The sequence below is a fragment of the Alligator mississippiensis genome, chromosome 1 (genome assembly GCF_030867095.1).
Source record: "Alligator mississippiensis isolate rAllMis1 chromosome 1, rAllMis1, whole genome shotgun sequence".
In the NCBI taxonomy this organism is placed as follows: domain Eukaryota; kingdom Metazoa; phylum Chordata; order Crocodylia; family Alligatoridae; genus Alligator; species Alligator mississippiensis.
In genome coordinates, this window is record NC_081824.1 from 43046750 (window position 1) to 43118838 (window position 72089).

The window sequence follows — 72089 nt, forward strand, 5'->3', positions numbered from 1 at the left end:
TTCTGCCGTAGAGTCTACGTGGTCATAGAGCAGCCTTCTGAGCATAGTCTGAAGGGAAGAACAGGGTCAGTGTAGCTATATGAGTGGAAGCTTGTATAAATTGTGGCAGGGCCAGCAATTCCAGTAGTAGCTGTGGTGGCACCAATAGGGCCAGAGATGAATGCAGTAGGCCAAGTAGTGGCAGGGCAAGGGGCTCCCTCAACACAGCCCTCATTCAGGAGATGGTTGCAGAGATATCAGGACTGGTGGCAGCTGCAATTAAGATGATGGTGCAGACAGCAGTAGCAATAATAAGATGAGCAGCAATATAGAATATAGAAGTGGCAGTGGGCCAAGTGGCTATATTGTGAGTGAGACTGTCAGCACAGCCCTTGCTCACCTTCCTGTCACCCATGGCCATTAGGGGTGTGTGAAACACACCACATTCAATTCCGATTCAGATTTGACCTGAATTGGGGGCAGTGATTCAATTCGTTCATTCAGACCACTGTCCCTGATTTGATTCAGCCTAATCTGAATCTGAATATTTGATGCTGATTTGGGGAATGAGTGATTTGGCCATAGACACAGCTTTAAAAGTTTTTCTACATACCTCAAGGTAGCAGGTGTGCTTTGTGAATGCTGTGGTGCTGAGGCATATGGAGTGTCCCACAGGAGCATTGGGGGGGGGGGGGGGGGCACGTGCTCAGCAGCGAACCCAGAAGTGGACCAGAAGTACTTCTGGTCCACTTCCGGGTCTGCTGGGGATCGCGCACTCCCCCCCCACCCCCCCCCCCCAGCTTGGTGATAGGCCATGGGTGGAACCCAGGTATCCCCTCCCCGACCCAGGAAGCACCAGTCGCTGAGCTGGTGGGGGGGCGGGCACAGCTGCTGAGCCAGGGACGGTTCATGAATGCTGCACTGCTGCTGGGGTGGATGGAGTGTCCCACAGGAGTGTGCGGGACTCCCCTATGCACTCCCTGGCAGACCCAGAAGTGGACCAGAAGTGCTTCTGGTCCACTTCCAGCTCTGCTGCCGAACATGCTGGGGAGCCCCCCATGCTCCTGTGGGATGCTGCATCCACCCCAGCAGCACAGCACTCATGAGCTGTGTGGTATCTCGAGGTATGTAGAAAAAACGTTTAAAGCTGTGTCTATGTATGAAGCTCTGAATCTTTCTGAATCTCTCTGAATTGATTCAGAGGGGTCCAATTCAATTCAGAAAGATCAAAGGGTCTCCTGATTCAATTTGGATTAGGAGATTCAGCCCCCCCCCCCCAATTGGACCAAATCTCTACCGAATCAAAACAGGGACCAAAGGTTCACACAGCCCTAATGGCCACATCCACTGGGGCAGAGGGGCTCCAGATTTTGCAGCAGGCCTTGGCCCCACATATGGTAGCCCACCAGCAGCTTGGCAGACTAGATGAAGTGGCTCCATGGGCCAGATTTGGCCCACAGACCACAAGTTTGACACTACTGATCTGAAACATCTTCTATGTTAATGTAATTCTATCAAATTCACATGAAATATAATGGATTATATTCTCCTGCACTTATCCATTTAAGCATTCTTATAGCTATTGTGACAAGAATGGTAATATATTGAAGGTCTGATCCAAAAACAATTAAATCAATGATAAAGCATCAGATTGACTCAATTAGGCTTTGGATCAAGCCCTGATTTATTACAGGTATCAAATGTTTCTTTGTCAGTGCAAATCTTTTCAAACAAGTTAAGATATTTATGCTTCTGTTGTAAGACATAGGAGACAATTTAATGACATGGTATTTAGGTTTTTAATGAGGAAAGTGTAGTTAGCAACTTGAATTTTAATAACAATGTCAAGTTAAATTAAATAGGCAATATGCTTCCAGGAAGCACTAAGCCTGCCTGTTTGTGAAGGTGTGTTATAATTCAATTTTAATTTCATACAAATAGTAATGTGGCATTTCCAAAAGCTTTATGTAGACAAATAAATTCCATTACACTGGTTGCTTTTTTTGCTAGGTATTGTACTGTGGGATAAGAAGGTATAAATGATCAATTTAAAAAAATAGAAATGTGCAATCTCTAGAAGCTAGATGCTAGAAAGATTATGGGTAGAACTTGCCCCCCCACCCCGAACTTAGGTGATTTGACATTGAATTAAATAGGGTCAGAGGTTCTCCTAGTAAAATTATAACACTCCCCAGGGATTTTAAAAGATTTGTCAAGACTCAAAACTCATTTCTACCTTTTAATATGTGGTATCCATCACCCTTATTTTTGGAAATTTAAACTAATATTTGTGAACTGACTGAGCTCTGTTTAAATCTGCTGAGATATGAATGCTAATAGATAAACTGAAAAAATGGTTGACAGATCGTAAACAAAGTGTAATGATAAATGGGTATATACTGAGTTAGGAAGATGGGCATTGTGTGATGTCTCAGGGTCATTATTTTCAGTAAGATTATTTACTGTGTCAATTAGCTAGAAAGGTGAATAAATAAATTGCTAGAACGTTAATGAATATTAATGAAATTTGCAGAGGATGCTGAAAGTGAGGAGGAGGAAAAAATTAAGATAATCTGAGAAATATAAAAAGAAAACAAAAGAAAACAGTGATGAGAAAAGTGTTTGCATATAGATGAATTCAAAATGAACATTACATTAAATATGGGTTGTTATCCACATATGGAGCAAAACATGCAGTCTTGTACTTCATGTACACATCATAAACTATGGAGGGTGTGTTTCCTCTCTCTGGAGAGTTATGGTAATACTAAAGAATGCATTTCTCCCTCTACAACTCTAGTCAGCCCACCTATATGTGCGAATGCTGCTGAATGGATTTTCTCCAGAGTAAACCCACCCTAGGCAAGCATCTACACATGCCCCCATTTAGGAGCAGATTTGCTGCTCCTGGCAGCAGTCTGCTCCTGCCCCCTCCAGCCCTGCACCAGCCTCTGCAGCAACCAAAGGGAGCTCTGGGCTCCACCTGGGTGCTAGCCAAAGGGCTGGCAGGGAGCATGGGGCCAGTAGATATCTGTCTCCTGGGGGAGGATGGGATATTGCTTCTTGACCTCAGGAGCAGCTTGATGCTGGGGCAGGCTCTGGTGATGGAGCCCAGGCAGGGACAATGTCCCCCTGCTCTGGTAGCAGGGGAATCTCCTGAGCTAAGGTCCCTGATTTAAGGGATAGGGCTTGGAAAGAGCTGTGGGAGAGGGGCAAGTCCCAGGCCCTGCCCAGTTGGGCAGCTAGCAGTGAGCCCTGACTGGGTAGGGAATCCCTGCTCAGCCAGTAGTTTACTGCTAGCTGCGCCAACAGCAGATCAGGGCAGAGGGTGGGACCTACCCCTCCCCCACAAATTTCCAAGCCCCATGCCTTCATTGCCCAATCAGGGCATGGGGCTGGAAAAAAGCTGCGGGGCTGGGGCCTGCCCCAGACTGGGAAAGTTCCTGGCCTACCCCAGACTGCACGGGGAAGTCTGCATGTGCAGACTTTCCTGTACAGTTCAGGGCTGACTGAGAACTATCCCAGTCAGGGCAGGTCCAAGCCAGCTCCAGTGCAGGGACCTCCATGCCTTAGCTCCACAACTGCAGTCATGGAGTGGGGGCTGGGAGATTGGTCCTTATCCCAGCTCCACGATCACAAAGCTGGGGGAGGGAACAATCTCCCAGCCCCTGCTCCATGATCACAGAGTGGGGGCTGGGAGCTCCCTGCTACCAGGGCAGAGGGGCATTAGTCCCCGCCTGGGCTCTGGTGGTGGAGCACACCCCAGCAGGAGGCAGCAACCAGGGGCAGGGAGGAATTTCCCACCCTCTGCTAACTGGAAGCAAATTTGCTTCTGGTCAGCCATCTACAAGTGCCTTACTGTGCAGTAATTACTCAGCTGTTAATTTGCTACTTGCATTTGCAGGTAGCAAGTTAATTGCCAAGCAGAACAAATTACTGTGCATTAAGAATCTGCATATGTAGACTGAGATGCTTGCTACTCAGTAATTTGCTCTACTGCGTGGTAAAGCTTCTCATGTAGACGTGTCCAGTATGTGAAAGAGTTCCACCCCCTTGTGTGGAAATCCTGTCAAGAGGGGATAGAGATGCTTTGATCCCTAGTAAGACTACTGCCCACTTGTTTTACTCCCCTTCTCTTCCTAGTAAATAGGAACAGGAGGTGGGGGATGGAAGCAGAGGATTCTGTGCCCTATTATCTTTATGTGAAGGTCCATCTGAGGGTATTATAAATAGAACTGGATGGGAATTAATTTTTCATTTCACAGAGAATTGTGAAATCTCCCATGAAATGAAATCCCCTAAAAAAAACTTGTTTGAGGTTGATTAAAATATTTCATTCCTATTTCTATTTTTAAGTGTTATGCAACACTTTAAAAAAATGGAAAGGATTTTTTAAAAGATAATCAAAACTTTTTCTACCTTCCCCCACACCATTTTTCCTTGTTTCACTCAAGATAAATTAACATTTTATGATGGAAAATAAGCCACAGAAATTGTTCAGGCCACCTCCATTGATAAACACTTCCTTTTGCTTGAAACACTGTTCTTCGTGGTGAGGAACAAGGTTATTTTCACTCCATAGGGTTCAGAGTAAATTGTGATTTGGAGTCTTGCTGTAAAAGGAAATTTTCCTCACTGCCAGTACGTCAAGTACACAACCTGTACTTTTTTTGTTTTCTCTCAGCAACCCAGTGATAAATTAGGTTTCAAAATTGAGGTTGCATGACAGAGGCTCAGGTTGCCGGCAGTTTTTCAACAGAGGAACTAATTCCCAGGTAAATCAAGTTTGAAATAGATTACGAAAAGGCATGTCCTATGAAGTCAGAGCAGGGTGACATCTTAGGTAATTTGTACACATGCTTGTGCCACAGCACTGGGCATTTTTAATTAAAATGCCCGGCGCTGTGGCGCATGCATTTGTATAAACAATGACAGGTGCATCAGTGTTGAGAAAATGGTGGCACTAGGCTTTTGAACTAAAACACATTGAAGGTGTTTTAGTTCAAAAGCACACCACTGCCATTTTCTCAGTGCTGATGTGCATTTTGCCATTTATACAAATGCATATGTCACAGTACAAAGTGCATCAGCTCGCATGCAGAGAAAACATGATTAATCAAATATGGTCTGATGTGCCGGATCTCCAGTGCATCAGAGCAGACAAGTGTATATGTATAAATGCCCTTAAAGACTAACTTGTTCAGAAAGGCATACATTTTCATAGGGAACAGCTCAGTGTTAGATGTTATGATATTGTTCCTGAAGATGAGGCTCCTGTTCTTCGAAACAGTGATGAAACAATTGTCTTTTCTCTCTGCTAAATCCACATGCATAGGAAGGTCTTGGAGTCTCAGCAGTGATTCTGGGACCAGATTAACATTGTGGAGGAGGAAGGAAGCTTTCCCTTGAGGGGTAGAGAATACAAAATAAGGACCCACGCTGCAAAAGAACTAAACTATACACCTGGTAAGAGGCAAAGGTAGAAATGCAGCTTATTATTCAACTGAATCAGATATGCATACATTTTCATGAGCAAGAGCATCTCTACCCTGCTTCCTGCCTGACTTCAGACTAAGGCTCTGTACACACATTCAAATCATCCAACAGAACGCTCCCAGGTTTGTTTTCTTGAGAGAAAAACCTACCCATACAGAAGTTCAAGCAGAGAAGCAAAGAGCCTGCAGTGCTGACCCTGGGCTGCCTAGATCACACATGCCAATGAGCTTTACAGGCTGCTGCTTCTGCCTGGTGACAGTGATATAAGCAAAAGTACTGATCAGCACTGATCGGCTCACTGCCCCAAGGGACCAGGCCTTTGAGGATCTCTGGCTCAAAATCCCCTTTCTCTCTCTCCTTCCAGTGAGGCTTTGACAGAGGAGATCCTAAGCTTGTCTTCTTTTCTGTCAGGGAGCTGTGCTTCCCAGAACAAAGTGCTGAAATCCCAGCAGGAATCTGCCAGCTCAGGGAAGGGGAGCTGAGGGTTGCCACATTACGTCTGTGCCTGTCCTGTGTACAGAGCTCTCTGAGCTGACCTCCCTGCCCTGTGTTCCAGCCCAGCTGCAGCTGGGCATAGATGTGCACTTAGCAGCACCTAATTGTTGCACTTGGTGCTCAGGTTACCTGTGTTAGGGGACAGGTTACCTGGTTCTGGTCTGTCCCAAGTGGACCCCAGACCAATGAGAAAGCCAGGAGTAAGTAAAACATGTCTCCTAAGTACTTCATTGCTGCGTTTTTCCCAGAGCACTCAGAGAGCATGTTCTGCTCCCCGCTTGGCTTGGACTGATGCACACCTTCCCTGGCCCTGGGGGAGGGGAGCAAAAGGGAGCAAAGCTTGTTGGGATTCCAGAGAATGGCTTTGCAGCTTCTTTTGGACACCTGGCTGAATAGACATCCACTTTCCTGAGAGAGATTCTCCTAGGAGCTACTTCACTTGGGTTATTTTTCTCCCAGAGTGGCCACTTTTAATCTGGGAGAAAAGTGATGAACGTCTCATGGTTTCTCCTGGAGAAACTAAACCTCTGTACACAGCCTAAAACACCTATGGCAATTACTCTTCTATACCCGTGGTATTTTATTTTTCCATATGTATCATCCAGGGCAACAGCACTCCTGAAGGAGTTTAGGGTAGAATAACAAGATGGATTGAAAGGGCAGGGGAAGTTGATTTATAAAGGAAAATGTTAAGAATTGGATATGTACAGATGATGTAGTAGACCACTAAAACATGTATAACTGCAATATAGCTAATTAGCCCCCTTGGACCTAATGTTAGTGACTGAATGCAATTGGGTAAAAACTAAGAGAGGCCTGATGAAATAAAGAAAGTAGTTGGGCTGAATAAGAAGGAAGAAATAATTTTATAAGTTTTAGAGTATGACCTACTAGGTTATGCAATAATTCCTTTAGGGACTGTTGATGAAGAAATGTCATTTATATATAAACCTAGAATGGAAAAATTATAAAATATACCACAGAGAATGATTCTATACTAGTAGAGGTATGGAGCAGACAGACTTACAGATTCTTTCATTTCTAATACCATGTTACCATCAATTTCTACAACATTGATTTCAACACACATCCACTAAGGGAGGGGACAAGTTTAATGACGGCCTAACTGCTGTGTCTGTAATTAAGGATGGTGTTACTAGTTATTTGCCTAGTGAAGAAAATTAATTTCTCATGGCTAATTTCTCAAACGTAGTTCTGTAAGGTGCCATTACTAAAATTATCTGCATAAATGGTCAGTATCGCTTAACTTGATAGATGTTTATAAAGCCAAGCAAGAACTATACCAAGCTTTGTGAAATGTGATGAGATAACATCAGACTGCACCTTGCATTGTAAAATATGGGAAATGAGCCGATGTGTTATAAAGTAAACCAATATGCATAGAACCCAAGGTGTTCTAAAAATCCACCAAGTCAAGTAGTCACTGTTCATTCAGACACTTAAACATTATTGCATCCCTTGACATTCCAGTGACACTTATTTCACTTTAAAATGTAAGTAATTTGCAAACTAGATATGCAAAACCTGATTTGAACAAGTACAGACTGCTCTGCTTATAAGTCTTTTTGGAGGCACCAGAGGAAATTGGCTTATATATGGATACCACTTGACTTAAAATGAACAGGAAATTGGGCAATACTGTTCCTCCTTCAAATAGTTACTTCAGTAAATTTGAGAGGACAGAAGAAAAAGTTCTTCTAGTTACTGCAATCAAAGTATTGAAATAAGAAAGAGAAAGGAGCTGCCATACTGTATTCTGTGGACAGACACTATCATCATTATTGTAAGATGTGAATCCATAAAAGAGAAGCACAAATGTGCCATGATGGGGGTGTCTGTCAACAGTGATGGATATGTCTTTGATTACATAGTCCTAGGCACAATAAGCTTTCCTTTGAATGGATATGTTACTCAAAACTCTGGAATTTTGATCAACGACTCTTTAATTGAGAGGGAAAAATTAGCAAACAACATTTTTAAAGAAAAGGAAAATTAAGGCAGGTTTGTGTTCTCAGTTCTTGCTGACCACAGTTTTCTTAGTTATACAAGAACCCAGCTCCTCATTTCCCACCTACCTGTGCTTAGCAGTGTCATTCTTATATGATAAAGGACTTCATCTGTCTGTCTGTCTGTAATGCTCTTGGAACTCCCTGATTGGTTAAATTGCTGCTGGCTTCACCCCCTGTCCCCCGCTCCATCTATGCCAACATGGCAGCACTTCATTGCCTCCAAGGAGCAGGGACGGGGGTGGGGGGGCCAGTGGCGCTGGGGGCAGTGGCAGCATGGGGTGCTGGTGGAGGTGGATGGAGGGGACAAAGGGCCAAGCTTCTCCCCTAACACGCACTCTTCCTGGGGGGCAGCAGTGGCACAGGGTGGTGGGTGGCAGCGCTCCATCCATGCCCGCCTCTCCCACATCATTCTTGATAGGCAATTTGCTAGTATTTACATAAGAACATAAGCATTTATGGTAGTAGAGACTGGATATTTATGGCTGTAAGGGATAATATGGCTTTCCTAATAGAGGCACATCACCACACTAAGAAAGCCGTTATAGGATTAATGTGATGATGACTCTTCTTGTTCAGGTCCCATCATTCTCCCAGTTTTTGTTGTATAGAATGAACTTAACAACCTGGTTTCTCTACAGGAGATGTAAACTACATGCAATTTATTGCAAATCCTAAATCCACCTTATGCTCCCCCCACCCCCCCACCATTTCATGCAATGATTAGAGATTGTCCACACATCCTCTAGGTTGTCTTTTAGTAGGAGGTTGGGGTTTTTTTATGTTGTAGTTTCACTTGGAAATCTGAACTTCTTTTCTGCACTATCAGAAGTCTAGTTTCCTAGATATTTCTCCAATTCTAACATCCATTAATATTGTTGCTGCAATAGCTTTCTCTTTAAAACATCTTGCTTTCTGTATTTAGTAAGGGCAACTTGATTGCAGATTTCTATTGTGCTCCCTTTACTGTTTCTTCTTCAAAGTACATAAAACAAAGAACAAATATATTTTGTTTTTTCATGTATTTTAGAACTGTAACAAAAAGTGTGAATATTACAGAGATGGAAACATATTTTAATTCTTTAAAGAAATATTTATTTGTTCCAAAGAGGAAGATTTTCTTTTAAACTTCCCTCCAAAAATTGAACATGCTAAAAAATGTTGAGGACATAATAGATAGTATTTGCTAAATCTCCATACAGCATATATTGAAAAGGAAATGTAAAAGCAAAAATGAAGAGCACAAGGCAGAAATACACACAGATAAAAAGTTGCCTAGAAGAAGAAATGTCAGCTTTGCTCAAAGCCCAAACCAGAACAAATTAGGAACATTCTTCAAAAGGGCACTGAATATCCTCTCAGGAATTGCTGAACTAAAACAGCTTAAGGAGGCCCACAAAATTTTGCCTTCCCTCTCAAGATGATGTTGGACTGAACCTTTCCCTGTAATAGGGCTCTGAGTGTCCTTTTTTTTGAGCTACGAATTTTCAAAAGAACTTCAAGTTCCCATACGCATAGAGGTGATTTATAAGATGTGATGGTTTAGATAATATATAACTTATGGTTGATGCATAGTATTCTTTATATTTAGTCTATGATGAAAATAAGGAGATGCAGAAATGGTGATATTCAGTGCCATAGCAACTAAGTTTGGTGCCTGGGGCAGAGCGCACAGCAGCAGCCCACCCTCACCCCGCACACAGATCTGGGGGGCACCCCCCCCCGCATGCTTGCCCAGGAGTGCACACAGCAGTGGGAGCTGTCTTGCCCCCATCCACGTGCCCCCTTCCCCCCACAAATGAGCCATTCATGGCTCTGTTCCGTGCCCTGCCCCGGCTGGGCAGCGCCTGTTGGTGCTCTTCACTTTGGCGCCTTGGGCAGTCGCCATGCTCTCCCCACTCCTGCTATGGCACTGGTGATATTTTTTTTCAAAAATAGAAGCCTTCCAAATAATAGGCAAAACAATAAATCAATAAAGTGTATTACTTAAAAAATGTATAGATGTGGTCCCAAATATAGTATTGGTTTTAAAAAAAACCCAACTTTTCCTTTCAAAACCTGATACAACCAATTAAAATATTTTTAAAGATTTATTTTTGAAAACTTGCTTCTTTAAAAAAATACATTGTTCTATTGGACTTTAGAATGTAAAGTGTAACTGAGTAGAAATGGACTCTGAGAGCAAAAATGAATCAGTTTTAGTATGATTTGTTTATCCTGAAACTAATTTAAAAAAAGAACAATGCCCATCAAACAATCAGATAATTACAAGCCTTTGAATTCCAATATTTTTAATAAAGTTTAAAAATATGTGTAACAAAGATCAACATTTCCTTCTTTCTCTGTTTTGGGCCAAATCCAAATATGGCACAAACTGGTGAAGCTTATTGTACTCCAGGTCATAGTAAGCCCTAAACTGGTACACAAATACAATAATTTGTTGACATGTATTCACCAAATCTGAATCAAACTTCTTTTTTAATGAGACAGGGGCATTATCCATTAATTGTCAAAGGGTATATTAACTCAGTTAATGATCCCACCTTTGATAGATTCTGTTTGAAACCTACTTCACTACTTTTTAAGTTAAACTAAGTATCTAATTTAATGGAGAATCTAGATTAATAAAAACTTCTGCAGAACATTGACTTTGTAGACAGAAGTATAGTTTATTCTTCATTCACACCTTTTTGTGTGTAAATATAAACTTCAACTTAGCTGATGTGCCACTGACAGTTTCTTCTTATCCGACTTAACAGCTACATTGGGCCCTAGAAACTAAATATTTCAGGCTATGTATAATATACTGTATTTGTCTCAGAATAAACCATTTTATCCAGGGACAAAGTGCTATCATTCCAATGTCCATGTTTATTGTCCCTACATAACACCTAAAGTAGTTTAACAGGATAAGAAGTGCTAACAGTTTATCACAAGATAACAATATTAACACATTCCAAACTGCATCTGAAAAATTATACTGGGATTGCATCACTGAATCAATAGAAAAACAGTGGTTCATGCAGCCTCCATTCATTCACTAAACTTGGATTGGAAAGGAAATGTGTGTACACAGCAATCCGAGAGAAAGTGTAATGGTACAGTTGCACCCTCCTTTGATTCAAGCTCCACACAAACTTTAAAACCAACCATTTGGGAGGGGTAGTGACATTTCTATTCAGGAAGTGCTAAGAAAGTCAGTTGATTTCCTTATTGTTATCTCCCTGATTCCTGCTAATTTCTCTCCATTCCACAGGTGTTAACAATCCTCTTTCCTTTTTAACGGCCTTGATGTTGCACTATTCAAACTATTTTTTCTTCTGAAATTTTTCTATTAGCTATTCCTAGTAATGTGTCTCATATTTCACAGACCTTCAGATTGTTTTATAGCTGTAGCTAAAAACTTTAACTCAGTCATGGTGGGTGCCTATGCACAAGCAGCAAGGCTGTTCTGAAACACTGTAATTACAGTGTCAGAGCAGACTCAATTAATTTAGACTACTGAAGCATAATAACTACCATGCTCCAGCACCCTCCAGTGTCTTGTGTATCAATGTCCCTGAGCTTAACAATGTCAGTGGGGGTGCTTTATCTAAAGCTAGTTCAACAAGCTTTAGATAAAGTGCCCCCACCACCATTTTTAAGTGTAGGAATACTGATACAAGAAACATTCAGTGCTTTAATTAAAGTGGCTCTCAGAGCTGCTTTAATTAAAGCGCCTTCCCCCCACTCCCAGAGCACATGTATGAATGCCCTGTAATATTAACTCAGCTGTAGAAATAAATGTCAGTGAAGTATTGAAGGCATTCAAGGAGGCTAGATTTTGTTTTTTGTTTTTTTTTTAATCTGAATGAGAGACATACATTGAACTATAATGACTATAGGACTAATGACACAATATCTTTTGACTGTTTTGACTATTATTTTGCCTCTTTGGTTGTGTTTTTTAAAAACATTACATATAATATGTCAAATTAGTGCACATTACAATATTTACTTTTCCTCATTTCGATCTTAAACTTAGTATAGCCTCTAGTTTTTCGTTAAATGAAGAAAAATGTGTTGTGTTATATGTGACGATGTGCAACACCTTCTGCACCCCACTTTTCTAAAGCCTACCTCTGCCCATACCCAGGACAAACATAGGCACAACTTGTTTGGGGACAGATGCAACATATGTTCCTAGTCTCATTGTAGTAATCATGCAAAAGGGCCACAGGTAATAATTCAAAGATTGAGTTGTTGAAAATGAATGTTTGTACATTATCATCATTGGCTGTAGCCAAGAGGGAATTATATCATGAATAGGCTTCCAAAAGTAAAGGAATTATTGATATATTTTGATTCAAGTCCTGAGCAGAGTTCAATTCACTGCTGTGCTGTTATTATCCTCAAAGGATTTTGTTTCCTCAGATCATCTTAAGATAGAGATTTGTCTCCCAGATTTTGTGTGTTTACAGAAATTACATTTTTTGTATAATGAGGCCCCTGGAAATGCTTTACCGCCATAACAGAACAAACATTCAGAGCTGCATAGCACTTTTAAAATGGCTGATTGTATGACACTTTAACCCTTGCCTGATGAAGTAAGTGCCTTAGGAAACCTATGGATAGTTTTCCTGCGAGGGTTAATTTCAGGCAATTCCATATGCATCGTAGCTTTGTAGGGCTGGACTGGTGCTCAGAGTCATCTCCATGTTCAGCAAGAGATGGGGGAAGGCTGCCCCCCAAGCTATGCATGCTACTTCTACTGGGGTCTTGGGGGGAACCAGGCTGGGCCTTAATTTGTTGGGGAGGGGTATCTCTTCAACTCCTATCCTATGATCAAGTGTCTTGAGTGGCAGAGGCTACTGTGCTGAGAGGCATGATAGGGCCCAGCCCAGATGTCCCCAAAAAGCCTAGCAGGGGTAGCTGGGCCAGGCCCTCATGGTGGAGGGGCTCCTATTCCTTCCTCCACCTTCCCCTACCTGAGGCTCTTGACAGTGGCAGAGGCTGTCATGCCTAAAGCTGGGGCAGGAGGATAAACAGAGCTGGGGGCCCAGCCCAGCTACCCCTACTGGGGTCTGTGGGGGGGCTTCATTCCTTCCATGACCTGAGGCTTGTGAAAACAGTAGCCATGGCTGCTATGCCTGTAGCTGTGGTGCGGAAGGGAAATGGACCTCCCCACCTCATAGGCTTAGCCTGGCTGCCCCTGCTGGGACCTTGATAGGAGCAGGGCTTGTCCTGCAAGCTATGGAGGCTCTGTCCCTCCCCACAAACGCCAGCTCAGAGCATGACAACCTCTGCCAATGTCAAGATCTTGCACAGGGAAGGGAGCACCCTCACCATGTGGGCCTGGCCTGGCTCCCCCCCAAGACCACAGCAGGGGTAGTTGGGGGGGTATGCATGGCAGAAGTCTCCATCCCTTCCCTCTTTCCTCCCAACCACTGCTGACAGTTAACAGCTAGCTGGGGAGTAGGGCTGGGGAGAGGGGTGGACTGGAAGTTTATTGGGAGGCTGCTGGACTGCCTCTGCCTCCTGGCCAGGGCTTCTGCAGGCAGGCAATGAACCCATGAACCCAAAAGGTAAACACTTGTTGGGTTCAGTGGTGCTCAAACTCATGCTCTTTGAGTAAAGCAATGTGAGTTAGATCATCTCCCTGATAGGCTGCCTGCACTTGCATAAGGGCCCTTCATCCTTTGTTTCATAGTTGGTAGGGTTAGAAGGGACCTGAGCAGATCAACAAGTCTGACCCCCTGCCATGGCAGGAAAGAGTACTGGGGTCAAATGACCCCGACAAGGTGTTCGTCCAGCCTCCTCTTAAAGATCCCCAGGGTAGGAGCCAGCACCACTTCTCTTGGAAGTTGGTTCCAGATCCTAGCCTCTCTGACAATGAAGTAGCGCCTCCTGATGTCTAGCCTGAATCTACCCTCTGCCAGCTTGTGACCATTATTTCTAGTCATTTCTGGTAGCGCCTGGGGGAACAGGGACTCCCCCAATGCCTGCTGGTCTCCCCTGACTAGTTTTTAAACAGCCACTAGATTCCCCCCTCATCCTTCTCCTGTGGAGGTGGAACAGGTTCAGAACCCTTAGCCTCTCCTTGTAGGGCTTGCCGTGCTGACCCCTGATCATGCGGGTGGCTCTCCACTGGACCCTCTCCATGTTGCCCACATCCCTCCTGGAGTGCGACACTCAGAACTGGATGCAGTACTCCAACTGCAGCCTGACCAGTATTGCATAGAGGGGGAGTATCACCTCCTTGGACCTGCTTGAGATGCATCTGTGGATGCATGACAAGGTGCGGTTGGCCTTCCTGACCGCAGGTCCACACTGTTGCCCCATGTTCATGTTGGAATCAATAATGACTCCAAGATCCTTTACTGCCTCTGCATTGATGAGAAGGGAGTTCCCCAGCCTGTAGGTATGCTGCTGGTTCTTCCTCCCCAGGTGAAGCACCTTGCACTTGTCAGTGTTGAAACCCCTCCTGTTCTCATCCGCCCACCCCTGTAACTGTCTAGGTCTGATTGCAGCCTATTCCTCCCTTCTAGTGTGCCCAATTCTTCCCAGATCTTAGTGTCAACTGTGAATTTGAACAGGGTACTTTTAACCTTCTCGTCCAAGTCGCTGATGAAGATGTTGAACAGTGCGGGTCCGAGGACCGAGCCCTACGGAACCCCACTGCCTACATCCCTCCAGGTTGAATAAGACCCATCCACCACCACTAACTGGGTGCGGCCCTCCAGCCAGTTAGTGACCCATTTGACTGTGTAGGTGTCAATGCCACAATCTCCTAGTTTTTTTTTTTTTATGAGAATGGGGTGAGAGACAGTGTTGAAGGCCTTCCTAAAGTCCAGAAAGACTACGTCCACTGCTACTCCTGCATTCAAGGATTTTGTGACCTGGTCATAGAAGGCCACCAGGTTGGTCTGACAGGACCTGCCTCTAATGAACCCATGTTGGTTGCCCCTAAGCATAATCTCCCCTGCTTGCCCCTCATGGATATGTGCCAGGTTAATTCTCGCAAAAAGCTTACCCAGGATTGAGGTAAGACTGATTGGCCTATAGTTTCCTGGGTCCTCCTTCCTCCCTTTTTTGGAAATGGGAACCACCTTGGCCCTTTTCCAGTCCTCTGGCACCATGCCAGAGCATTATGAGTACTCATAAAGCCGTGCCAAGGGTCCCGCAATGACCTCTGCTAATTCCCTCAGCACTCTGGGGTGGAGATCATCAGGACCAGCTGATTTAAATATGTCCAGTCCCTCCAGAAGTTCCCTGACCAGGTCCTCGCTGACCCTAGGCCTGGGTGTGCCTCCTCTGGGTCCTATGGGGATCCAAGTTGCGGGGGGGGGGGGGGGAGGTGACCCGGTCCCAGCTCAGAAAAATGGAGGCAAAGAAATTGTTAAATGGTTAGCTTTGCTGTCTGGTGTGATGACCAGATTTCCTAGCATGCCTTGCAGAGGCCCCATGTTACCTGGTACCTTCTTTTTACCCGCTATGTATTTAAAAAAGGATTTCTTGTTGTCCTTGATCCGGGTAGCTTGTCCTAGTCCTATCTCCGCCTTGGCATTCCTGACCGCCCCCTTACAGCCCAAAGCAACTGAGTTATAGTCCTCCCTGGTGGTGGCCCCTCCCTTCCATTGGGTGTACGACTCGTTTTTAGCTAGGAGATGTTCCTGTATGCTTTTGGTGAGACATGGTAGCTTTTGCACCCTCTTGCCCCCTTTGATCCGTGTTGGGATTACCTCCCTTTGGGCTTGGAGGATAGTTTGCTTAAGGAATGAGCACTCTTCTTGGACACCCAACTCCTCTTACCTCTGGGACCTCAGTGCCTCCCCAACTATTCTCCTTACCTTATTGAAATCCACCCTCCTGAAGTCTAGGGCTGCTGCGTTGCTGCAGGCCTTTGCCACCCTGTGCTGGATGGTGAATTTCAGCAGGCTATGATCAAGGACCCGCAGACCCCTCACCAGGTCATCGCCCATGGCCAGGACCAGATCCAACAAGGCATCTCCCTTGGTGGGGCTGTGCACCTTCTGGGCTAGATGGAGGTCCTGTATCTCATCTAGGAACCTATGTAAGTGGTCAGACTTGGATGATTGCTCTTCCCAGCAGATGTCTGGAAAGTTCAGGTCACCCATAATGACCACGTCCTTTGACCTAACTACCTCCGTGAGCTGACTTAAGAATTCCCAGTCCAGCTCTTCCCCTTGGTTGGGTGGTCTGTAGTAGACCCCCACTGTTAAGTCCCTTTCCCCTCAACTTCCTTGTATTTAAACCTAGAGCACTTCAGTGTTCCCCTCCTCTGACCCAGTGCTACTCATTGAGGATGTGTATTTCTCCTTGATGTAGATCGCCACACCCCCACCTTTCCTCCCTGTCCTATCCCTCTTGTACAGCCTATAACCCTTGATATTTACTGCCCAGTCATGTTTCAAACCTTGCAATATGCCCAGTGCTTACTTTTCAATTGTCACATCTAAAAATAATTCCAGTAACTGAACAACAGGCAAGTGCGGGAATTATTTTTAACAAAATGTTTGGGTTCCAGAGTCAGGCAGAACTGAGCTATCTATATGAATACATCTGTGCTCTCTATGAAGCTTGTAGGAAAAAGTGGAAAAGATAGAGTAGACACATTTTAACGTCTAATCATAATCTTGTACACATTGGCTTTCTGTTATATTCTATACTTTTTCTATATCAGAAATGCTGTTTTCCATTTCACCCTTTAAATGCTTCAGATTTTGAAAGGAGAAATAATTCATTTTTGTAAGTGCTCAGCGGGCATTTAATAGATTTGATAGAAATTAGGGCTGGATGGGACCTCACAAAATAGTTGGGTCCAGTACCCTGCCCATAGGGCAGGAAGTCAGCAGGGGTCAGATGACGCCAGCAAGATAAGCATCCAGGCATTTCTTGAAGGTATCCAGAGTAGGTGCTTGCACCACTTCTTGGGTGAGTCTATTCCAGGCTCTGGAGATTCGTATGGTTAAGAGGTTTTTCTTTATGTCCAGTCTAAAATGGTCTTCCAGCAGTTTGTGACTGTTAGACCTTGTCTTCCCTTGGGGTGCCCTGGTGAACAGACATTTCCCAGTTCCTGATGCACAACCCTTATATAGGCTGCCACCAAGTGCCCCCTGAGCTTTCTCTTCTCCAGGCTGAAGAGTCCCATGCCTCTCAAACTTTCCACTTAAGGCCTGCTCTCTTCACCTGTAACCATGCAAATGGCTCTCCTCTAGACTCTCTAAAGCTCCTCCACATCTTTTCTAAAGTGTGGGGCCCAGGATTGGATGGAGTATTCCAGCTGCGGCCTCACCAAGTCTGAGAAAAGCAGGAGGATGAATTCTGGGGTTTTGCTTAAGATGCATCGGTAGATGTAAGCCAGAGTTTTATGTGCTTTGCCAGCTGTGGCATCCCACTGGTGGCTCATGTTCATCTTGTGATCAATCATGATCCCCAATTCTCTTTCAGTCATAGCGCTAATGAATGTAGCACTGCCAAGCATATAAGTATGATGTGGGATCTTTCTCCCAAGGTGGAGCACCTTGCATTTCTCTGCGTTGAATGACATCAGGTTTTGATCTGCCCACCTTCTGAGCCTGTTCAGGTCGGCCTGAATCGCCAGCCTATCCTCTCGCGTGACCGTATTTCCCCATAATTTGATGTCATCTGTGAACTTAGCTAGCCCTCTTCTGACACCCAAATTCCAATCATTTATCAATATATTAAAGAGTACTGGTCCAAATACTAATCCTTGGGGGATGACACTTGTCATCATGCTAGTGGAGCATTCGTGGTCATCTGGCCAGGTGCCGGGGGATTGAAAACTCGCTAATGTGGTCCCAATTTTCAAGAAGGGGAGGAAGGAGGACCCAAGTAACTATAGGTCTGTAAGCCTCACCTCGGTGCATGGGAAGATCTTGGAGAGAATCATCAAGGAGCACATCTGTGGGGGGCAGGAAGGGGAGATCATGCTCAGGGGCAATCAGCATGGGTTCATCAAAGGCAGGTCCTGCCTGACCAACCTGATTGACTTTTATGACCAAGTAATTAAATCCTTGGATAATAGTGTTGCTGTGGACGTAGTCTTTCTAGACTTTAAGAAGGCCTTTGACACTGTCTCTCACCCCATCCTCATCAATAAATTAAGCGACTGTGGCATTGATGCCTACACAGTTGAATAAGTAAAAAATTGGCTGATGGGGCAAATCCAGAGAGTAGTGGTGGATGGGTTGTACTCAACCTGGAGAGCTGTGAGCAGTGGGGTACCCCTGGGCTTGGTCTGTGAGCCCGCACTGTTTAATATCTTCATCAGCGACTTGGACGAGGGGGCGGAAAGCACGCTGTCCAAGTTTGCTGATGACACTAAGATGTGGGGCAAGGTGGACACACTTAAAGGGAGAGAGAGGCTGCAATGAGATTTAGACAGACTACAAAAGTGGGCAGATGAGAATAGGATGGGGTTCAACATAGACAAATGCAGGGCGCTGCACCTTGGGAGAAGGAATCCACAGCATACATACCGGCTGGGGAGTTCCCTTCTTGAAAGCACAGAGGCGGAAAGGGACCTTGGAATCATTATTGACTCCAAGATGAACATGAGCCACCAATGCAAGACCGCAGCCAGCAAGGCCAGCCATACCTTGTCATGCATCCAAAGATGCATCTCAAGCTGGTCCAGAGAGGTGATATTCCCTCTCTATATGACTTTGGTCAGGCCACAGTTGGAGTACTGTGGCCAGTACAGGGTGCTGCACTTCAAAAGGGATGTGGCCAGCCTGGAGAGGGTTCAGAGGAGGGCCACCCATTTGGTGAGAGGGCAGCAGGACAGGCCCTATGAGGAGAGACTGAGGGACCGGGACCTGTTCAGCCTCAGCAAGAGGAGGCTGAGGGGAGACCTGGTGGCTGCCTACAAATTCATCAGGGGAGATCAACAGCAAATAGGTAGAGCCCTTTTCTCCCCAGCTTTGAGTATCAAGGACAATAAAAAGTCCTTTTTCAGATATCTGGGGAGCCAGAGGAAAACCAAGGGCAACATTGGACCCCTGCTAAATAGGACATCTGACAACTGATGCCCAGGAAAAAGCCAACTCATTAAATGGGTATTTTGCGTTGGTCTTTCATCAGTCCCATGGGATGCCCATGCCCACTATAGGACAGGGAGGACCGGGTGAAGGAGATCCCCTGCCCTCCATCAATGCTTACCTTGTGAAGGAACACTTTGAGAGGCTGGATACCTTCAAGTCAGCTGGCCCTGACAATCTACACCCCAGGGTACTCAAGGATCTGGTAAGCACCATAGCCCAGCACCTGGCACAGATCTTTGAGAACTCCTGGCACTCTGGTGTAGTGCCTGAAGACTGGAAGAAGGCCAATGTGGTGCCTATCTTCAAGAAAGGGAGGAAAGTGGATCTGGCAAACTACAGGCTCATCAGCCTGACCTCTATCCTGGGGAAGGTATTAGAAAAGTTTATTAAAGAGCCCATCCTTAATGGACTGGCCAACACCAACATCCTGAGGGATAGCCAGCATGTGTTTGTTGTGGGTATGTCTTGCTTGACCAATCTCATTTCCTTTTACCACCAGGTGACCTATCACCTGGAAAAGGGAGAAGAGATTGATGTTATATATTTTGACTTAAAAAAAGCCTTTGATCTGGTATCCCATGATCACCTCTTGGTGAAACTGGCCAATTGTGGCCTTGGGTCCACCGTGATCCACTGGCTGGGAAATTGGCTCCATGGTTGGATCCAGAGGGTGGTAATTGATGGAAGTCAATTGTCATGGTGCCCTGTGACCACTGGGGTCCCCCAATACTCTGTCCTTGGACCCATATTGTTCAACATCTTTATTAATGATGTGGACATTGGTGTCAGTAGTGGGCTGACCAAGTTTGCCGGTGACACCAAACTCTGGGGCAAAGCATCCATAGCTGAAGACAGGAGGACGATCCAGGCTGACCTGGACAGGCTCAGGAAATGGGCAGATAAGAACCTGATAGTGTTTAACACTGAAAAATGCACCTTGGGAGTAAAAAACCTGCAGCTTCCTTATAGGCTCAGCAGTGCTACACTGGCTAGCACTACGGAAGAAAGAGACATGGGGGTCATCATTGACCACATGATGAACATGAGTCTTCAATGCGATGCTGAGGCTAGTAAAGTGAGCAACATGCTGGCTTGCATCCATAGATAATTCTCAAGCAAATCCCAGGACTTAATTCTGTTCTTGTACTCAGCCTTGGTGAGGCCACAGCTGGAGTACTGCGTTCAGTTTTGGGCCCCACAATTCAAAAAGGATGTGGAGAAGCTTGAGAAAGTCCAGAGAAGAGCCATGTGCATGATCAGAGGTCAGGAAAACAGACCTTATGATGACAGGCTGAGAGCTATGGGGCTCTTTAGCCTGGAAAAGCACAGGCTCAGGGGTGATCTGATGGCCACCTATAAGTTTATCAGGGGTGACCACCAGTATCTGGGGGAATGTTTATTCACCAGAGCGCCCCAAGGGATGACAAGGTCGAGTAGTTATAAACTACTGCAAGACCATTTCGGGCTGGACGTAAGGAAGAATTTCTTTACCGTCCGAGCCCCCAAGGTCTGGAATAGCCTGCCATTGGGGGTGGTTCAAGCACCTACATTGAACATTTTCAGGAGAAATTTGGATGCTTATTTTGCTTGGATCCTATGACCCTATCTGACTTCCTTCCCTTCTGGCAGGGGATTGGACTCTATGATCTTCTGAGGCACCTTCCAGCCCTAATGTCTATGATATCTATGAAATTAGCTTTTTTCTGGTTGTCAGTTGTCAGCAGCCGCATTTGGTTCAGAAGGGTTTCAATATTGCCCTTATTTTTTTTTCCAACTTCTTCCACGTATCTGAAGGACTTTTTAATGTCCTTGATTCCCATATCCAGTTTGAGTTCAGTTTCAGCCTTGGCCTTTCTGGTCCATTTCTTACAGGTGTGGCTCAGTGCTGCATACTCCTCTTTAGAGGTATTTCCCAAATTCCATTCGTTATAAGCTTCTCTTTACAGATTCAGGAGGTCCATGAGTTCCCTACTGAGCCTAGAGGTTCTCCCAGCCCCTCTGCTACCTTTCCTATGGGTCGGAATGGACTTCCCTTGTGCTTTTAGGATTGCATTCTTAAAGAGTGACCACTCATCATGGTCTCCCATACCTGTCAGATCATGATCTCTCAGGTCCTCAATAACCAATATCCTGAGCTTATGAAAGTCAGCTTTCCTAAGGGCAGGGTTTTCTGCATTGCTGACTGATTTGCCAGCTTTTCAATGAATAGAGAAAGTGATCAATGTGTGATCACTGTCACATAGCTTCCCTTACATCCTAAAGTCACTCACTATATCATCCCCATTGGCTAGAATCAGATCCAGCAGTGCCTTACCTCTTGTCAGCCTATAGACTTCTTGACTCAAATAGAGTCAAGAAGATCATCAGTGCAAGTGAGGAAGCTTCACGATTAATCAGATTTGGCTGAATGCTCTTCCCATGAGATGTCAGAGTGGTTGAAGTCACCCATGATGACCACTTACCAAGAGCATGCAGCCTCTTCCAGTTCTCTAGAGAATTTGTGGTCATGTTCTTCCTCCTGGTTAGGAGGTCTGTAATAGGCTCCTACAGTTATATTCTCTTCACCATGTTCTCCCTGTATTTTAACCCAGAGGGTCTTGAGTTGCCCTCCTTGATGTCAATCTCTGCTTTTAGGGGAGTGTACTGCTCCTTCACATAGAGAGCTACACCCCTGCCCTTGCTTGTAACACGATCCCTCTTGTACAAGGTATAGCAATCTATACCTGTGGTCCAGTCATAGATGGAGTCCCACCAGGTCTCTGTTATCCCTATGAGATTGTATTCATTTTTGCTTAGCAAAAGGGACATGTCTGTAAAGAATGTATGGATTTTTAATGTTTTTTATATCCTCATTTGAATATAGAGAATATTCTCATTTTATATTCTCATACTTTTTTTTTCTTATTCTCATTTAACTCCTAAATAACAGGGTGTTAACTCAGGGTTGGGTTATGACAGTCCTAGCAAGAATTGATTAGTAGTTGAAAGATAAAAACTTATGTTCTTGAACTTCCTTTAACTGGACACCAAGGGGCGGGTGTCAGGCATGGGTGATGGGGGCCTCCTGAGTCCAGAGGGGTACAGCACATGGTGAAGGTACAGCACATGGGGGGGGGGGGGAGAGCACACCACTACCCCTTTCTGCCCCTCCCTGGGAACCCCCCCCACCCCGCAAGAGTCTCAGGCTTACCTTTCTCCCAGCAGCAGGAACATCATGTCTGCTGGGGGATCAGAACACTCTCTTTACAGGTATGGAGGGGAAGGAGGGTCCACATGGGGGAGGGAAGCGGGGCAGCACTCTGGTTAGCCAGAGCACTCTCTGATGCTCCAAGCTGCACCAGGGTAGGTGGGGCTGGGTAGAGAAGCAGCGCGCAGTTCCCAGCCATACAGTTGGGCCAGTGGGGATCCAATCTGCACCTGGTTCTGTCCTGAGTGGTGCCAAGTTGGGGTGCATCAACAGGCCCCCAGCACTTTCAAAGGCAAATCTCAGAGGGAGCACATGCCCCCCCATGCCCCTTCTACCAATCACCTGTGGTGTCAGGTCTGGCTCTGGCCCTCCTGGTGTTGATCCGGTATTGTGGTACCTCTAGACCTGGTTCCAGTTCCTGTGGAGGGAACACCTGCCCATTTTTTCAAGGCAAAAAAAAAATTGCCCAATATGGGCTATGTACTTTATAGTCATGCTTATCGTTGACCACATTTAATCAACTTCATAGTTATTTTCCATTACTGAGCACATGTTATGCATTTAGCACAAGCTGAAAAATAGACAATTTATTTAGTGCAGTTTGCTTCTGTGCAACTGTAAGATGAGGAGCAGGACTTCTGGGGCCCCACAGCCTATCAGTTGTTCATGCTCCAATGCAAATCTCTCTTCCCCTCTTTCCCCTTTTCAAGAGGCAAAATTATGTTAAATATGGTCTAAAATGAGACTATGGATTCTTAGCCCATTAACTGATTTAGCTTTTATAATCCCTATGTCCCTCAATGAGTTAACTTTTTTTCTACTCCCATTTACCTTCCTCAGCAATGACTTTTTTCTTTTCATCTACTTGTCTCCATCCTGTATGCATCTACATGGATAATTAATGTGACTGAATAAACTGTGGAGAAAATTGCTCCACAGTAAACTACTCTCCAGCAAAGCATCTACATATGTGCAGAGGACAGCAGGGAATTGAGCCAGTGAGGAGCAGTTTAGGTTAGGGCTGTTCCCCCCTGAAGCAGTTAGGGGCTCCAGGCTCTGGCTGCAGCTACCTGGGTGCCAGCCCCAGGCTAGCAGGGTGCACACAAGAGGGTCAGCCCTGGGTATTGGCTAATGGCAGTAGCCTGGCCTAGGGCCTGGGCAGAGTCCCAAGATAGCAGAGGGCATGGGGCATCAGGCATCAGGCTAGGGCAGCAGATTGCTATATCAGGTGGCAGAGGAGCTGACTAGGCCTTGAGGCTCCTGCAGCTTCCAAGCCATGTGGCTAGGCAGCAGGCAAGTGTATGGCCCCCTGATGGCTGGGCTTACTAGAAGCAATTTACTCCCAGGTCAGCATCTACACTTGTGTTGCTGTGCAGTGAATAACTCTGCAGTAGGATAGTCCTTGTATTTACAAGCACTATGCTCTCGTGGAGTTTATTAGTTTCATGTGGCTTAATAGCACTGTATGTGTAGACATGAGATGTTTACTGTGGAACTAATTAGGCTGCTCTGCAATAAAGTTGTGTAAATGCACCCCATTTGTATTAAATTTCTGCCTTTCTATTTGGAAGCTCTGCTGCCATAGCATCTTATAGAATGAGCTGTTGCTTACCAGGGCTTATGCATCTCTGCTTAAATTAGTCTACAAGGTGCAATTCTATCATTTCTGCTACAGAATAGGTAACATTCATCACAGTTTCATACAGGCAGAAAGTTAGGCGATGAGTCTTACAGTTTATTTTTTCAAATGTGGCCGTGTTTGCACTTAATCATATATCCTCTGATGTGAAGACCTGCTGTAATCAAGCCTGTCTCCAGGTGCTGAAAGCTTCACCATTAAGACAGTGAATTCCTACATAAGTGCAAGAAAAATCAATGTTAATTCAACCATACCATTCCTGAGTGCAACTAAGCATGTGTCATATTTTTCTTATTAACACTGAAGGAATAAGCCTTTCAACAAAATACAACTGTGAGTGCAGTAATAAACAATATTTTCATGATGAAAACTTTACTGTTCTGGAAAAAGGACCCTGTAGGCTCTTTTTCTGCTTGTAAGCTCTTTGGGGTTTTTATTAAATACTACAAGAGCTAGAAAATTACAGTCATAATTTGACTAAAGCTTCTTGATGTTACCACAATATAACGAGAACTTTATATTACTATAATTATTGGCAATGGCTACATATTCTTTTGAATGCTGCTCTTTAGAGAGCTATCTCAGAAGCAGGTGTAAATGCACATTATATTTTGTGACAGGGACAAGTTCTCAGTTGTGTTTGTGCTGGATAAATAAACAACACATGGGTTTGGCAAACCAAGGTTTATTGCATAAATTATGGATAACTGAGGAAAATTTAGCTTATATAAGGGTCACTTACTCATTCACACCATACACTCCATTCACACTAAGTCACCTATCTGCAGCACTTGGAGTTACACTGAGGTGGCCAGTCGCAGGCTTCTTCAAGGTAATGTTCAGTTGGCTTCAATTATTTTGATGTGCGGATAGGCTAGTGTTTCTGGGTAAGGTGTCCGTCCTTTGCTGGCCTTAACTGCCCTTTTATTTCCATGGGGCAGACCATGAGTGACTGGTGACTCCTGAATCTGAGGGGGCACCTGCAGAACCCTGCAGAAGCAGAAGCCTGCAGAAGTCGGGGGGGCACCAGCCCTACCAACAGCATCAGTGGCGGCCATCGGGGGGGCACTGGCCCCTTCAGGTGGGACGTGCACCTCCGTACACCCCTTACCAATTGCCTATGGGGCAGACTTTGATCGATGCCAATCACTACTCAATTCTTCACTTGTGCTCATCTTTTGGACTCTATTACCGGTTATGTGTTGTTTTTATATTTTAGTCTGTTTTTCAGTTCTTATTCGTATCATCTCCACATTGTCATAGTTTCATAGTTTCATAGTTGGTAGGGTCAGAAGGAACCTGAGCAGATCAACAAGTCTGACCCCCTGCCATGGGCAGGAAAAAAATGCTGGGATCAAATGACCCCAGCAAAGTGTCTATTTAGCCTCCTTTTGAAGACCCCCCAGGGTAGGAGTGAGCACCAATTCCCTTGGAAGTTGGTTCCAGATCCTAGCCTCCCTGACTGTGAAGTAGTGCCTCCTGACATCTAGCCTGAATCTACTTTCTGTCAACTTATGGCTGTTATTCCTTGTTACTCCCGGTAGTGCTTGGGGGAACAGAGACCCTCCCATTGCCTGCTGCTCTCCCTTGGTCAGTTTAGATACGGCCACCAGATCCCCTCTCAGCCTTCTCTTGTGGAGGCTGAACAGGTTCAGGTTTTGTAGCCTCTCTTCATTGGGCCTGCCTTGCTGCCCCCTGATTATGCTAGTGGCCCTCCTCTGGACCCTCCCAATGTTGTCCACATCCCTCTTGAAGTGCAGCACCAAGAACTGGACTCAGTACTCCAACTGCAGCCTGACCAATGTCACATAGAGGGGAAGGATCACCTCCTTGGACCTGCTCGTTATGCATCTGTGGATGCATGGCAAGGTGCGGCTAGCCTTCCTGACTGTGTCCCCACATTGGCGGCCCATGTTCATCTTGGAGTCTATAATGACTCCAAGATCCTTTTCTGCCTCTGTGCTGATGAGAACAGAGTTCCCCAGCCTGTAGGTATGCTGCTTGTTCTTTCCCCCTAGGTGCAGTACCCTACACTTGTCAGTACTGAATCCCATCTTATTCTCATCCACCCACATCTGTAACCTGCCCAGATCCAATTGCAGCCTGTCCCTCCCATCTAGCGTGCCCACTTCTCCTCACATCTTAGTGTCATCCGCAAATTTGAACAAGGTGCTTTTCACCCAGTCATCCAAGTCACTGATGAAGATGTTGAACAGTGCGGGCCCAAGGACCGTGCCCTAGGAGACCCCACTGCCCACATCCCTCCAGATTGAAAATGACCCATACACCACCACTCTCTGGGTGTGGTCCTCCAGCCAATTGGTGACCCATCTGACTGTGTAGGCATCGACACCACAATCTCCTAATTTTTTAATGAGAATGAGGTGAGAGACAGTGTTGAAGGCCTTCCTAAAGTCCAGAAAGACTACGTTCACCGCAACACCTGCATCCAAGGATTTTGTGACCTGGTCATAGAACCATCGGGTTGGTCTGACAGGACCTGTCTCTAATGAACCCATGTTGGTTGCCCCTAAGCATACACTCCCCTGCTTGCCCCTTGCAGATGTGCACCTGGTAAATTTACTTGAAGAGCTTTCCCAGGACTGAGGTAAGACTAACAAGCCTATAATTTCCTGGGTCCTCCTTCCTCCCATTTTTGAAAATGGGAAACCACATTGGCCCTTTTCCAGTCCTTGCCAGAGCACCATGAGTGCTTGTAAAGCTGTGCCAGGAGTTCTGCAATGACCTCTGCTAATTCCCTCAGCACTCTGGGGTGGAGATCATCAGGACCTGCTGATTTGAACACATCCAGTCCCAGCAGAAGTTCCCTGACTTGGCCCTTTCTGACCCTGGGCCTGGGTGCACCTCCCCTGGGACCACTGGGGATGCCAGTGAGGGGGATGACCTGGTCCCTGCTCAGGAAAATGGAGGCAAAGAAATTGTTAAATAGGTTAGCTTTGTCATCTGGTGAGACCACCAGATTTCCAAGGGTGTCCTACAGAGGCCCCACATTACCTGGGACCTTCTTTTTACCCTCTATGTATTTAAAAAGGGATTTCTTGTTGTCCTTGATCCAGGTTGCTAGTCCCAGTTCCATCTCCACCTTGGCCTTCCTAACAGCCACCCTACAATCCCAAGAAATGGAGGTATAGTCCTCCCTGGTGATGGCCCCTCCCTTCCATTGGGTGTACACCTCCTTCTTAGCTTTGACATGTTCCTGGATGCTTTTGTTGAGCCATGAGGGCTTTTGAGCACTCTTGCCCCCTTTGATCTGTGTTGGGATTGCCACCCTTTTGGGCTTGGAAGATCGTCTCCTTCAGGAACAATTACTCTTCTTGGACTCAATGCACAAACTAAGTCTATTCCATCTCGGAGGAAAGGCAGCAAGAGGGCACAGCAGCCCCCCTGGCTCTCCAGGGACCTAGCAGACCTCCTGAGGCTAAAAAGAAAGGCCTACAAAGGATGGAGGATGGGAGTCACCTCCAAGCAGGATTATTCTGCACTGATCCGGTCCTGTAGGGAGCTGACCAGGAAAGCCAAGGCTGCAACTGAACTCCAGCTAGCTTTGAGCATCAAGGACAATAAAAACTCCTTTTTCAGATATGTGGGGAGCCGGAGGAAAAGCAGGGGCAACGTTGGACCCCTGCTGAACCAGATGGGGCAACTGACAATTGACACCCATGAAAAAGCCAACCTATTAAATAGGTACTTTGCGTTGGTCTTTCATCAGCCCCATGGGACGCCCATGCCCGCTACAGGGCCGGGAAGTCCGGGTGAGGGTGATCCCCTGCCCTCCATTAATGCTGACTTCGTGAAGGAACATCTTGAGAAGCTGGATACCTTCAAGTCAGCCGGCCCTGACAATCTTCACCCCAGGGTACTCAAGGAGCTGGCAAGCATCATAGCCCAGCCTCTAGCACGGATCTTTGAAAACTCTTGCGCTCTGGTGTAGTGCCCGAAGACTGGAAGAAGGCCAATGTGGTGCCTATCTTCAAGAAAGGGAGGAAAGTGGATCCGGCTAACTATAGGCCCATCAGCCTGACTTCTATCCCGGGGAAGATCTTAGAAAAGTTTATTAAGGAGGCCATCCTTAATGGACTGGCTGACGCCAACATCTTAAGGGATAGCCAGCATGGGTTTGTTGCGGGTAGGTCTTGCTTGACCAATCTCATTTCCTTCTACGACCAGGTGACCTATCACCTGGACAAGGGAGATGAGATTGATGTCATATATCTTGACTTCAAAAAAGCCTTCGATCTGGTGTCCCATGATCGTCTCTTGGAGAAACTGGCCAATTGTCGCCTTGGGTCCTCCACGATCCACTAGCTGGAAAAGTGGCTCTGGGGTCGGACCCAGAGGGTAGTAATTGATGGAAGTCACTCATCGTGGTGTCCTGTGACCAGTGGGGTCCCCCAGGGCTCTGTCCTTGGACCCATACTGTTCAACATCTTCATTAATGATGTGGACACTGGAGTCAGAAGCGGACTGGCCAAGTTCGCCGATGACACCAAACTTTGGGGCAAAGCATCCACACCAGAAGACAGGAAGATGATCCAGGCTGACCTGGACAGGCTCAGCAAGCGGGCGGACGAGAATCTGATGGTTTTCAACGCTGATAAATGCAAGGTTCTCCACCTTGGGAAAAAAACCCCGCAGCATCCTTATAGGCTCGGCAGTGCTTTGTTGGCTAGCACTATGGAAGAAAGAGACTTGGGGGTCATCATTGACCACAAGATGAACATGAGCCTGCAATGCGATGCTGTGGCTAGTAAAGCGACCAAAATGCTGGCTTGCATGCATAGATGCTTCTCAAGCAAATCCTGGGACGTCATTCTCCCCCTGTACTCGGCCTTAGTGAGGCCGCAGCTGGAGTACTGTGTCCAGTTTTGGGCTCCACAATTCAAAAAGGATGTGGAGAAGCTTGAGAGAGTCCAGAGAAGAGCCACGCACATGATCAGAGGTCAGGGAAGCAGACCCTACAATGACAGGCTGAGAGCCATGGGGCTCTTTAGCCTGGAAAAGCGCAGGCTCAGGGGTGATCTGATGGCCACCTACAAGTTTATCAGGGGTGACCACCAGTATCTGGGGGAACGTTTGTTCACCAGAGCGCCCAAAGGGATGACAAGGTCGAATGGTCACAAACTACTATAAGATAGTTTCAGGCTGGACATAAGGAAGAATTTCTTTACTGTCCAAGCCCCCAAGGTCTGGAACAGCCTGCCACCGGAGGTTGTTCAAGCGCCTAAATTGAACACCTTCAAGATGAAACTGGATGCTTATCTTGCTGGGATCCTATGACCCCAGCTGACTTCCTGCCCTTTGGACGGGGGGCTGGACTCGATGATCTTCCGAGGTCCCTTCCAGCCCTAATGTCTATGAAATCTATGAAATCTATGACTCCCAACTCCCCACCACTCCAGGACCTCAGTGCCTCCCTGACTAGTCTCCTTAGCTCAATGAAATCCACCCTCCTGAAGTCCAGGGCTGCTGTCTTGCTGCAGGCCTTTGACACCCTGTGCTGGATGATGAATTCCAATAGGCAATTATCGCTATGACCCAGGTGATCAAGGACCCACATTCCCCTCACCAGGTCATCACTTGTGGCCAGGACCAGGTCTAACAAGGCATTTCCCCTGGTGGGACTGTGCACCTCATGGATTAGATGGAGGTCCTGTAACAGGGCTAGGAACCTGTGTGAGTGGTCAGACCTGGCTGACTGCTCTTCCCAGCAAATGCCCAGATACTTTAGGTCACCCATGATGACCACATCCTTTGACTTAACTGCCTCAGCGAGGTGACCTGAGAATTCCTGGTCTAGCTCTTCTCCCTGGTTGGGTGGTCTGTAGTAGACCCCCACTGTTAAGTCCCTTTCCCCCTGACCCCCTTTTATTCTGACCCAGAGCACTTCAGTCTGCCCCTCCTCTGACCCAGTGCTGCTCATTGAGGATGTGAATTGTTCTTTGACATAAAGTGCCACACCCCCACCTTTCCTCCCTGTTCTATCCCTCCTGTACAGCCTGTAGCCCTTGATGTTCACCACCCAGTGGTGCATTGGATCTCACCTCATTTCAGTGAGTCCTACTATGTTGTATCGCCACTTTCACTTTATCCTTATAGTTATCTCTGTTTACCTCAAGTATTTTGTACCAGTCTGTCTAATACCCGTTGCAGTTATCCAACTATTAATCATACACCCACAACACACACAAACACACATGCCCTTATTGTTTCTTTTTCTATAAAATAGAAGTACATTTAAAATGGCAGCTAAGATAAGCATAACCATAGCATAGGTATAACATGTTTTAGAATATATTCTAACACTTGAATAACTCATTGAAGCCCTAGCCCAGGACAGGCTGTTCAGTGATACTGCAACAGCAACTTTGCGATTTGTTTATTCTGTATCCAACTTTGCTGATGGGGAAATACCTGAAAGCAAAAAATCCTGACAGTATTTGTGTAGAAATGGCACTTCAATGATCTATGAAAACTCAAAAAAGAGTAAAAGGACTACCTGCCTAGCTGCAGAAAACATAACAAGCTAACTGTATTAAAGTATTCTAAAATTTGATGCATTACCAGGTGCAAGAGACAAAAGCATTGTTAAAAATGAAGGAAGGATGATAAGGCAAGGGAAACCAGGGGCTATAAATAAAGAAGAAAATGACATGAGAGATTGATGAAAGGGAAAGACAAAAATGGAAAAGAGAACAGGAAACTCTAAAGCATGGGTAACCAATGTGCAGAAGTTGTGCCACAAGATGCATGGGCAGCTTCTGTGGCTGCATCCAGACATGTGTAGCTGTGTGGCATGTGGCACTGCAGAGCCATCTGCGGCACCACACATTCAGGCATTTCTCTTGCTGCTACCCTGAAGCAAGGGTTTTTTTGTTTGTTTTTTTTTTTACCATGGGAGATCCTGGGGTCAAAAAACCCATGCAGCAAATAAATGGCGTGGAGATGTGGCTGCAACATGTGCTGCCCAAAACCAGAGCCTAGCCCATCATAGCTATTCTCCAGCTGCTAGCTAGACCCCAAGCTGCAGGAGGACCATGGCTGCAGTTTCCCCAGGCCCCAAGACCCCAGGTAAGGCTGCTGGGTCCAGCACAGTTGGGTGCATGGCCTGGGTATTCTCCTGGAACACATAGCAGTGGCACAAGGTGTACCACTGCTTCTTGTCCTCAGGGAACCAAATGCCTGTGCTTGTCTGGATGTGGCCTGTGAGTTGCAAGTGGCACAGCAGGGAGGAGGCAGGCAGCACAACAACTGGTAGGTAAGGGAGCAGATCAGGTAAAGAATACAGAGCATGGAGCAGAAAGCAGAGCAGCAGACCAGGCAGGGAGGAGAAAGCAGAGCCGCAGATCGGGCAGGAGAAGAGGATCAGAGTGATATGTTGGGAGACAATGGAGGCTAACTTGACATACCTGCCAGAAAGTTTGACTGTCACTTGTCTGAAGGAAGCATTAGTAAAGAAAATGGAAGAGAGAATGAGACAGGGTGGCAAAATCTATAGTCAAACTCAAGCAAAAAGATGCTACTTCCTTTTGTTTTTTAAAGCAGCAAATGAAAAAGCACGTACCATGGATGCCTTCAGTCATTTATTTCAAATCATCTAAAAACTCATCACATGTTTATTTAAATGTATAATGCACTGTATGTTTTCCACAAGGAGGGACCACTGGGAGAGGGACCCAATTTCTCACTCCCACTTTAAGAAACACTTGATGCAGTGACACATGCATTTTCAGATTGGAATCACTGTTTACAACTCATCTCCAATTTTTGCTGCTGTTCTGACTATCATAACCAGGCAACCACTTGCCACATGAGAGTTTAAAATAGCTTTGATATCAAGTACACTTACCCACAAACTTCAATTAAATATTGAACCCTTCAAAGAGTGGTTTGTTTTATGCAAAGCTAGATGGAATTGAATTAAGCAATCCTAAAGAGATGATGAAACATTTCAGCATTGTGACAAAGCACCAGGCTGATTTTTCTAAAATGCTTAAATACCTGTGTAAAAGGCCTTGTCATTCTATGCTACACCATCTTCACTTGTTTATAATAATAGAGGGAATGAAGGCTGAAGGTTATACAGACTATTACTTAGCATTCCCTTTACCTTAGGTACATTTTACTGTTCCAGATGCATAGATATGTGACAAGAAAAGGGTCAGTATTCCCTGCATGTTACACTATTTATTGGGGCCTCATTCAGATTTCATTTATTCCTTGTTTGCACTGATACAGTTCCAATAGCACTAGCACTATTTTTTTCCACCTTTCCAATTAAATATAAAGGTTTCAGAGTTTTCCACCTCATCACTTACCAAAGAATATTTCAATCCAACCTTTCTGTTGGAAGTAACATCCCTTGAACATGATTATTAAAACTGACTTTAAATGATGGATAATTATCCCTGACAATGAATCTTACTCCCTCCCCCACCCAAATTGAATCATAGCTAAAAAAGTACAACTCTTATTTTTTTCTGTAGATTAGGCATGTAATTTCAGATGATTCATAACCACCGTTTATCATTTTCCATAAAATAGCCATCAATATTCTGAAGGTTAAAATACATTTTTTGTATCATCATCAGCCTTATAATCATATCATTTAGCAATTTCATGCATGCAGATGTTACCTAAATAATATGCTCTGTTTGGATAAAATGAATCTTTCAGATTGAGATGTGACAGGTTTACGCTGTCCTTTTTAGTTCTCTTCAATCTTTCTCAGGGTTTAACAGTTTAGATCCTTCCATTTAAATGAAGATATATCTTGTAAGAGATTTACTTTACAATCCCCCCCCCCCCAAAAAAAAAAACAACAACAACAAAACCGATCTACAATGTTATATGTACCATGCTTTCTGCAATAGCATTTTATTTCAAAGTCTAGGACCCAAAAAGGTGAAGAATTTTTTTCATATTTCGTTATCCTTAGAGATGAACAAGAAGACTTATCTAGAGAAGGCAAATGAGTTGCTAATATAAAGTGAATACCCACATTAGCTTGTCAGACAATTAAAGCAGATTTTAGCTATAAATAATAAATCTTAATCTTGCTGAGGTAAGAGTCCAGGTCATGTATCTGAGTGCAATATTGAAGAATTATATGCTAGTATTTTAGTTCTCTGGCTGCTGGAAATGAAAGAGAACTTTGTTATAGAACTGTGGAATTTGGGGGTCTACATATTGATATGTTTGATATTGCAGCAGATAAAACATGAGATAATATGTTGGGGGTGTTGTTAATTTAGCAACAGTTTCCTTGCTTTCTCATAGCAAAAATGCAGCAGAGCAATCTGAATTCTAAGGGCATGCAGTTGTACAAGATGTATTAATGATCTCACTGCATAGAATTAGTGCATGGAATATATGAAGTCAGAGTTAATGAGGCCTTCCTTGCACCCTGCCCTCTGTGACAGGCTGGCAAAGGGGAGCTATCCATATTGGACCTTAGTAGGGCTGTCAAAAAGGTGCTTTCACACTTGTGATCAGTCTGTCCTTTCTACAGGATCTTTTCATTTAATATCTCCATGTAATGCACCCATCCCATGCCATCTCCATGACTTTACTGTTGTGGAATAGAGTTTAGCATTTTGCTCTTAAAAGCTGAGGCTGAAATAGTGAAAGCTGTGTAAAAACAATGTCCATGAAACTGGGCATCTGACATCCCATATAGCTTTAGAAATCTCAGCCTTAAACTGCTAATTACTTAGGACCAATCTCTAGGAATGCCATCATATATCTGAGTGCTCAACTAAATTAAAGCTTCACACTAATTAATACTTTAATCTATATAATGATTGCTATACATTCTTAGTAGCATTTGTCCTAAAGGACCTTTTGGATTTCTTTGAAAACCCTTACTTGTTTTCCAAACACATGCAGTTTTCTTTCATAAGATATAATTCAGTTTCCTCCAGCAAACAAAAGAAATAATGGATATTTCTTTGAAACCCACTATGTTTTGAACTTACCCTAGAAATTTTACATTCTGCCTCAGATATTTTAGGCCCTCCATCATCTTACTTACCTCTTGCTCCCAAAGGAAGGAGATCAGCAAAACACTGAGACTCAGGAGTTTTCTCTTGCAAATGTACAAGAGTTTCATTTAATCAAAATCAATTTTATCCCTAGATAAATCTGTATTGTTTAGAAGATGAATATTGTACTGGTTCATGGACATTCTAGACATCTGAGGGTAGGACTCATCTTAATACAGGTTGCATGTCTTGGTATTCTCAATCTTCTGCCAGCTGAGGCCATGCATCAATATCTGTAGGAAGATTGCTTCTCTTGAGAAGTTTTTAATACAGCTGTAACTCACCCTAAAAATATGCCATCCAAACACATATTTTAATAGGCACAGCATTGATTAGAACACACAGGTTATAACTACCTTCATTTTTATTTGTGAAATTGATATAGTTTCTTATGATCCTGGATGTACTCCCTCTGGAATTGCTTGCATTTGCTCTTTGATGGTAACTCTCTTTTCCTGTCTGAAAGGAGACCACTTTTTTGTTGTTGTTATAGTGCTTAAGTGCATGAATTAGAGTGCTCTTGTGCAAATCTTGTATAGATACTTTATTTCATGTGAAATAACAATCCATTTGTTAAAGGCATACCTATGAAGTCATTCATTAGTTTGTAATTCATTAAAGCAAACACAGGACAGCTTAAAATTTTGCTTCCTCATAATGTTCAAATAGCATTACCCTATATAAAAAATGAGTTGTGACCCATTCATACACCTCTCTTGTGGCACAAATGGTATTAGTAATTTAAGCTTTTTTTCTGGCTGAAAGATCATATATAAGCTAACATTTTTTTTATCTTTAGTAATTTCAGACTTTTGGCCCTGTAGTTCAGTGTCAGGAAAGTACATGCAAGAAGCATGTTGTAAGAAGCATGTTAATGCCAATCTCGATATGCTGGTGCAACTAAATCATTCATTCAAAGGAAGAATTTTGTTAACTGATTTGGGAATAGAGATAGGCATCATTTGGATTTCTTGCAATTTTTACTTTGGCATAATTTTATTAAAGTTTTTAATTTTTTTTAATTGATGGGAATTGGGTCCTACAATTACTTATGCCTTAAAATTGCAACTGTAAGAGCTACTAACATGAAACACATACACATTATAATGTTCCTCTGTGAGAGCAGGGCAAAAGATCATTGTGTGTTCACTATAATAGGGTTACTCAATTTGTTAAATCATAATAATAATAAAAATGATTTCTCCTCTTGGGATTGTTTGATATAAATATGGTTAGTTATAATGAGGTTGTACGGTAAAATAATTTTTTTGTATCTCTTTCTCTACACAAGACTTCATGGTTATGCAATGGAAAATACTATTGTGCTTTGGGAATTATTCTAAAGAATGTCTAAGTGTCATACTGTGTTTCTCTTTCAATAATTATCTAACAATTGTTCCTTGGCATGAAATAATGTTTCCATAAGAGTTCACAACAGGTTACATCAGCTCTTTCTCCACACTGGTATGGTTTCTGAATTCTCTTTCTGAGTTTCACACATCCTGTATTCCTGTGAAGTGGCAAAAGGATGTCTATCACCTTGAGATCTGTGCATCTCAATGTCATTTTCACACTCATTAAAGTCATGTTGCGGTATCTCATACACATCAACACAAAACAGTGCACAGTACTAACACTGTACTCAGAATTTGTGTCGTGTGTCCATTCACTGCCAACAAAATTATTTCTAGAGCCCGTGAGTTATTGCAACCTACTCTTAAATGAGGAGAGAAGAATTATTAAATTTTATATCTTAAGGTTGTAGGCTAATTGTATAATTTCTGTGACATGCTTCCTGCATATGTTATTCCATGTTATTTTTAATACTTTCTTGAAAGTGGAAGTAACAGAGTTTTTATGTATTTTTTTCTAATGTTTTCCATAATGTTTACCATATCTTGAAAAGCAGATCACATCATCCCCATTTTTTATCTTTTGATATTAACTTCTTGATAATATCAGCTGTACTAGGTGTACTACTGTATTATACTTCCTGAATATATATATATATATATATATATATATATATATATATATAATACTTTCTTTTCCCCTGTAAAATTGTTGTTAGCAAATTTCTGAATCACTTTCCGGGTGACATCATTTGAACAGCAATATCTGTTATTTTTTTAACATAATGGGCATCTATAAATGTGCCTGATGCCTGCTCTGATACATGCTAATTAGTACACATTGGAGCAAACTCTATTAATTGAGACTGCTGGAGTGTGCTAATTAGGCATCTTTACATGGGCTCTGGGGTTGTGTGTGTGTGGGTGGGGAGCATGTAAAGACCCTGCAACCCTGGAGCACATGTAAAGTCATCCAGTATTTCTTATTTGCTATATTTTCCTTTGAAATCTTGTGTTTTTCTTCTTCCTGAAATGTTCCCTCCCATTATGGCAGACAAAGCATGTGTTAGTGGCCACACACACACACACACACACACACACACACACACTAGAGTAAAAGGGGTAGGCATTTACAGAAACATTGTGGCAAACATTATAAATTGCAAAGAACATTATATATTGCAAAGAAATTCTTAGATCCCTGGAAGAACATTCACAAAATGACAAGATCATCTCATTTCCCAGTTTTACATGAACAAATAACCATTCAAAACTAATAAATCTACCAGTCACTGATCTATACTTACTATAAGATCTAATTTGAATCTAATATTAGACTCAAACAATATAATCTATGTGGGTGGTTAATTTACACTCACAGTATATTAGATGTAAGTGCACAGTACAATTCATATACCAGACACCATTTTTGATTCTGCATCTAAGTACTAAATGTTGTCTTAAAAGTTAGCAAACAATATAAAATAAAATAAACCCAACATTTTGTTATATTCCACATTCCACAAATAAACCAAAATAAAAGAAGCAATGGCCATTTACCTTCAGCCTAGTATCATGCTGGATTCTACTTATTTGCTACACCTCTATTATTGTAGAAGAGTACAAAGAACACTCTGAAAAGGACAGAAGAAGATGAGACAATCTGCAGCCTTCTAAGAGCAAAGATAAAGAATATCACCCTAACGAGAAAGAAGCTTTTGAGGTCAGGAGGAACAAATCTTTTGCCATGATCCATATTGTGATTGATAATAGTACATCAAATACTATTTTAAAGGTGTAGGAAAATTTCAGGGACCTGAGGACTATAGAGAAAAGGGATATCCAGAAGAGAAATCCTTCTTATCTTTCAGGCAAGAGGAAAAGGAAAGCAGATAGTGAACATATGTTTAAGTGGTGCAGGTGGTAAGGTTCTGATTGTCAAAAATACTGGGGAACCTACTATGGAGAAAAGGGGACAAATGTGTATGGTTCTGATAGTCTCCATTTCAGTAACAGGATATCAATATCTTGTTTGATAGATGAGATAGGGAGGCTTTAAGTTAATGATGAAGGGGGCTGTAATAATGGGGCAGACACAAAGCAAACATCCAAATTTGTAATTCAGCTAAGGCATGTGAAAAGTGCAAGCACAGAAGAGCATTTTTCCAAATGTTATGAACCTAGAATCAGATCTAAACATTTTCCATAGGTACCCCAGGGTATTGAGTCCAGATACATTCAGAAGGAAGATTGTGGCATGTCAGAGGACTGCATATCTGATGGCAAAGACTGGGGAGCATAACTCCCGTGCCCACAATAGGGGTGTTTAGGGGACAAGTGGCCCAGAGCCCATGAGGGGCTAGAGCTGGAGCCTGAGAATGTAGGGTCTTGCTATGGTGGATCCCAGGCAGTAGGACCCAGCCAAATGAAAAGTGAGCCAGAAATGGCCCATATTCAGACAAGGAGCTACCCCAGAACCTGCATCTGCCTGCCGGGAGCAGCCTTCCTATGAAACCATAACATCAAGTCATGGCAGGAAAGGTAATATTTATACAAGTTTAACTTTCTTTTGCATGTTGATGCAAGTTACATTAGTATATGGAGCAGACATTACCAGCTTTCTGGTAATAACTTGCAGTGGCTTACCAGTAGATGGTGGGAGAGATAGTAATGGTCTGTTTGTATTGAAAAAATGTATACTCTAGGGTGAAACAAGAACAAGAATCATAGTATAGTGGAGTAACTTACACTGGTATATAGTTACTCCTGAATTCCTGAGATGTATTTTGAGATGTATTCCTGAGATGCCATTTGAATAAGTTCTTGGGAGCAATAAAATCTGGGGCAATATGCTCCAAAGTTGTTTATTCATGTGTAGTATGTTGAGCAAGGGTGGAGCAGCCCCAGATGGTAGGGGGCCAGGGGGTCAATCTGACAAACTGTGGCTGCTCTCCCTGGCTCAACATGCTGTGGAGGGGTTGGCTGGGGCAAAAGGGTGCTTTAGTATGGGGCTATCTGGCAGGTAGCCCTGGGACTGGAGCACCCTTTGCCCCAGCCAGATGTGCAGTTTCTACATACGTGCTACTGTGAAGTAAATTAGTTTATTCCAGCCTAATAGGGGTGCAAATGTAGAGGATGAGAGATTTACTATGCAGCTAATTAGTCTACTGTACAGTAAAAGTCTTGATCTGTTCAGGTCCCTCCTGACCCTAGCTACTATGAAGCTATGAAGTCAACCCCACTCTAGTGGTTAATGAAACTGCTCAGGTACCTTCATTTTTGGCCTGAAAAGTTCCCTCAATTTCTCAGCTTAGGCTAGAATGACTGCACTCATGATCAGAAGTGACCAGTAACAACTATCTACATATTTAACTCCAGCCTAAGGTCCTCTATGATCCAGGTCAGTGCTGGAAGGCATTAAGGGAACCTATATATGTGATAACATCCCTGACACGGCACCTCCATGCAACAATTCATGGTTTTGGCAGTTGTGGGGAGAAAGGGAGGCTTCTAGACCTCACTGTGCTCCTTCTCCCCACTTCACTGTGGCAATGGCTACATGAACTCCTTATGTAGAAGCTCTGCATAAGAGTTTAAAGTGATTGGACCAATTACATGTGCTTCTACAGTCCTGCATAGCTGGTAAAATAATACTGGGATTATCAGCAGCTCTCCTGTTCCCTAGGGGTGATTCTGTGTTCAGCAATATAAGAAAAATAATGTTGTATGTAATAATGATCTATAATATATAATAACTTCTTGTAGCATGTAATTTGTAGTAAAATAGAGGCTATTCCCTTCCATAGACACCAAAGAACTACAAGATGCCAATTTTACCTTAGTTCTTTTTACATCACAGGCACAGCTTCAGATTAATATAGCATATTCTGATTACAAAGGAATTCTGTGTGGTTACAGAAAATCTCCCATAGAAAATAAATTGTGGCTTTGGGGTCCTTAGGTGTCCATGTTCATATTTGATATGAGACAAACATGTTCATCCCAGTACATGAAGAAATCAAAATAACCAGGTACGACAAAGTAAGTATATGTAATTAAAATATCTCCTTCCATCTCATCGTAGAATCTCTCATCATCTATAGTTTCCATACACTTAACTTTTATAAGTTTAACTTAGGGGAGAAAAAATATCTCTAGCCCCCTATTGTAACCTTTTTGTTTAAAATTGTTTTACACCACCATTACAGTATTAACAATACCATAATCAGAGGCCAACTAAGAAAACTAAGAAGAGTTACTTGATGATTTATTTTAAGAGCAATAAGTTTTAACAGAAAAGTCCATCATTTTTAATTACATTTTACTGTACATCCTTTTCATACATTTTTGGTGTGAGTGACCAGTCCCAGGACCAAAACTCTATCCAGGTCGAATCCTACACTCTCTTCAGAATTTTCTGAATCCTGTCAGATCTGCAGAGCTAACCCAATATTGACATTTCTGTCAACTGAAAGAAGCTGCTAGCAGCCTTAAACACTTGCTATTAAAGAAACAAACACTGCTTACAATGTAACAAATTATTAATTTGTATTCCTTCACAATACCTGATACCATCAGCAGCTCACTCAACGCTGGAGTTTTCACAGCAAATCTCTTGAGTTCTCCTGATCTGAGTCTCAGAATTTAGCAAAAAAATGACAGAGAATATTCTAAACTGTCAACTAATATCATCTGGAGAAAAGCTACAAGAGCTTAGCCATGGAAGATTTTAACTCAGATGAACAAATCTCTGTAGGCTCACTTGGAAAAGTTCACATATTCACTGACATTTGACCAGTTGACTTGGGATAAAAAGCAAGTCTGAAAGCTACCCGTATTAATAAAATTATATACAAAGATTTGTTGGTTTTCAAATGTAACTATTCAAGTCAGAAAACATAAGAACTAAGAACTGCTACCAAACATAACCCCCGCTGCTATTACTTCAGAGCTGGATACTACTTTGCCATGCATGGGGGTCTGTTGTGTTCTATTCAGATCCCTTTTCATGCCTATTATAGTGGTATCTGAACAATGGAAAAGCCAAGTATTAGCATCTGATGAGTGCTTTTCTCCTCTTCTGTCTCTCCCCAAGTGCAAAATTATGACTATTAAAATAAAACAAAAATAACATGGACAAAAACAAACAAGAATTACAAAAAAAAACAGTAGCCTATCTTCATGGGTATTTTTATTACTGAAGGCAAGGTCAAACTCTTTCACTTTACATCTAGGATAGAAACAGGAACAGAAATAAGGTGAGCTTTGAAGTAGCTCTTTTGTAATCTAATCTTGGTCTTTTTCTGCTAAAACTGGTTAGAGGAAGGAATGTAGGAGCATACATTATTCTTTCTCCATTATTGATCCATCATATCAGCCTGCCTGTCTCAGCTATGATTTCTTATCATGCCAAGTCTCATACTAGACCATACTGATAACAGGGAGATTTTAAAAAACAAACTGGTTCTTGCGTACTGCTGGAAGAAGGGAAGACTGAGCAACGATGGTAAGTACTCTGAAGGTGTATCCTGCCAGAAAAAAAGTGGTTCTTTAAAATTATGAAATGTTGAGGTTAGAGAACTGAGAGCTCCTTTCATTTTATTTAAGTCATTCCCCTACCTGGATCCTGAATCCAAGTTCTTTATAAAGGTGTTTTTACCATTAATCTAGCATTATAAATTAAAGAGTCACTTTACAAAACAAATAAGTCACAAAGCAAAATCCCTGCCTCAAAGAACTTCCAAGAAGGAGGAATTTTTTGTCAACGTTCCTAACCGCTTAAGGGAGTAAGTTCCATTAGAAGTATTTAGGATAACATATTTAAAAAGTAACTCCAGATTAAATCACATCAAGCCTCTAGTGAGTCACTCAGTATGAATCTCCTGGTGGTGCAAATCTAATATATATATATTTTTTGGGCAATGCCTTTGTAACTTGGGAAAGGGGACACAGCAGGGAAAAGAGGACTACTCCCAGTCTTGAAAAGCTCACTGGGGCTGTAGAAAGCCTGATAGAGATTAAGGAATCCCTTAAATTGTTGTTTTGTTCCCTGGGACCAAAAGCAGCCTTCAGCTTGCCCAAAACAAATGAGGCACTAAGGCATAAAACTCCCTTTTCCCAAACAGAACTTGGTTGTACCCCCAAAATGAGTCCAGAGTGTGTAATCTCTTTGAGACTTGAAGAGCTTCACACTGTGCTGACACGATACAGCACTGCTCTTGCCAAGTGTGTTTTTGCCAGAGTGCATCTCCTTTTGTGGAATAAAAAGAAGCATTAATACTTAGGCAAATAACTTACCCAACCATCATATGCATGAGATCATTAGAATGTTTTACAAAAACATTCTAGGAAATCCATTTATAAAAATAAAAATTGGGTGATTCTCTGCAAATGATGTCATAACAGAACAAACCATATAGCACAATATGCTGTCATCATCAGTTACTTAGATATATTAGAAGCAAACACATTGTACATGGATAGAATTACAAGCTGTAAATCAGATATTGCATTTGGACAGTTGTTTAGTATAGCATTTAACCTCCCCATGATTCCAGTTGACTGTCAGTCTGAATTCTTGCTGATGTCTCTTGTGAATTTACCTTGTTCTGTAACTACAGATTACATGCTAAATTATCTACAAATGTTTTTTAAAAAATTGCTAAGCTATATTTGCCTCATCTTCCCTCCCCTGCCATTGTCTCTGTTTAAATATTAGTCTATTTCTTTTAACATTTGAAATCCTGAATTTTCCTTGACTGGATTTTTTTGGGGGGGTAACTTTCAGTACTCTAGTTTTATTTTTATATGAACACTTCCTTGTCATTTACATTTCCTTGTGGGTTCAGTAATGTAATTACTGTTGAGATTTTCCAATCTTAATATCTTCTTCCCTAGGCAAAAGGGAAATTAGAATTAATACTTATTTCCTTAAAAGTTTCACTTTGCTATAAAACATGCTGATTCCCTTAATTGAGCTTTTATTCCTGTGGATTTGATCTTGGATACTCACAAACTAATAACTATTTTCTCAGAAACTGAAGGCTTTTTTTTTCTGGTAATGAACATGTAATCTTTATAATTGACAGAAGTGTTTAGTAGGCATTCTTATTATTGTACTTTTACAAAGGAGTGCTATAGTCAATTTAATTTTTGTCATTGTTCATTATTTCTCCATAATATTTCTCCTAACAATGGATCCTTAGGTGAAGCAACTCTCTCTCTCACTCCTAAGGTTTGTCCCTTGGAGCTTGAAGGTCTCCTTTCTTCCCTACATGCCTAGGGATGAAAATGGCAGGCAAGAACAGTCACCTCTAATCTACCACTGAAGAGAAAGGATGAGGCATACAGTTCAATCTGGTGTGTCAGGTTGCTAGAAATGAAGAACTTGGTGTCTGTCTCTCCTACTTATTGCACATTAATGTAAAATTTAGAGTTGGAAGGGGTTCTGCTGGGCCATTGAGCCCATTCTGCTGCTATCAAAAGAAAGACATCACTGAACTGTGGCAGGAAAGGATGTGATAGGGCAAGTGGCAGTGAGACTCAGGTAAACCATAAGAAAATTCAGTCTCATTTATCAGTCATCACAGTCCTGAACTAAATATGTCCCACCTATCTCCATGCTGACAAATATTCTGCTATGGCTGTACTACTAAAAAACTGGCAGGGCAAGGGTGCAGGAGTGAAATGAAACTTTAATACAGATAAAATAGTCTCAGAAAAATAAAATGTTAACAATTGAGTGTTTTAGTTCAGCTTCCATATAGATTTATGATCTGGCAACAAAATCAATGTCAAATGACACCCAAAGTAAGAGAAAATCCATGCTAGTTTATCCCAGAAAATTGCAATAGATTGAAAACTGATGAAATGACATTTAGACATAGGTTAAAAGAAAAGTTGCCCAGATCAGAAAATTTCCATTATCCCCTGAGGATTATGTATAAAATATTTGATCTACTTGTAATGCATGTTATTGATGTTCCATTTTTGGACTTGCAACATTTTAGGGTCTGTCTAGCTGCTTAACATTATTTTGACTTTTTGTACCAGTAGCCAGTGATTAAAAATAGAAGATCCTTTCAAGTTACAATATCCTAAAACAAAAATCTGCAAGAAAATCTTGGTTGAAAAATCTGTAGCCCAAAAAGGAGAATAAAATGAACCTGAAAATTGAAGATTAATAATTAGACTAATGGATACCTTTTTATCTTTGCCACTGTGTTTATTACCAGTATGAATATACCTACTGTCACTGCTGAAATACTAAGTATAGATATCTGTTAAGCAGCATTAAAAAACTTCACAGCAGCTTTGTTAATAAAGAATCTTCTGGAGACAGCAGGAAACTAATGTACATCTACATGGTATGACAAACACTGCATCAAGTAAATATTAGTTTGAGTGAAATTACCTATCATGAATAAACCATACAACAACATGCTTGAGTGGGATTATTCCCCAAATGAATAGTCTTTTTATCTTACCGAAAGAGACAATGGATTTCAGCTTCTGGCCTCTAATATCTCTTTGCAGAATACCAAGAAATTATCCAGCAAATTTTGATTCAAGTGATACTCATGGCACCTTATTAGAGTCTGTTACTGAGACTTATTAGACTTTCTGCTACTACTAATGGTATCAGTACAAAAACCATGTTCTCATTCAAAGAAGTGACAAAAATAGTAATGGTGGATTTTGCTTTCTATTACTTTCTGGCACCAGGACAAATACTATATCAACGTTTCTTCCTTTCTTTCCACTGCAGTATTTTGAAACATGAGTTGCAAACTACATGTTCAAATAACCTGGGAGAATTCGCTCAGGTTTGTTTTCCAAAAATAAAACTTTCCTAGAGACACCTAAATAAAAAATTGAATACTAAGCCCTTGAAGAACAGAAAGTTTTCATTTCTGACACTGCACAGTAAGGGGACCACTGTGCACATATCAGCATGCTCTGCAAACTCCATTAGTCTGCCTGGTGAAAAATGGCAGCAGTGTGCAGGGCTGCTTTGATTGGCTGACCCAGACTACTCAGGGTCAGCCTGTGTCTTCTTGCAGCACAATGTGGGGTCATGAAGTGTACATATTGTGCTTCCTCCTCAGCTAGAGTAGCAGAATTCAGTAAGCAACACACTGCCTCCATGTGGGTAGTGGTAATAGGAGCAAAACACCTTGGCAAGCTGGGAGACTGTTCTGTGGATTCTCTCAGAATAGAACATGTACAGGCATTTGCTCTTAAAAGAGAAACTCTCCTTGGAGTGATTTAATGCTGGTTGTTCACAAGTTATTTTTTGTCTCGAAGTAGCCTTTTTGCTATGTGACAAAAATAGTGAATATCTATACACTTATGATTTCTTCTGGGAAAGAAGGAACTCTCCCAGGAGAGAGAATATTTGGTTGTCTGCCGGGGTTTTTCAGATAACTGGAATTTTTACATAACCAGAAATACCCTTACCCCTCGGATGCTGGATAACAGAGATTTTACTGTAGCTAGTTCCTACAGGTTTTGCATTCTATGTCTCTAATTGGTAGAATTTTTCAAACCTAAAAAATGACCAGTGTATGTGCACTATGTACATGCGCACGTGCACTGATGTGCATATGCACATAAAAACACATTGAACAATTCACTTATCTAGAAGCAATTAAAATGCATATGATATATTCTAAAAAATAATACCATAATTACTAAAGAAATATGTATAAATAATAGCAATATAGCATGATTTAAAGGAAAATCACATCTTTTGTATGTGTCCATCTGAAAGTATAGAATGCAAAATGTTTTTTGCCACAAGTAATGGATTAAATGTATTTTAATGTATTAATGAAGTATTCATTTTTTTTTTTTAATTTACTGAAGATGAAAGACATTTAGCTAAAACCAGGGAACTACTGTGATGCTGGAGACAGAATGTAGCCTAACATTATAATATGAGGCAGTTTATATAAGAAATAAGCTAATTTAATATTTAAAATATTTAGCTTAAATTTATGGAATTATTCTAAACTAATTCAGAAGTATTTAAGGCTATTGGATATTATTGGGAAAGATGAAGGAAAAACAGGATTTATTTTTTAAAGGGAATGAGTGTGCAAACTACTATAAACCATTTACATGTTATTAGTTCTGATTCATATTAGCATTAGGTTCATCTGTGTCTACCTAGGCACTTGTTTACCTGTCTAAACTCTCATTTGGGATAGAACCATCTGCTTTGATAGCATAGTGTGGGTGACAACTTTACATGAATTAAATGTAAGTTGTCAGCAGCATACTCAGTAGAACAATTTGAACAGACACGTGGATAATAACATACAGGTTACTCTAATAATCTCCATTCTGAATTTTAAAAGTTAGTCTTCAATATCTAAGAAAAGCTAGTTTAATCTAAGTGAAGCTAGTTTGCTAGAGTTTATAGTCATGTAAAACTTTCATAAATATATTTCTATAAACTCTATCCTAGTATCTGGAGAAATGAGTGTGGTAAGGTGGGGTGGAGGGTTATAGTACATTTTAAAGCTTTAAAGCAGAAAAAGGACCACAATATGAAGATATATTCTTAAATTTAAAAAAAAAATCCTTTCTAAAATCAGAATTGAAAAACACATCAAATGTAGCAATTAGAACACCTATAAACAGGTGAAAAATATTTTGATTATTTTTGTCACAGTTTAGTACTGTTTCTATAATAGTACTGTCTGTATAGGTGAGCTAATTCAGATATAAATATGTCTGATGCTCTCACAATCACTCTGCCCTGGGGTGTAATCAAGTCTTGGCTTCATTTTAAATGTGTGTCTTTAACTAATTTCAATATATGTGTATTAACCGTACACATGTATTAGCTAGATTGACAAACTTATATATGCTTTATATCTATACAGCATCTGTCTGGCAATATGCTCAGTGCTAGGTAAAGCACATATCAAAGCAAAAACAAACTCTCCAGAAGAGTTATAGAAAGACAAATTGAACTAAATTATCCAAGGGTAGAAATTATTTTATTTTTATCCTTTTAAAAATCTGATTTACCCAATAAAATGATGGAGAAATAACCAAATAACATATAATCAAGTATGAGATATTTATTATGGAGCCAAACTGTAATGTATCCTACATTGACTTTAATGATGATGCCCTATAGATTAATTTAGCCCAGTGACAATAATTAAAGAAGAAGCTAATAGAGCTGGATGTATGAAAAACAAACAAACAAAAAAATCAGTAATTCAAATGAAACTGGGCAAAGAGAATAAACTATTGTGTGACTGTGGTACATATCACATACTATAATAATCCTGATTTACCAAAATCCTCCAAGGATTACATTCTAAATAAATACAATGCAGGCATTAGAAACACAAGACTGCTGAAGGGGAAAAAAAAAAAAATGAAATCCTTCATCTGAGTTAAACAATGACTTTTCCATTTCCTGATCTTTTTTTTAATTTGATAGCACAACAGATTCATAAAACCTGAGGTCATCAGTACTAAAAACATCCCCGCTCCCTCCTCCCACCCCAAATCATCAGTAAAATGAAGTTTAGCAGAAATGGGCTGCCTATACATGTGCTTGGGGAAGGTGGGAGGTTGTTTTAACTAAAGCAGTTCCCAGACAGCCAGTCTAATTAAAACAGCTCACTGTCACATTTATGATGCCCCCGAGTATTTCAAAATGGTCACAGGACACTTTGGACTCCTATACACATAGAGGGAGGCTGCTGAGCAGAGCAGACTCAATTAATCGAGACTCCAGCATCATGTGTATCAATGTTTCTACACTGAAACATGGCAGTGGGGTGCTTTAAACTAAAGCTGGTTTGACAAGCTTTAGTTCAAAGTGCCCCACCACCATTTTTCAGCGCAAGGACACTGATATACATTATACTCCAGGCACTTTAATTAGTGCGACTCTTCAAGCTACCTAATTGAAGTACCCCCCAGCCTCTTGGAGCACATCTATAAATGTCCTTTATCTGTAGCTCATTCAATGAGGTTTAGATAAAGTGCCCCCATGGTCATTTGAAATGCCCAAGTGCTTCATACATGTGATGGTGGGGCAATGTGGAGTGATCTAGTTAGAACACGGAGTAGATTTGATTAATTGAGTCTACTCCAGTGCATTCTAATTAGAATGTGAACAAGCATGCCTATAGCCACCCTTAGTGTCAAAACCAAAAAAATCTGTTTTCAAGGGCACAATCCTACATCTCCAGCAAATGGTGTAACCTAAGCCATTTCTGAAATAGTGTTGTTTAATTGTTATAACCTGTTAGTAATCAAGGCTGTCATTCTTGGCAGAAAATCAGGGCTGTTTGGTAATATCTTTTGCTAGATACTTCATTAGGAGAAATGTTAAACAAGCTTTTGGGCATGAAATGCCCTTTCTCAGGTAACTGTTAGCAGATTGAAGGCAGTAGCCGATGACTAAATTATTACTTATTTCTTTAAATGGTATGAATATCCTTCAGATATATTCTAAAAATAAGGATTTTGTATGCAAGGTGGTGGGTGACAGGTCAGGAACCATAATAGTGGTGATGCAGTCTGAATAACTAGGCAGAAGAGGGTCAGTATGGATTTAGATTAAAAAAATACCTAGTATGGTTGGTTTTGAGGCAAGAAAGGAATAAGCATAAAATGAGAAATCCTGAATGAAATCATTGGCAATCTTCACAAAGGTAAGCAGATCTTTAACAGAGAAATACATTTACAAGACATTAATATATGGAATGCATCTGAAGTCCTATACTGAGATGCTCTTATTTATAAGAGGAGTGTAACAGAGCTCCTTCAATCTCTATTACAGGGAAGACAGAACAGGGCCTTTTAAGGAGAAACCAGACAAGCCATTCCCTGAGAGAGTATAAATGAAAGTCCTATCAGGACTCTGGCTGGAATAAAGAAAGAAAGGCCCACGAGAAGTGATAGGCCACAAAGAAGGCCAGCTTGGTATTGTGACTGTTCTAGAAGGAGTTAGAGTCTTCAAAAGGAAGAGTCTGGTCTGGGGAAGAAGAACCTAGAGGACTTGAGGGGTTGGGAGAGAGGAGGAGAAGGAGGGAATCTGAACTAAGAACACAGGAAACCAGGGGACCAGTAAAATCACAAAGCCCATCAACTAGGTGCTCCTGCTCTCTAGCTACCTACATACTAACAAAAATCAAGATATGGTCATCTAGTAAGGGCACCTGGGGAAAAGGGATGGCTAGGGTGGAGCAGGGAATGCAGGGATCAGCACACCTGAAACAAGGGGAAGGTGTGAGCTGTGAGGAGGTAGAAGGGAAGGAGCAGGAAGCAAGGTTTGAATATTGGAGACCCCTGTAAATGAACCAAGGAGAGGAGAAGACTGGGATCAGTTAAAAGTAGCCATTAGAGAATTAAGAGATGAACAAGGAAGGGTAGCATTTCAGAAGCCAGCAAAACAGAATTTGCAAGAAGTAGAGTATCGTCAAAGGTGCCATAGCCAACTGGGAAATTAAGGAAGATAAGGGTATAATAGAGACAATAATGTTGTGAGGAAGGGATAATCAAAAACAAGAGTTGCAGAAGATGCTGTATGTGACCCTGTTGCTACTGTACTTGTGTGACCATCTCTCTGTAGTGATTATCTGCATGCTACCATGGGTATGGGAGGTCAAACTACAGGGACTGTCTCTCATCTGCATATCCTCCAGTGGTATGCATGGCTGAGGAAGTGAAAAACTCTGTTGTGCTTGTTTTGATTGTGATGACAGTTTTTAACTGCTCTTAGCATTTTGAAGTCAGGCTTGTGTGCATTGGTTATGCCTTTAAAAATTGTCAACGGGATTGATACTATAAGAGAAAGTTGAGGAAATGTAGCTGAGGGGTCAGTGCCCACCATGACTTGTATGGAAGTCTAAAGTGAAGGCACCCTCAACTCAGGCATCAGAAGAGAGGGCGAGAGGCTCTAGATTAAAGTTCTTCTGTGTAGGTGGTGAGGGAGACAGTATTTTATCTCACCATCCAACCATAAAGGGATAAGTGTTGCTGATGTACAAATCCCTTTAGTGGGTTCAGTTTGATCTTGTTATCCACTTGGCCTTAAAGATCTTGTTATCCACTTGGCCCAGGACCAATGGATACAAACTCCTGGAAGGCCGCTTCAGGCTTAATAACAGGAAAAACTCCTTCACAATTAGGGTGTCCAGTGTGTGGGATAAGCTCCCTCCAGAGGTGGTACAGTCACCTACCCTGGAAGTTTTCAAGAGGAGACTGGATAGTCACCTCACTGGGGTCACTTGACCCCAGTTGTCTTGTCTTCCTGCCTAGAGTGTGTGTTTGGCAGGGGTGGGGGGTAGGGACCTGATGATCTGCAAGGTCCCTTCCAGCCCCCAACAGTCTATGAATCTATGAAAGAGCTGAAATTCTTAGGAAACTAGCAGGTCAGGTAGAAGCCTATATTTGTTAGGCCCTGGACGAGCTGAGATTGTGTCTAAAAGAACTGGAACCAGAAGAGGAGCAGTGTCCTCAGCAGTGGTGAGCAGTAGGGGTGGCACTAGTGAAATGGTACCCCTTGGGGTTGGTGAGCAGGAGTGCTAAGGAACAACGCTGAGGAGCAATGACAGTAACTGAAGAGCAGCACCTCTGAGGAACAGCAACAACAGTGGTGGAGCAGCATCCCACTGGTACTGAGGTGAATGAAACTTTGGCCTAGGAGCTACACTAGCTCTACTGGATGTGCTGTTCACCCTGTGTGGGACTAAGAGAGAGCTCTGAACCTACTGACTGTGCAAAACACTTAGTAGTGAGTTAAAGTGAGCTACTGATTAAGGGGTTCTTAAATCTGTTTGTCATCTCATGTTTCTTTTCCCCTGTTAATAAACCCTGTTATAGTTTGATACTGCTTGTGAGTGGAGAAGTTTGTTCACATTGGGACACCCAGAAATAAATATTTCCCCAGGTTTCAAGATAGGAGCTTGAGCCAAGATAATCCATTTGAATAAAACATGGAGGTTGTTGCTGCCATCTGTTGCCTAGCAGAAGAGTTACATGTTGACCAGAGAATTGAAAGTAGATTAGAGGAATTCACTGATGGGATTAGAGGATAGAGGCTATGGCTGTGTTTGCAGACAGCACATTAAATCAGTTTTCAGGTAAAGTGAGAAAGAGGATTATTTTCAACATTGGAATGTAAGAGCATGTTTGTATTAGGGGAAGCAATCTAGAAATTAAAGAAGGTGTAAGTGTTGGGGCATGGAAGATAGGAGTCAGAATTATACGGGGTCTCAAAGGCTAGAAAAAAAATAGAGAACATTCTGGGAAAATGCCAAATGTTTGTACTTCTAGAGCTGGTGATTTCCTCATATGAAGAGATTCAAATATGGTAGTGTTGAGGGTGATGTTGAGGGTGATGTTGTAGCCATGATGGCCCAGGATGGCCTTGTGAGAAACAAGGATTTCTTGGGTTGATATCTTTTATTGGACCAACTATATAGTTCAGGCAGAGCTAGACAAGTTTTTGAATGCAAGATATTCTTCATCAGTCTGAGAAGTAAGATACAACACAACATGATAAAATTAGCAGAGGAAAAGAAGCTTGTTACTGGGAATATGACTAGACTTTCATTCATGAAATTCTGTTCTAAGATGCTGTTTTATTTGGTGGGTGGGAGTCATGGAGTTCAATTTATTATTTTATGACAGCGGAACAAATTTTGCACTTTTTTTCTCCCCGAAGTGAGGAAGATCCCTCATGAAAATGTGAGAAAAACCAAACCAAGCAGAAAAAGCTTGCACTGTTTTCTTCTTTAAGTACGATGAAGTGGGAGCATAGAATCAAAGGAAAGTAAGGCTGGAAGGTACCACATGAGGTCATCTAGTCCAGCTCCCTGATCAAGGCAGGATCATCCCTGACTAAACCATCCCAGTAATGTGTCTGTCTAACCTGCTCTTGAAAACTTCCAGTGCTGATGATTCTACAACTTACATAGGTAGCCTTTTCCTGTGCTTAACTACCCTCATAGTCAGAAAGTGATTCCTAATTTCCAACCTAAATTTTCTCTGCTGTTTATCTCCATCCTCCTTTTAATCTCCTTTCAGACATTTGAAGACTTCTCTCCGTAATTTTGATTCTTTCAGCCTTTCCTCATAAATCATGTTTTCCAGGCTTCTAATCATTTATGTCATGCTGCTGGACCCTTTCCAATCTGTCCATATCATTCTTGAAGTGTGGTGCCTAAAACTAGACACAGTACTCTAGGTGAGTCCAATGCTGCATAGAGGAGAAGAATCACTTCCTTTGGTTTGCAAGGGACATGCCTGTGAATACAATCTGGTATAATGTTGGCCATTTTCACAAGAAGAGCTAGCTGTCTGTTGGCTCGTAGTCAGCCTATGGGCTACTGTAAGTTTGATGCAATTTTCTTTAGTTTTGTCACAGAAAACTTCATGAGCCAGAATATAGTATTGTTGCAAGTCATCTTAGAGGTAAGGAAAGCGTGAATAACTGAGGCCAGGTCAAAATCCACCATCATCATCCAACAGACAGACTGCCATGGAAACAGATTGTACAAAGTGATATTCATTAATACTGGTATGTGAAATCTTAGCAGCAGTAGGCATGAGGAACACGTCAAATGGATTAAGTTGACCAAGACAGAGCTTGTGGTTTCAACCAAAGGATATGACACCTTTCTCCATAGCCATAACCGCTGAATCCTTGAAACTTGTGTTCAGTTTCAACTAGCTGTTCTTCATCTCTGGCTAATATAATGTAAGCACAGGGCTATCTTGGTGGTTAAGGTACATGCATATGTGGCAAAGGATAGGTAGAGCTGTGCATCAACTTCATATTGATAGCACTTGAACAAATGACTGAATCTGACCAATTACCCAATGCATCTACATACAATTCTTGAGCCGCAGAGAAAGAAGATCCTTGTGGAATTTTACAAGTGAGCATCTAGCAGTCCTAAATACTTGGTGTGTCCTTCTAGGAAGGATTTAGGGACTTGCCACCTCTGTCAGGTGGTTTTCAATGTGTGCTGCAGAGATGTCTAGAATAGAGATGTCTAGATCATAAAAAGAAGGGTTTGCAGTGGAGTGTTGATGATGTAGAAAGAAAGTTACGTTATTTTTAATACCCACATCAGGTCCCTCATATTGTTTACTGAAGCAAGACTCCCTCAAGCTCTATGATACTGGTTTGAAACAGATACAGTACAGATCCAGGTTTTGGTATTTTTTTTTTCTAATGCTGTTATTCTTTAACAAATCTCTACTATCCAAGAAGACATCTTATGTGAATGATTGACCATATGCACTCACTGCAGGTATTAATTAACCATAGCAATAGAGCTCAGTGATTTTTTTTTGACTGACAGGTGCACCATAGCCACCTTCTTAAGGTTTTGCACTGAAGGAAGAAAAGTATTACAGATTTCCTCAAGTTTTCTCTTGGTGTCATGTACTGTATGTGACTCCAAGGAAGAAGAGAAAGGTACAATGACCAGGTGCATATGGACAAACTTTGAAAAAAAATCCATTTATTACTAAGTAATTTCTCTTTCTACCTTGAGTGATTAGCACATCCTTGCAACTCCAAAGCAGTCCTTAGATATTTGGAAGTGTATCCCAGATATCCATTGTAGGCACAGAGCATGCTGAGACAATCGCACACATGCAGGAGTGCATGTTTCCCATGGCACAAATAACAGCAGCAGCACATTTTTGTGCTGCCACTTTTTTGCCCCAGACCATACCCTTGCATGTGCACTCTGGTGCATGCCAAATTGTCCTGGGTGGGGTAGGAGAGCCTTGCCTGGGGCCTGGGGAGACCTCCTGGGACAACAGCAGCAGCTCCAATACAGCCATATGAAATGTGTCTCTGCACGGCCAGGCTGCATTTCTGGTGGAGCACACTGCTGCCGCATACACTACACCATTTTTATTTGCAATGTTTGTTTGTTTTTTTACACTGGCATATCCCAGTGTCAAATTTTGGCACAGCACTGCAAATTAGCAGTGTGGCAAATGAGTGCATGTGCACCATGTGCAGTTTGTGGTGCCTCAGACAGCTTTGAGGAGCCACAAACTACATGTGCACGCTTATCTGTGCATGTACACCCACAATGTCCAAAGAAGCTCAGGAAAGTTGCCTAGGCTCTGTTGAAATGAGCTGATTGCAGAAGGCAGTTGCACCTTTGTGGTCTCATAACACAACATGATACAGTCTGAAATCCAATTAGACAATCTTTATGCTCATGTCACTGCATGTTTGGATCTTTTCACTGAAGAGACAAAGCACTGTGGATATTTTCTAAAAGGCTTCATACTGACTTATGATGGCCTCATATTGAAACTGCCGTAGTCTAGAAATATATTTATTGAAATTAATAAATGTATTTATAAGCATTCTGTCATCCATCATCCTAGGACCTTAATGCTTATGTAGTGAATGGCAAAGGAACTACTATAAAATCTATAAATATGACAGTTAAAATGTGAAGTATTTAAGATAAAGTGCATTATCAATTAGCATTTTTTTTTAAAGGATCCTGCTGTTTTATAAATTCTCTCTTTAAATTACTTAAGCATTTTTGGCCAGTATTTCTAAGAAATCTGGTAATAATGATTATGAATGACATTTATATATCATTTTTGTCAGTGTTCGAAAGGACTCAGCAATCCAGAGAACACAATTTGCCAATTGTTAGGGAATCACTGGAGCTCCACACTGAAAAACTGTCATGGGATTTTATATGAAATCGCACCTCAGTAACTTCTGTATCAAATACAATCAAAAGCTCAGGCTTCTCTGAACCAGTTAGCCTCTAAAGTGTCACACTACCTTCTGCTTGACAGCATATTAACATGACTAACCACTCTGTATTAACACCTAGGTTCCTTATTACTAATTTGGATTTGGCAGCAACTATGATCTTTGTAAGGGGTGTTAATAAAATGTGTGGGGGCCAGTAAACATTTCTGTTCATTTTATGTACCAGAATACTATTATGTTTTGTATACCATAACAATACGTTTGTATACTAAAGAAGAAAGGAATGCGGGGTTTATCCGATGAAGTGTATATACTGTCCCTTCCAAAACACGACATTTTAACTCAGAACTTTTTTTCAATGCTCCCTGCTGACCCCTATGATTTTTTTTTTTTTAAATACCGCTGTTATAGGAAAGGATGTCAAGATATGCCATTTACATTAGTCACACCAGATTTATTCATGTTGATGAGAGCTTATGGTGTCATTATATGCCTTTAAAAGCTGCTTCCTTGATTCTTTATTACTTAGCATTTTGAGTAATCATTTACACCTGTGCAAAGTGAGTGGAAAGTGGATATAATCTGATTAGATTCAGAGTAGATGTCTGTCTTGAACAGGTGAAAATGTCTACAGATGATGACAGGTGGTAGATAATCAGGACCATCACCTTTATTATGAGAACAAAAAGGATAGACCAGCTTGTAATGGGATATTCACCATGTCATGTAATTTAAACATTTTTTTCAAATAATTGTGATTTCAGTGGCTTCAGCATCTGACTTCCATTACAGTCATTGGGAGTTATTTGACTTAAATGCCATACAACACTATGTAATGTAGGGGAAATAATTATGGATAGTAATTATACAAGAAAAGACTGCAATTGCTTCTATTACATGCCCCAAATGTGTTGCCTGTGTATGATTTTGTGTATTTAAAACCTGATTTTTCAGTGTTATCAAAAAAACCAAAAAATAGTAAGTTTTATATACACTGAGCAAGTACTGATGCAATTTCCAATTCTGTAAGAGTAGTGGCTACAGGAGTAGTCTAATAAAACTGTAATAAAAAGGGGCAGTAAAATGTCCTGTTTTCTAATTAAGTGATAATAGTACTATCGCACTATTTTATTAGGTAATAATCCAGTTCCCCAGTGGATAAACTATGAGGCTGAAGGCCGAGTGCTTTATCCCAAGAATGGAACTAGATTATTGCCTCGTAAAACAGTGCAGCAGCACCATTATGGCTATTATGTGGCTAAAATTAGTGTTACCGGTTCTTTTTGTATTTTTAAAATGTTTACATAGCCCAGTGAAAATCTGGTTAGCATTATTTGTGACTTATTAAATGCATAGAAAATAGTGGGCAATGGGATGAAAAAGGAGGAAAAAGACTTGAAATCTGGGCAGATTGAAATTGCTAATTTAGCTGGTGACCACTTTCCATGTTTGCTTTTAAATTAAAAGGCAAAATCCTTATGAATAGTAAAACTAGTCTTTTTTTACTTTGCAGAAAGGGCATGTTGGCAGGCAGATGGCATTAGTTAGTGAAGAAACACCAAAAGCAAAGAAAGAAATTTTAGGGTTGATCCTGCAAGAATGCATTTAGTCTTATTGAAATCAATTGAGTTTTATAGATCATGTTACTCCTATTCGCCATCGGCCATCGTTCCTTTGGGCCATCTTAGATAAAGGCCATCATTCCTTTTAGAACTATGCTGAACTACTTCCTTTAGTTTTCATACCTTAATGTTAGAACTTATGTATGTAACCTTTATGTTCTCAAGCATCACCAGAGGGAATATTTATCTGTGCACCATTCACTGAAATCAATGAGTCATGTGGTAATTATACTTCTCTAAAGATTTTTTTTTTCTTTGGTAATAAGTCCATAGTACTTTATAAAAGTGTAGGCATTCATTTTATAGCATAATATTCTGAATCTCTATCTCTTCTGTGCCACCAATTAAGGTATGACCATGGAATCATCCTCCTTCTTAATCCTGAGTTGCTCTTTGCATTTCCTGTGTCCTGGTATGTCCTGTAAGATTTTTCTGTTCGTACTACCCAACAGATGGATTCTTTTGGTCACCTGTTTTTACCTGTTTCACTCACTGTTGAACTGAATGTCTGCCGTGACAGATCCTCCAATTTAATTCTTACCAAGAGTCCCAGATATGCCCATCATCTTTTCTGTTCAGTTAGTAGGGGGAGTGGAAAAGTATTGTAACTAACTACATGCAATTTGGAAATTAAGTTGGCAAACTGTACTTTAAGAACATGAAAGTAGCTATGTAATTTGGTGGGCAAAGCATGAAAACATCAATGGATATACATTCTATTCCCAGCTCTTCTTTGTGGCAAAGGCTAATTTTATTTTTTCAGTAAGTATTTTCCAATATTGAATGCATCATTCCTAAGATGCATCTGGAGACTCCTAAGGTGTGAATTTCAGCGTTGTTGAGCACTGTAAACAAGAATAGATAAAATTATATTGGAGAATTGTTCACTGCATTGACTGATGTACTAACATAGATATAAGAAAGTCTATGGAAAAATTAATACCCTTAATCATTTTGGTTTGTTTTTAGATGTTATAAATACTAAGAATAATCTGCTTGGGCATTAGCACAAGGGCACTTTGACTTACTTTTGCAATAGAGAGCTCTCTTTATTAAGGAACTGCTTACAACGGCAGTCTTTAAAATAAGAAACTTAATTCTTACTATTTTATTTATGTGCTAAAAAAAGCAACTAGAGATGCTTTTAAGAAACTAGAGCTGTTATATTTTCAAAGAACTCAAGGAAACGCTTAAACTAAAAGACCATTTTAAATCATTTTAAAACAATTATTTCCAGTAAACTAAAAAACAAGAGATCGTGTTATGAGATCGTGTTATGTGGAAATTATGTAACACCATTTCATTGAGGAAGATAACCATGCAATACTTCTGAGAATGCTGGCTGGTTGGTTCTGAGTTAAGTTGGTTCCATAAAAATCAAACTCCTTGTTTAGGAGTCTGTCTAGAAGAATCTAAGGTGATTCTTAGTCCTAGACATTAAGCTGTTCTTGTAATAAAGAAATGTGAAATGTATGAAGTAACTATTAATATCATGTACCATATGCTAAGCAAAATGACCCAGTATATCCAAAGTAGGACAGCAAAATTAGGTAACTATTTAAAAATTGATTGTTTTTAAAAATCAAGTTACACTATCATTGTTTTAAGTTACCATCTCTTTTTTTTCTTCTTCTTCAGGTGTCAAATATAGAATGTTTCAATGACTACACTCCACAAATCCAATAAAATAGCACTAGCTGTCTTACATCAGTTTTACCTGAGGTCACAAACTGAAAGTTTCAGACATTCTTAGCTAGGTTTCCTACACTGCAATACTTGCAGCTTCTTAACCAGATTTTAGACTATGGGTGGGCAAAATACAGCCCATGGGCCAGATCCAGCCTGTGGAAGGACTTTGTCTGGTCCATGGTGGGTCCCTTGATCCCACCTTACCCTGCAACCCATCACCCCTTGGACGTGCAGCCGGGGTGGGGAAGCTCTGCAGCTGGACTGCCTTTCTAGGCAGCCCCGGCAGTGGGGGCTCCTTCCAGTTGCTGCTGCTGTTGGCTCCAACCCTGTGGTACTGGCAGGGACCTGTATGCATAGCTCTGAACCCAGCCCACCCCATGCCCACGCCCATGCCCACATCCATGTCCACACCCATTCCCACACCTGACTCAGCCCAACAGCGTGGACCAGCTCCAAACCAGCTGGAACCTGTGCATGCAGCCCCAACCCAGTCTGGACCATGCCTACTCCAGACTCGCCTGCTCATGCTGAGCAGTGGCAGCAGTGGTGGCAGCTGGGCAGAATTTGCTGCTCTGTACAGAGGAAAAGCAGCCCATTCCCTTCACCACTGCTAAGCTTTCTTGCTGTAGCCACCTGGAGCTTGTGCCTGGGCTGCCCTGCAGCTCCTCTGCACTGGCACTGCTGCCCTGCAGTGTAGAGGAGCTGCAGAGCATCCCATGTGTGGGCTCCAGGCAGCTGCAGCAAGAAGGGTCTGGCAGTGGTAAGAGGGAGGGGCTGCTTTTCCTTGCACTGAGCAGCAGCTTCTGACTGGCTGCTGCCACTGCTTAGTGTGGGTGGGTAGTCCAGAGCAGGTGAGGGGCGGGCCTGGGGCAGGGAGGTACATGTAGGTTCCTGCTGGTCTGCTCCAGCTGGGAAAGTCTGGGGCGGGCCATGGTGGGTCTGGGACCATTCACTGTTGGCAGTAGGGGGGAGGAGCTGCAGGTTGTGTGGGTTCCTGGATGTTGCAGGGGGGTGGTGCTGACCGGTCCATGGCAGGTCCCCAGACCTGCCATTGTGGCCTGCAGGCCCAAATAATTGCCTGACCCTGATTTAGACGTTAATATTTGTCTAGAGAACAAGGTTTCTTTGGGAAGATCACCTGACTTTAAAGATGTAAGCTGCAACTACATTAGGTCCTAAGTGAAGTTTCATATTTGAATTTTGCTAAATAATTATCTTCTTTTCTAAATGTAAGAGGCAAGGATTTTTGTGGATTATATCTCTTACTGGACCACTTGTAAATTTAGGAAGGACTCAGGCAAGCTTTCAGGCACTGTGACGTTTCTCAGGTCTCTGAGAGAAACAGACACAGAAAAGTTAAACAGCAGATAGAAGAAAGGCTTATAAAAAACTCCATAGGATATAAGACATATTATCAGGTAGCTACATCCTGTTTATCTTATTCTGTTTTTATTTGCATATGGAGTTTTATACAACAGAGGTGTGTGAAGCTTCGGTCACCGATTTGATTCAGAGAAGATTCAGCCTGATTTGGAGGCCATATCACTGAATCTGAATTGAATGGGGGAGACCCAAAAAACCTCTGAATCAATTTGGAGCCTCCAAATCAATTCAGAAAAGATTTGGAAAAAGATTCAGAGATTTGGAGACTTGGAAGGCAGTCTTTCAGGGGAAGAGAAACTGAAAAGAGGGAGGGGAAGTGGGAAGGGGGGGGTGGGGGGAAGACTGACATCTGTAGCTGGCCAGTGACTGTGATCTTTCCTTAAGTCCTCTTCCAATCACAGTGTTCTGGGAAAGGGACGTAAAAACAGCATATAAACCTCTTTCTGCAGCCTTTCTGTCCCTTTTGTGTGCTGTTTGTGCCTGAGCAAAAGAGGGGTGGGCAGTTGGCAAAAAACAGGTGGGCCCCTGTTACATGCTACCCTCCCTGCTGTTTTCATCAAAATCTGCCTTAACACACACAAGTCACACAAGTTTTGCTTTCAGCAGTTTGAGGTGTAGTTTCCCTTGAAACATGGCAGGCCTCAAGCCCTCCAAAGGGGCTACAATCTCTGCTGTTTTCATCCAAATCTGCCAAAAAATGACAAAGTTATAGGTATTTCAGTGATTCCCCATTATAGTCTATGCCCTAATCACCAAATCTCTCTGAATCAACACCAGATCTTCTGAAGCCAATTCAGCCAAATCGATTCAGGATAACAATCCAACTCTCTGAATTGAATCACTGCCCTCCAAATTGGCTGAATCTGAATCCAAATCAAATAATTCCCTATTCGCACAGGCCTATTACACAAGCCTATATAGCTCTTCTCTTTCTCCTTTTTTCTCAGAGACCTGAAAAAGGCCACAATGAAACATGAAAGCTTGTCCTTCTGAACCATACAGTTGATTCAATAAAAGATAACATCCACAAAAATCCTTGATTCTCACATTTTTCCTTTGACCATCCTCCATCATCCTAACACTTCCTTAAAATACATTTTTCCACCGAATTGAAAAGGCTGAAGTTTTCTCAAAACTCTTCTTGTTGGGTTCTGTTTCTGAATGTGGTGATAACAGAAAAACCGAAGCAGAGGTCGTAGATACAGCTTTGGACAATTCACAGCTTCACTTGCTCTCATTTGCACATCTTCTGGATTCAGCCTGGGAACACCTTTGACTGAGGTTTCTTCAGAGAACAAAGAACAAGCTGTTTCTAATTGGAAGACCTCCATTTTCTGCTCATCAACTCATTATAATACTGAGAACTCCAAAATTAATAGCAGCTTTCTGTTCAGCCAGCAGGAGTGGAGAGGCATGGAGCCAGGAAAGGTCTGCAATAGCAAATCCCCATGGCTCTTTGTTTCTTCAGACAAGCAGATTTTATTGCCATGTCTTGTCTATGTTAGGATTCTCACAAATGCTGACATGTACAGCTGAAGTGAACGTGATCGTGCTGGAATTTATTTTCTAAAATGCCTTAGGAGATGTTAATACTTATTCCACAGCACTCCGAAGAATGAGGCTTAGAAACATACACCACTCAGCTACAGGTAGGAGGCCCTCAGGGCAGCTTTACTTTCTCATTTCGGATTTGGCAGGAACAGAGCAAGAATAGGCCATACTTCGCATCAGAGCTCTCAGGCATTTCACATAAATGGTAGAGCTATGTCCTTTGAAAAGCTCTTGGTCATAGGCCCAAATCTGTAACCCACCCCCACCCCCCTGCCAAAACAAAATACACTGATGATAACATTTGCTTATCATAGTTTCATTATTCTCTTGTCTGGGAATATTCTATAATAAAAGGGCAAACAGCATTTTGATCAACTTTACTTGGTTTCTATGGAATATTGATTCCTGGGTTTATTTAATTTGGTTACCTTTGAAAATAGCCGAAAGTTTATCTTCTTACAGAATAATAAAAGAAGTATCATAGGAAAAATTCTGCCCTAGATTTAATTAGGTTGTTCCTGTGACTATTTTTAGAAAAGAAACAAATTAATTAGCTAGTCAGGAACTTCTTTCTGGAAGCACGATGTGGTCAAATTGGAAAAAAAAAATCTTACCCTTTTAGAAATTAGGTATTAATTATCCCTTTCAAATTGCATGAAATGGCATATTTCAGTCTAATGATCCATTCGTAAAAAAACTACAACTCTGAGTGCTTGTAGAAAGTATGTTAGCTGTCTTTGAACTTCTTACATGTCAAGCAGCCGAAATTAATGGACACGTAAGTAAACCTAGGTCTTAATCTTTGTGGACATTAATTTACTCATCTTTTTGGGAGATATTTATGCTTGCTCACTTACAAAATACTGAGAGCTATAGGCAAACTTTCTATATGAGTTCAAGGCCTTATTCTTTATATGTAATTATCTGAGATGGAATTTGATCAAAACATACCTCTTTGTAAAAGTACCATTAAGGCTTTAAATGTCTCAAGTGTTTATGATTAGATATAGATTAATATCTACGTTGTGTAAATTTTCCCTGATTATTTTTACTTCTTAATCTATAGTAAATTCACATTTTGTAGTTTCATTGTTGTGTTAAATGAAGGTGATGTTTTAATTAGGATTATACATTCAAGAGACAATGTGGATATAAATGATTTTAATTGCTGAATCATATCTTATTGTTACCAGAGTACTTTTATTTATTTATTAGCTTCACAGAACAGACTGAGCTGCATAAAATCACTGAACTCTAAATGAACAAATCAGAAAGAATTTGAAACGAAATCCCATATTCTTCTGGCACCCAAAATTCTCATTTTAGTGAGTGGGGTTGTTGGTTGTAGCTGTGTTGGTCTACGGACATAGGCAGGCCAGGTTCTTTGGGTAGATGTGATATCTTTTATTAGACCAACTAAAATAATTGGAAAACAGTTCCTTGCAAGCTTTCAGGCACAAACACCCTTCGACAGGCATAGGGGAATGCTGCAGCTGTTACAAGTTCCCCAAGGTATAGGAGAAGCTAAAGTGTAACAAGAAGTATGTGCAGATGTAAATGAATGGACGTTTGGAAGACAATGGGGGGGGTAGATATAGGAGGAGGGAGGGAGGGAGATATATGAAAGAATGTAAGGGGTCATCTGCAGGCGGGTACCTGGTGAATTAGATGCCAGGCAGGTTATAATGTGTCATGAATCCAATGTCTATATTAAGTCCTTGATTTTTTGTGTCCAGTAGATTTAGGAAGTGAAGTTCGTAGGGTCATTTATGAAAGGTGTTTAGTAAGTTCCCTCTGATTACAACTGTGATATGAGAGAGGGGGTGATTCTTTTGTGAGAAGTGGGCACCCACATGTAATTAAATCTTTTTGTCTTTGATGGATTTTTGGTATGCGCTTATTCTGGTATACAGTTGTTTGGTTTCTCCTACATATTTTCCATCCAGGCATTTGGTGCACTGGATGAGATATATTACATTTTTGGAGGTGCAGGTGTAAGATCCATGAAGGTGATGGTTCTGTTGTGGAGTGTAGTTATTGTGGGATGGGTAGAAATTTGTTGGTAGGCTTTATATTTCTTGTCCTGGTAAGGCTTTACATTTTTTGTCTGGATACATTTGGTATGGTTTGGGTCATAGGAAGTTTGGTCCTGGTGATTAGGTTGGTGAGGTTAGGTACTTGTTTGAAGATTAGGATGGGTGGTTCTGGGGAGATCTCCAAGTACTAGATAAATGCACAGTAACCACTGCTCAGTAGTGTCTTGCATAGACACACCTCCTATCTGCTAGTCCAGGGGTTTTAAAACTTTTTAAATAAGTGTACCCCCAGCAGTCCCATTTTCAATAAGTGTATCCCTGGGGGTGGCAGTGAGCAGCTGAATATGGAGCTGGGGGAGTGTAGCAAGTGGCCAGTTGCCGAGCAGCAGCAGGGGGGTGGGGTGTGTGGAGAGCAGCCAGATGTGGAACGGGGTTGTAGTGAGTGGTGGAGTGGTGGCAGCTCAGTGTCTGTGTGACCCTGCTCACCCTGAACTGCCCCAGCCCTGCTCCTGTGAGGCAGTGGCATGGGATGGCAGTGCTCCACGCCTGCCTGCCCCCACCTAGCCCCTGGGATCTTTCAAAGTACCCCCAGGGGTACATGTACCCCTGGTTGACAACCCCTGAGCTAGTCCAATGGCCAATCCAATAAAGTCCACAGAAATATATCACTTATAACAACAGAGATTATCCATATATTCTATATACAGACCACACCTACAGGGCACACTTACTGTGCAGTAGCTCATTACTACTGTGCAGTAATGTTGCAGGGCATGAACCATGATGTGATGCTACTGAGCAGTAGTAATGAGCTACGGCACAGTCAGCATCACTAGGAAGCCATGCGAGGATGCTACTGTGCAGTAGCACTGGTTACTGCACAGTCATTTAGTACTTGGTTATGCAAGTACTAAATGACTGCCCAGTAACAACTGTGCAGTCAGTGTCTTATGTAGACATGGCCACCATAGGATAAATTTATCCTCTTCATGCCACTTCTTATCCCAAAGGAGTTAGTTCATAAAGACAGTAACTGCATGATAATATCCTCTTTTAAAGTTACATTCTCTGCCCCCCCTTCATCCTTCCAGAGCCCAGTTCTGACCCCAGTGTCCCCTTGCAAACTGGGGTGGGCACTCAGGGAAGCCTAGAGCTCTCCCTGGCTGCCATATGGCAGGAGAGGAGCATAGGCATTTCCCTGCCTTGAACTGCTCCTGTCAGAAGCAAATTTGCTCCCAATGGGCACGTCCACACATGAAAGCACGTGCACTTACAGCAGCTTAAATAGAAGCGGTGCAAATTTGCGCTGGGTCTTTTTGCCTCAGCGCACATGCTCAGACATGCACTTTGTTGTGGAGCTAATTGTTCCACTTGGGGCAAATAACCTGCCTGGCTCCTTCTGGATCTGCAGCCGGGTGGATCTAGAGCCTGGGGCCACCACCTGTGCTGTCACCAGCAGTATAAAAAGCTGCTTTGTCCTGGCCCCATGCCTACAAAAAACTGCACAGGCAAGCAGCTCAGGACTACTCACTCTCTGGAGCTTCTGGGACCCAGCCAATTGATACCTGGGGACACTACCCCTTGTGCCAGCTGGACTGCTGCAGCAGCATCTCAAATCCATTTCTAAAAATACCCCAAAATCCATGTTCTTCCACAGTTAAAACAAAAAACCACTCTACACACACACACACACACACACACACACACACACATATCTAGAGAGAGAGAGAGAAAGAGAGAGACAGACAGTGATAAGATGGATAATGCTTTATTGGTATATTTACAATGTTAAAGCAATTTGGAAGCCTACCAGTGTCTCTATCATCATGAAAAAATAAATTCTAAATACTTATATGTATTGATGTGTGCTTTTGGTTTTCTTCACACGTGATGGGTGTGTGATGGGGGGATGTGGTGTTTGCATAAAGGGGGTGAGAAGGGGTGTAGGGGAAGGTGGCTGGGTGTGTGTGGAGGGATGTGGGTTGGTCTGTGGATAGGAGTGTGGCAATTGCTGGGGGGACTGTGGGTGTGGGGGACCTTGAGGGGGGGTTTCTCAGGAGTGGTGGGTCTCCTGGTGCCCACAGGTTGCAGCCCCCCCCAGCACATGGAATGCCCCCCCCCCCCCCAGTCCCAGCTCTCCCTTGGAGGGCCACAGCCTCTATCCCCAACAGGGTCCCAGCCTCCCTGCCCAGCTCCAACTTGGAGGGCCCCAGCCCCCCTGCCCAGGACCCAAAGCTAACCTCTAAAAGCAGCAGCGGGGGGACCATGCGCTGAGCCCAGCCAACTCCTGCTGGCCCTGGAGCTGCTCCTGCTGCCCAGCTGGGCTGGTCTCATGGCAGTAGGACCCAGCATGGCACATGGGGACCATGTGCCAGGCCCAGCCAGGTCCTGGGGCCCCATTGCAGCCCAGTCCGGGCTGGGCCCATGTTGACAGGACCCGGCACAGCACATGGTCCCCACATGCCAGGTTCAGCTGGACCCTGCTGCCCTTGGGACTGCAAGGGGGTTTGAGGCAGGTCAAGGGGCATGTGCGTGCTTGTCTGGATGTGCCCCACAGATGCACATGTAGATGACCTGTCACAGAAAGCTTTCTGTGCAGTATTTGACTGTGCAATAAGTTTGCTGTGCCTTAATCATACATGTAGACATGCCCCTGCAGTGTAAGTAAGCATGTGTAAACTGAGCATGCTCTATAGGACATGAACAGGCTGGGTATGTATTCCATTACATATGTGTATCTGAGCATAAATCCTGAAAAAAACAAAAGAGTCCCCTTATGCTTTAGTCCTAATAGCTGGCACTTGCCAAGAAGATGGAGACCTAAGCACCATTTACCCAGAGGTTGTTTGACTATAGAAAAACAATAGTGCATTCTTTTGTTGCAAGGAAGTCTGAATGACCATAATAGGTCAAAACATTTTTGAAAATTACAGAGTCCTTTGGGTTTATTTTCTGAATCATGTGTAGGTGTCGTCACACTTAGCAGTGGTAATATTGAACAGCACCCTGCAGAACCCTTAAAAAGATCTCTCAGCACTCCAGTGTTACTACCATGACTCCCTAGTTGGGAATTACTGGGTTAGGCATTATCTAGTCACTTCTCTAATACTGCTTTCAAAGCTGGCTCCCTGGGCAGCCAAGAGAGGGACATAAGTGGGAAAAAAGCAAGGGTGTGAAGCCAGTAATCACAAAGCCACTCAGTATCAGTCATATAAGAAGAAAACTTGTCCTTTTTCATTCAGCAATTCAAAAATTTCTTTCCTTCAGAGAAAAGCCTTTCAGGGTGGCACCCATGCTTACTCATCAAACTGCTATGAAATATGGCATTTGTTCAACAGACTGTGCTGTGGAACCCCTGATCTCAGTGGGATTCCTCCTGTCTCAAGAGGAGGAGTGACAAGATAATACTAATTAATGGATCATGTAGGGACTTGTAGTAAAAAGGTCTTATAGGGTTTGCGCACTGATAGTCATTCATGGAACGAAGGCTTTTTTTCCTGGGAGTGGGCTCTACTTTTGTAAATAAGAAAATAGCCTGCTGGAGTTAAGGTTGGCCTGACTGATAAAATCACCTTTAAACTAGGACTCAGGGGAAAGGATAAGAGAAATAGCAAGTAAAGTCCCATGGGTAGAGAGACTGAAAGATAAAGAGGTCCAGGAGAGAAGACGGTTTTTAAAAGGCCTAATATTGGAAGCTAAACAAGAAGCTATTCCAACACTATTGAAGTATTAGAAAAATGGCAAGAGTTTGATGTGACTACTGAAGGAGCTTCTTGGAATCTTACAAAACAAAAAGAAAACATACAAGCAATGGAAAAAAGAGTGCGTCACTAAGGACATATATCAAATACCAAGAACTTGCAAAGGCACAATCAGGAAAGCAAAAGTAAAAAATGAGTTATGCATGGCAAGACATGTTTAAAACAACAGTGGGTTCTATGAATAGGCTAGTCATAAAAGAAAGACCAAGGAAGCTATGGGTCTACTGGTAAATAGCCAGGGTGAGCGAGGGTGAGCAATTAACAGAAGATGTAAAAAGGAAGCTACTTTGTCTCAGTCTTCACAAAATAAGCTGCAACCAGATAGCTAACAAAACTAATATGGACAAAGAAGGAGAAAAGCTCAGGATTACAATAACTAAAGAGAGCACCAGAGAACATTTGATCAGTTTGGATGAATTTAAATCAGCAGGTCTTGCCAAAATTCCCCCTAGGGTGCTGAAAGAACTGACAGAAGGGATCTTGGAGTCATAGGCTATAATATTTATAAAACTATAGGAGATGGGCAAGGCTCAAGAGGCAAAGGGCAAACATAATGCCCATTTTTTTTTAAAGGAAAAAAGGAGCAGTCAACATGACTTATTACCTGGGAAGTTACTGAAAGAAATTATGAAGACATCAATTTGTAAACATTTGAAGAAGGCTGTGTGATGCTGACTACAGTAGCCCAATACTACTGCACAGTAGCATCATATGGCAAAAATTGTGATGTGACACTACTGTGCAGTTGGGCTGTGCAAAACAGCACCCTTTTGTTTCGACTTCTGTTTTGCCATTTTGATGGAACAGAGTTTCATTTTGAGTTTTGTTTAGTTTTGAAAGTGCTGTTCTGTTTTGTTTTGTCAAAACTGTTTCACCGTTTCAACATTGTTTCGATGTTTCACCCATAAGCTATAATGGGGAAGCACAAAAATGCCTATAACTTTGTAATTACATCCCTGATTCAGATGAAACTTGCAGAGCTAGTAGCCCCTTGTATAGCAATAATGCATGCCAAGTGTCAAGGAGATAAGTGCAGGGGCTTCTGGGAAGGTGCACCTCAAGCTGCTGACAAGAAAAACTCATGTTGCATGTGTGTGTTAAGGCACAGCAGGGTGAAAACTGCAGGCATGGTAGGCCCTGCTGAGGGCATAAAGTCTGCCAGGTTTTAAGGAGATAGGTGCAAGGGTTTCTGTGATACTGCACCTTAGGTTGCTGACAAGCAAAACTTGTGACGTCTGCCTGGGTGTGTGTGTTAAGGCACAGCAAGGTGAAAACTGCAAGAATGGTAGCCCCTACTGAGGCCATGAAGCCTGCCAAGTTTCAAGGACATAGGTGCAGGGGTTTCTAGGAAACTGCACCTCAAACTGTTCAGAGCAAAACTCATACCACTTCTAAGTGTGAAGGCACAGAGGAAGCTCAATTCAAACAATGCTGCTTTTTATGCAGGTTTTCCACCCCTCCCCCAAAGCACTGGGATTGGAAGAGACCTCAGAGAAGGATCACAGTCACAGTCAATATCAGAGCAGTCCTTCCCTCTTCTTTCCCCTCCTTCTCCTTATTTTCTCTTTAGCTGCAAGCAAGCCCAGCATCGAAACTCGAAACATTTAAAAACTTTCAAAACATTTCGAAGCCATTCGTTTCATTTTGATTCTGCTGTTTTGAGCTCAAAATGAGTCAAAACAGTGTAGAAATGAAACAGCCAGCAAAATTCCCACAACCCTACTGTGCAGTAGTATTGCCACAAAAAAAGGCATTTGCTGGAATGACTGCACAGTAACTCCAGTTACCGTGTATTTATTTAGAACTTGTTTATATAAGTACTAAACAAATGCACAAATACTACTGTGCTTTAGCGTTTCGCAGAGACATGGGTTTTTTGCAAAATTTTGAATTGGAAAATTTTCTGGAAAAAAATTCCAATGCCCTCAATAGAGCATGATCTGATTTAGCATGTTTATTTTACTTATATTTAGTAAACAAAACTAAAAAAATACCCCCTTGTTAATTTTATGACCCATTAGCCACAAGTATTTGAACTGAAATATTTGATTAGGGAAAAAAAATAAATACAGCACACATAATGTGGTTTAAATATTATACTCAAACAAATTCAAAGCTTTATGTGGAAAGAAATTATTTTTATTACGATACTTGTAAAGCTGTAAAGACAATATACAATAGCATGTACTTCCCTTACATTGTTTACTTAAATTTAAGGAAAAAAAAAATGAAGGCACTGAAAACTGTTGACACACTAATTTTAGCACACCCAAAGAACTGTGCACAATATGCCATGGTTGTCCACTCATCTACTTCAACAGAGTTTAACTCTCCTCCGCTGAGGTCATTGCGACACCTCAAGTTTCACTGTCACTATCTGTAGAATCACTCGTACCACATATTAGTTTCTTTTCAGAATCAGATTGAGGCAAATCTAATTCAGAACTACTTGAACCACATTCTCTTTTTGCTAAAGGATGGTTTTACCAATGAGTCTATGGGCAAGGGCAACTTATCATCACACTGCATCTTCTTCACTAATTGTGCTTCTGAGTCATTCTCCAGAAGCAAGAGATTTTGAGAAACAGAAACAAGCTTAGCGGTGCGTTCGTTTAATTTTGATTTGATCTGCACAGCCAATTAGGCGAATTCATAACTTGATTTTTGGTTTGGATTATGAGTGTATTGACCCTCCTGTTTACAAATCAATAGAACATATATGTACTTTCTCACACACTTCCTAGGGATAATCACCTGAAAAACATTAATTACAATTTTGAAACTGCCAGGCTTGCCTAATATTGTTTTGGCATCCATTCATTGTTACTAATGAATTTTATGAAACAAAGAATTTTTAGAAATGGAAAATTTCAACCGGAAAAATAAAGCACTGGAAAATGTGCCAGGAAATTTTCTGCCCCACATCTCTGGGGTGTCATGTAGATGTGACCAGAAAGATTAATTGTGAGCAGCTAGCTTGGATTTGATATGAAGTAATCAAGCCAAATGAACATGATCGTTTTCTTTGACAAAGTAACTAGTTGGGTGGATGAAGGGAACACAGTGGACATCTTTCTATATTTTTTATCTATGTAAGATAGCTAAAATAGATTAAAAATGTAGAAAGAATTAGATGCTTAACTCCAGGGAAGGATTCTGGAATACAAAACATGAGGAAAGGAGATGCTTCAAAAGTTGCTTCTATTCAGCTCAAATTTAAGGTGACTGATCCTCCGAAGTGACTTGATTTAGAACAACTCTCAGCTGAGCATTTCCTGTTCTCTACTTTAGGTAGTTCCCTGATCAGAATCCTGGCTTTTGCAAGGATATAACTTCTTTCTCCCAAGCATTGGACAAGAAGCCTAATTTAAGGTGAAATTTTGAAAAGGGAAACAGGGAAGTAAAGAACCTAAGTCACTTTATGGCTCTCAACCATAGAGATAATATAGTTTGCCCAAAGAGACAGAAGTCTGTGCTCAAGAGTTGAATCTAGATCTCTCATACCTCAGCTGAATGATTTCATTACATGACAACTCCTCCTTACCATCTGGTCGGTCTCTAGAATTACAAGTTGAATGAAAAATAGCATAGGTTGCTAACATTGCATAGTAACCTAACATATGCCAACAATGTCTTATTCTTTTAAAAGCTAAAGTAATCTTTAAAATTGAAATTGAAAATGAAGAACTTGGGCAGATGGTGCAATGCACCTAAGTTTTTTCCCTTGCAATTCCACCATCTGGCCAATATATTTTGTACAGTAATTGAATGTATTATGCATGTTTTTAACAGTTTTTAATTTTAAAATAAAAATAGATGCAATTGAGGAGGGACTATCCTTGTCTGACCAAGGTAAAAGTGCTATTTTCTAGTTTGCAGAAATTTACAGGCTTCATGATGGAGGCAGCAATTTTATAATACTTATGATATCCAAGGGAACAGAGGACTTGCTTTTGCTATCAATACAAAATATTACTGCAATCTGTATAAATATGAATATAAATATTCATATGATATTTATATTCTATAAATATAGATAAAAAACTGATAAAAGAGTGGGTTGGATAAAGTTACTGGTAGACTATAGTATTTTGAATATTGAAACATTGTGTTTTATATATATGATACTTCCATTTTTTAAATATTGGGGGCAGACTTTTGTTCTTGTTTTGTTTTTGTGTGTGATTAAATATTTGAGAGAGATTTCTCTTTAAACTTCATATTGCAGGTGGTCTGCTCCTCCCCTAGGATGCCCTTCCCCCATTTAAGAAGACCTACTAACTAATTTTATAATATGAACAAATTCCTGAAACTAAGTCTTGATCAAAAGAGATGCAATGTGATTTTTATTAAGAATGTTTGTTTGATTAAGATGAATGTCAGTTCAATAACTGGGAGGAAAGTTCTGTTTTTTAAAGATAACCATGCTGCTCCTTCATTCCTCATTCAGCAGTGCACAGAACAAGTGTTGACCCAGGAGTAGCTACAAAGGAGCCACATCTGAAGACCTGCCAGGTAAAAAAAAAATATTTTCTCTTAGAGAGATATGAATTCCCTTATGATGGAGGCTTCTCTAGAATTTGAAAATAAAGGTCAAACCTTCTATAAAAGTTGTTTGAACCATCTTCAAAAGTTTAATAGTACATAACATTTCCTTGATAAAGCTGAAAAGATTAAATTTAAATATTCTGGTAAAAAAAAGTTTAATATTAGTAGCATCAGACTTTATGATAAAGGGCCAAAGAATATCATAAATATGTATTTCTCTCCTTATCAGAAGGGGAAGACTGGAGGCTGAAGGCCAACCTCTTTCACAGGCTTGCCACAAATTAGTTCTGCACCATCCCCAACTGCCACTCTGCTTTGTTTTCTACTTCATGTCCTAGCTGCCACCATGTTATTTATTCCTTCCCTGATCTGCCAGAAGTCACACACAGATGTTGCAGGTGACATAAGTTGGCCACCCTGATCTACAATATCCCATGCATGAGTCATGCAAGAAAAAAACCTATGTATTGATCTACAGTATAACAGGATACATGAACAGAAGTAGAAGCTATTACACATTAGGGTCAGCCCTGTCCTTCCAATCTTAACAAGACAGAATTTTAGCAAATCAGAACAAGCAGATTTTTTCCATCATAATTTGAAAATATCATCCCTCATTGGTAATTGAAAGGTTTTAATTTAAATTTTAAGACACCATCAAAAGTGAAAACAATTATTTGGTATGAAAAACAGTAATTGCTTGAAGATGACACCTGGTTAGGAGCCTGCCAAAAATAATTAAGAAAACTAAAGTGTGGAAAAGTGCAGCAACCCAGATATTGGATTGTGTTGGGATACAGTCCCAGAGTATCCACCTGGGGCATGGACAGAAGTAACTTTTGAAATATTTCCAAGTGAAATGGGCTTGGAAATGTTCCACAAAGAAATAGTTTCAGTTAGGTGAAATGTATATGGTCCCTGCTGCGATACCACCAAACTGAAAGGAGGTGGAAGATGTCTTTGGAGGTATGCAGCAGAGGTAGATCCCTCCCTGTTAAAGAGGTTTTTATTCATGGATTCATAGATGTTTGGATTGGAAGGGACCTTAGCATATCATCAAATCTGACCCCCTGTCCTGGGCAGGAAAGAATGCTGGGGTCAGTTGACTCCAGCCAGGTGTATGTCTAGCCTCCTCTTAAAGACCCCCAAGGTAGGGGAGAGCACCACCTCCCTTGGAAGCCCATTCCAGATTCTAACAGCCCTCACCGTAAAGAAGTTCTTCCTGATGTCTAACCTAAATCTGCTCTCCATCAGTTTGTGGCTGTTATTCCTAGTTACCCCAAGAGGTGCCCTGGTAAACAGAGCATCTCCTATTCCTTGGTGTCCCCCTGATGAATTTGTAGGTGGCCACAAGATCACCTCTCAGCCTTCTCTTGTGGAGGTTGAAGAGATTCCAGTCCCTCAATCTCTCCTCATAGGGTTTTGCCATATGAGTGGCCCTCCTTTCAA